This window comes from Hemitrygon akajei, chromosome 6, assembly GCF_048418815.1.
Source record: "Hemitrygon akajei chromosome 6, sHemAka1.3, whole genome shotgun sequence".
Classification (NCBI taxonomy): Eukaryota; Metazoa; Chordata; class Chondrichthyes; order Myliobatiformes; family Dasyatidae; genus Hemitrygon; species Hemitrygon akajei.
This window is the reverse complement of record NC_133129.1, coordinates 111167817-111239905: the sequence shown is the minus strand read 5'-3', so window position 1 is coordinate 111239905 and position 72089 is coordinate 111167817. Positions and strand designations below refer to the sequence as shown.

The window sequence follows — 72089 nt, the reverse complement described above, 5'->3', positions numbered from 1 at the left end:
TACTCTAAGTGGGGACTGACCAGGGTCCTATAGAGCTGCAACATTACCTCTTGGCTCCTAAATTCAATTCCACGATTGATGAAGGCCAATACTCCGTATGCCTTCTTAACCACAGACCCAACCTGCGCAGCTGCTTTGGGTGTCTTATGGACTCAGACCCCAAGATCCCTCTGATCCTCCACACTGCCAAGAGTCTTACCATTAATACTATATTCTGCCATCATATTTGACCTACCAAAATGAACAACTTCACACTTATCTGGGTTGAACTCCACCTGCCACTTCTCAGCCCAGTTTTGCATCCTATCAACGTCCCGCTGTAACCACTCACAGCCCTCCACACTATCCACAACACCTCCAATCTTAGTATCATCAGCAAACTTACTAACCAACATTTATAAACATCACAAAGAGTAAGGGTCCCAGAGCAGATCCCTGAGGCACTCCACTGGTGACCGACCTCCATGCAGAATATGACCCATCTACAACCACTCTTTGCCTTCTGTGGGCAAGCCAGCTCTGGATCCACAAAGCAATGTCCCCTTGGATCCCATGCCTCCTTACTTTCTCAATAAGCCTTGTATGGGGTACCTTATCAAATGCTTTGCTGAAATCCATACACACTACATCTACTGCTCTTCCTTCATCAATATGTTTAGTCACATCCTCAAAAAATTCAATCAGGCCCCCTGATAATGCCATGCTGAATATTCCTAATCATATAATACCTCTCCAAATGTTCTTAAATCCTGCCTCTCAGAGTCTTCTCCATCAACTTACCAACCACTGAAGTAAGATTCACTGGTCTAGAATTTCCTAGTCTATCTCTACTCCCTTTCTTGAATAAAGGAACAGCATTCGCAACTCTCCAATCCTCTGGAACCTGTCCCGTTCCTATTGATGATGCAAAGATCATCACCAGAGGTTCAGCAATCTCCTCCCTCACCTCCCACAGTAGCCTGGGGTACATCTCATCTGGTCCCAGCGTCTTATCCAATTTGATGCTTTTCAAAAGCTCCAGCACATCCTCTTTCTTAATATCTACATGCTCAAGCTTTTCAGTCTGCTGCGTCATCACTATTATCACCATGAGCCTTTTCCATAGTGAATACTGAAGTATTCATTAAGTACCTCTGCTATTTCCTCCTGTTCCATACACACTTTCCCACTGTCACATTTGATAGGTCCTATTCTTTCGTCTTATCCTCCTGCTCTTCACAGGAGAGCAATGGGGTTTTCCAATATTGGGGTTTTCCTTTATCCTGCCCGCCAAGGCCTTCTTATGGCCCCTTCTGGCTCTCCTAATTTCCTTCCTGCTAGCTGATTATTAAATTCAGAAAGAGGAAACCAGAGGTCCATGAGGCAGTCCTCATCAGGGGATCAGAGGTAGATAAGCTCAGCTACTTTCAATTCCTCGGTGTTAACATTTCCGAGGAATTGTCCTGGGCCCAGCACATATTGTAAGCGCAATTATGAGAAAGCATGACACTGTCTCTACTTTTTAGAGTTTGTGAAGACTCAGCATGACATCTAAAACTTTGACAAAGACCAGTGGATATAGCCCATCCATCACGTGTAAAGCCCTCCCTACCATCGAACACATCCACACAAAGCAATGTAGCAGGACAGCAGCAGCATCATTAGGGACTCCCTCCACCCAACTCATGCTCACTTCTCGCTATTGCAATCAGGAAGAAAGTACAGGAGCTTCAAGACTCGAACAACCAGATTCAAGAGCAGTTATTACCCCTCAACGTTTAGCCCTTGAGCCAGAGGAGATAACTTCACTCAACTTCAGTTGCCTGATCACTGAAATGTTCCACAAACTATAACTCACTTTCAAGGGCTTTTCATCTCATGTTCTTGCTACTTATTATTTCTTGAAATTTCTGTTGTTTTGTATTTGCACTGTTTATTGTCTTTTGCACAATGGTTGTCTGCACTATTTGATTTTATTATGGCTATTAGATTTATTGAGTATGCCCACAAGAAAATGAATCTCAGGGTTGTATATGGTGATATATATGTACTTTGATAACAAACTTAAATTAAACTTCGAACTGTTGAACTTTTCTTTTTGACCATAAAATCATAAGCTGTAGAAAAGCAATACAGCACGGAAACAGGCCCTTCAGCCCATCTAGTCCACGTTGAAACCATTTAAGCTGCCTACTCCCATTGACCTGCACCAGGACCATATCTCTCCATACCTCTACCATCCATGTACCTATCTAGACTTCTCGTAAATGTTGAAATAGAGCTCACATGCACTACTTGTGCTGGCAGCTCATTCCACACTCTCATGACCATCTGAGTAAAGAAGATTCCCTTTAAACTCCCCTCAAACTTTTCACCTTTCACCCTTAGCCCATGACCTCTGTTTGCAGTCCCACCGAATCTCAGTGCTTGCATTTACCCTATCTATACCCCTCATAATTTTGTACACCTCTGTCAAATCTCCTCTCAATCTTCTACATTCTAAGGAATACTGTCCTAACCTATTCAATCTTTGCTTATAATTCAGGTCCTCCAGACCCAGCAACAGCCTTTTAAACTCTCTCTGTACTCTTTCAAACTCATTTAGATCTTTCCTGTGTCAGGAGAACAAACCTGCACACAATACTCCAAATTAGGCATCAACAATGTCCTATACAACTTCAACATAACATTCCCCTTTCTGTACTCAATACATTGATTTATGAAGGCCAATATGCCAAAAGCTTTCTTTACAATCCTATCTACCTGTGATGCAATATTCAACGAATTATGGACCTGTATTCCCAGATCCCTTTGTTCTACCACATTCCTCAGTGCCCTACAGTTCGCTGCACAAGACCTACCCTGGTTGGTTCTACCGAAGTGTCAAAACCTCATATTTAAATTCCATTTGCCATTTTGCAGCAATTTTTTTTCCATCTGCAAGCCACAATAGCCTTCCTCGCTGTCCATAACACCCCAATTTTGGTGTCATCTGCAAATCTGCTGATCTAGTTATTTGCTGAAATACATTATCATCCAGGTCACTGATACAGTTGTCAAACAACAAAGGACCCATCACTGGTCCCTGCAGCAACTCTTTACTACCAGTCTCTGACTTTTCCCACAGACAATATCTAATCCAATTTCAAACAAGAAAAAATCTGCAGCTGCTGGAAACCCAAGTGGCACACAAAATGCTGCAGGAACTCAGCAGGCCAGGCAGCATCTATGGAAAAGAGTATAGTCGATGTTTCGGTCCAAAATGTCATCTTTTCCCTAGATGCTGCCTGACCTGCTGAGTTCCTCCAACATTCCGTGTGTGTTGCTTGTTCTAATCCAGTTTACTACCTCATCCTGAATGCAGAGCTACTGAGCCTTCCTGATAAATCTCCCATGCGGGACCTTGTCAAATGCCTTGCTAAAGTCCATGTAGACAACATCCACTGCCTTGTCTTCACCAACTTTTCTGTTAACTTCCTCGAAAAACTCTGTAAGATTGGTTAGACATGACCTATCACACACAAAGCCATGCTGACTATCCTCAATCAGTCTATGTCTAACCAACTACTAATATTCCAGTCTGTTAGAACACCTTTCAACACCTTTCCCACAAATGATGTCAGACTCACCGGTATATAATTTCCTGGTTTCTGTTTAGAGCCTTTTTAAAGAGTGGAGCAACAATGAATATCCTCCAAACTTCTGGTACCTCCCCTGTCGCTAAGGGTGTTTTAAATATCTCTGCTAGGGCCCAGGCAATTTCCACACTCGTTTCCCATAGGGTCTGAGGGAACACCTTGTCAGGCCCCGAGGATTTATCCACCCTGATTTGCCACAGGCTAGTAAACACCTCCTCCTCTGTAACCTGCACAGGGTCCATGAAGTTGATACAGATATGCCTCACTTTTATAGACCATGCCCGTCTCCCGAGTAAATCCAGGTACAAATAATAAGATCTTCCCCATCTGTTTTGGCTCCACATATAAATTATATAAATCCAGGTACAAATAATAAGATCTTCCCCATCTGTTTTGGCTCCACATATAAATATTCTGGTCTTTCAGAGGCACAATTTTGTCTCTTGCAATTCTTTTGCTCTTAACATATCTATCTACCCTTAAGATTCTCTTTCACCTTGTCTGCTAGAGAAACTTCATGCCTTCTTTAGCCATTCTGATTTCTTTTCTAAGTGTTCTCTTGCATTTTTTATACTCCATCGGCACTTCATGTATTCCTACTTGCCTATACTAGTTTTCCCTAAACCAAGGCTAAACCAGATTCCCACGGATCTCCCACCTGGCACTTATCCCTGCAAGCGTAATTGCTACACCTGTCCCTACACCTCCTCTCTTCCCTCCATTCAGGGCCCCAAACAGTTCTTCCAGGTGAGGCAACACTTCACTTGTGAGTCTGTTGGGGTCATCTATTGCATCCGGTGCTCCCAGTGCAGCCTCCTCTACATCGGTGAGACCTGACGCAGACTGCTTCGTCAAGCACCTCTACTCCGTCCGCCACAACAGACAGGTTATCCCGGTTGCCATCCACTTCAACTCTGCTTGAATCACATTCCCATTCAGATACGTCCATACATGGCCTCCTCTACTGCCATGATGAGGCCAAACTCAGATTGGAGGAGCAACACCTCATATACCATCTGGGTAGTCTCCAGCCCCTTGGTATGAACATCGAATTCTCCAACTTCCAGTAATTCCCTCCCTCTCCCTTCACTCATCCCAGTTTCACTCTGTCTCATCCTCCAGCTGCCTAACACCTCTCTCATGATTCTTCTTGTACTACACAGTGCTTTCACCTTGCATTTCTTCTTCACCTTTCCTGCCTATCCCTCCCTGCTTCCCCTCCCCCACCCCTTGATCTTTCCTCTGATTGGTTTTTAACCCGACACCCACAAACCTTCTCCTTCCACCCTCCCCCCAACTTCTTTATGGGGCCCCTGCCCCCTCCCTTTTCAGTCCTGACGAAGGGTCTCGGCCCGAAATGTTGACTGTTCGTTTCCACATATGCTGCCCGACTTGCTCAGTTCCTCCAGCTTGTTGTACATGTTGATTTCCCTATCCCAGGGCCTTGATACCTTTTGAAAACCAAGGTTCCCTGCACTTTTTATCTTTACCTTTTATTTTGACAGGTACATGTAAGCTTTGTACTCTCAAAATTTCACTTTTGAAGGCCACCCACTTACCATGATCTCCTTTACCAGAAAACAACCTGTACCAATCCACACTTGCCAGATTATTTCTGACACTATCAAAATTGGCCCTACTCCAATTTAAAATCTCAACCTGTGGGATGGACCTGTTTGTTTGCATATTTACTTTGAAATGAATGGCATTGTTGTCACTGGATGCCAAGTGTTCCCCTGCACAACCTTCTGTCACCTGTCCTGTCTCATTCCCTAACAGCTGATGAAGTATGGCATGCTCTCTCATTGGGATTTCTATGCACTGAGGAAGAAAACTTCCCTTAAAATATTTGATAAACTCTATCCCATCTAGTTCTTTTACACTGTGGGATTCCCAGTCAATATGTGCAAAGCTAAAATCATCTATTATAACAACCTTATGTTTCTTGCAACAGTCTGCAATCTCTTAACAAATTTGTTCCTCTAACTCCTTTGGACTGCTGGGTAGTCTGTAATATAGCCTCATTAACGTGGTCATACCTACCTTATTTCTTAGTTCCACCCATCATACCTCATTAGGTGAGTTCTATAGTCTGTCCTGACAGAGCACTACTGTGACATTTTCCCTGACTGGAAAAGCCACCCCTTCTCCTTTAATCCCTCCTGTTCTGTCACGTCAGAACAACGGAACCCCAGAATATTGAGCTGCCAGCCTTGACCCTCTTGCAACCAAGTCTCACTAATGACCACAATGTCAGAATTCCAGGTGTTGGTCCATGCGCTGAGCTCATCCCCCCTTTCCTATGAAACTTCTTGCATTGAAATATTCTTAGGTCCAAACACTAAGGACAATAGACAATAGGTGCAGGAGTAGGCCATTTGGCCCTTCGAGCCAGCACCACCATTCAATGTGATCATGGCTGATCATCCACAATCAGTACCCCGTTCCTGCCTTCTCCCCATATCCCTTGACTCCGCTACCTTTAAGAGCTCTATCTAATTTCTTGAAAGCATCCAGAGAATTGGCTTCCACTGCCTTCTGAGGCAGAGCATTCCACAACTCTCTGGGCGAAAAAGTTTTTCCTGAACTCTGTTCTAAATGGCCTACCGCTTATTCTTAAACTGTGGCCTCTGGTTCTGGACTCCCCCAGTCGCACCAATCTTTCAACATATGACAGTCCCGCCATGCCGAGAAATAACCTCGTGAACCTACGCTGCACTCCCTCAATAGCAAGAATGTCCTTCCTCAAATTTGGAGACCAAAACTGAATACAATACTCCAGGTGTGGTCTCACCAGGGCCCTGTACAACTGCAGAAGGACCTCTTTGCTCCTGTACTCAACTCTCCTTGTTATGAAGGTCAACATGCCATTAGCTTTCTTCACTGCTTGCTGTACCTGAATGCTTATTTTCAGCGACTGATGTACAAGAACACCTAGATCTCATTGTACTTCCCCTTTTCCTAACTTGACACCATTCAGATAGTAATCTGCCTTCCTGTTCTTGTCACCAAAGTGGATAACCTCACATTTATCCACATTAAACTGCATCTGCCATGCATCTGCCCACTCACCCAAGCTGTCCAGGTCACCCTGCATTCTCCTAACATCCTCTTCATATTTCACACTGCCACCCAGCTTTGTGTCATCTGCAAATTTGCTAATGTTACTTTTAATCCCTTCATCTAAATCATTAATGTATATTGTAAATAGCTGCGGTCCCAGCACCGAGCCTTGCAGTACCCCACTAGTCACTGCCTGCCATTCTGAAAAGGACCCGTTAATCCCTACTCTTTGTTTCCTGTCTGCCAACCAATTTTCTATCCGTGTTAGTACCCTACCCCCAATACCATGTGCTCTAATTTTGCCCACTAATCTCCTATGTGGGACATTATCAAAGGCTTTCTGAAAGTCCAGGTACACTACATCCACTGGCTCTCCCTTGTCCATTTTCATAGTTACATCATCAAAAAATTCCAGAAGATTAGTCAAGCATGATTTCCCCTTTGTAAATCCATGCTGACCCGGACCGATCCTGTTACTGTGATCCAAATGTGCCGCTATTTCATCTTTTATAATTGACTCCAGCATCTTCCCCACCACTGACGTCAGGCTAACTGGTCTATAATTCTCTGTTTTCTCTCTTCCTCCTTTCTTAAAAAGTGGTATAACATTAGCTACCCTTCAATCCTCAGGAACTGATCCTGAATCTATAGAACATTGGAAAATGATTACCAATGCATCCACGATTTCTAGAGCCACCTCTTTAAGTACCTTGGGATGCAGACCATCAGGCCCTGGGGATTTAGCAGCCTTCAGTCCCATCAGTCTACCTAACACAATTTTCTGCCTAATGTGAATTTCCTTCCGTTCCTCCGTTACCCTAGGTCCTCTGGCCACTATTACATCTGGGAGATTGTCTGTGTCTTCCCTAGTGAAGACAGATCCAAAGTACCTGTTCAACTCATCTGCCATTTCCTTGTTCCCCATAATAAATTCAACCGTTTCTGCCTTCAAGGGCCCAACTTTGGTCTTAACTAATTTTTTCCTCTTCACATATCTAAAGAAGCTTTTACTATCCTCCTTTATATTCTTGGCTAGCTTACCTTTGTACCTCATCTTTTCTCCCCGTATTGCCTTTTTAGTTATCTTCTGTTGCTCTTTAAAAGTTTCGCAATCCTCTGGCTTCCTGCTCATCTTTGCTATGTTATACTTCTTCTCTTTTATTTTTATACTGTCCTTGACTTCCCTTGTTAGCCACAGTTGCCCCCTACTCCCCTTAGAATCTTTCTTCCTCTTTGGAATGAACTGATCCTGCACCTTCTGTATTATTCCCAGAAATACCTGCCATTGTTGTTCCACTGTCATCCCTGCTAGGGTATCCTTCCAGTCAACTTTGGCTAGTTCCTCCCTCATGGCTCCACAGTCCCTTTTGTTCAACTATATTACTGACACTTCCGATTTTCCCTTCTCCCTCTCAAATTGTAGATTAAAACTTATCATATTATGGTCACTACCTCCTAATGGCTCCTTTACCTCAAGTTCCCTTATCAAATCTGGTTCATTACACAATACTAGATCCAGAAATGCCTTCTCCCTGGTAGGCTCCAGTACAAGCTGCTCTAAGAATCCATCTCGGAGGCACTCCACAAACACAAGTTGCACCATGCTCAACTTTTTGATTTCTGACTTTGTCTGAGCTCTTACCAAAATTTGTCTCCACAACCTCTCCACTAATTGTTCTGGCACTCTGGTTCCCATCCCTCTACAACTCCAGTTTAAACCTCACCATGCAGCATTAACAAACTTACCCACTGGCATATTAGTTCTCCTCCAGTTCAGGTGCAAATCATCCCTTCTATACAGGTCCTACCTTCCTTGGAAGAGAGCCCCATGATCCAAAAATCTTATGCTCTCCCTTCAACACCAACTCCTTAGCCATATGTTAAACTGTATAATCTTTCTAGTTCTGGCCTCGCGAGCACATGGCACGGGCAGTATTCCTGGGATCACACCAAGGAGATCCTGCCCTTTAACTTAGCACCTAACTCCCTGAACTCCCTTTGCAGAACTTCATCACTCATCCTACTCATGTCATTTGGTACCTACATGGACCACAAACTCTGGCTGTTCACCTTTCCACTTGAGAATGTTGAGGACTCGATCCAAGATGTCCCGGATCCTGGCACCCAAGAGGTAATAAACCATTCGGGAATCTCGTTCTTGCTCACAGAATCTCCTTTCTGTTCCACTAACTATTGAATTCCCTTTCACCACAGATGAAAGAAACAAAGGTGGAAGGGTAGGAAGTGTTGAAGCTGGGATTCTGCAAAAGACCCTAGTCAGGCTAAGAGAATAGGCAAAGAAGTGGCAGGTGTAATACAGTGTAGGGATATGTATGGGCATGCACTTTGGAAGAAGGAATAAAGGGAAAGACTATTTTCTAAATAGGGAAATAATTCAGAAATCAGGGATGGAAAAGGACTTGATAGTACTGATGCAGGATTCACTAAGGGTTAACTTGCAGGCAGTAAGGGAGGCAACTGTGATATTAGCATTCATTTTGAGAGGACTAGAATATAAAAGCAAGGATGTAATGCTGGGGCTTTATAAGACATTTGTCAGACCGTATTTGACCAATTTTGGTCCCTTATCTAAAAAAGTAATAGTAGACATGGAGAGGATGTTTTTAAAGTGGGGAGGGGTCCAGGAACAGAGGGCATAGCCTCAGAATAAAAGAACATCCATTTAGAACAGAGATGAAGATTAATTTCTTTAGCCGGAGGGTGGTGAATTGTTAGAGATGGCTGTGGTGACATAGACATTGGGTATTTAAAGTGGAGTTTGATAGGTTATAGTTTATTAAAGGGCATCAAAGGATATGGGTAGAATGGGGTTGGGTGGGGAAATAAATCAGCAATGAGCAGACTTGATGGGCTGAATGGCCAAATTCTGCTCTTATGGCTTATGGTCTTCTAGTCCCCAGAGTCTGCCATTTATTGTTCATCCTGGTTTAACCACTCTGTGGGAAACAAATAAAAATATAGATGCTGGAATATGAAGCAGAAGCAGCAATGTTGGAAAAACACATCTTGCTAAGTAGATCCAATGGAAAGAGAAGCCAAACAATATTTTGGGGTACGGAGTGGGGAGGGCAGGTGTGGAATGTAGAGTTCTAAAGCACAGCAGGACACCATTGACACCAGTTGCACAATAAAAAATTCTTTACATCACTATCTACCTTTTTACATTTGGCCAATTTCCTATGTTTTATTATTTGAGACTCAGTTTTGATGCCTGGCTCTCAAGTGAGATTGTCTAAGACTCCACAAAGATGATATCTATTGTTTTTACCAGACTGCTCTGTTATCATGCCAAAATATTCAATCAGGTAGACCTGAAAGATTTGTCTTTAACAAACACCTGCTAAATTTCCTTGATCAATTGTTCCTCCAGATTTGAACTATTCAAGCCACAGCACTTAAAAAATTCACCATCACATAAATTCTTGGAGCAATAAATACTTAGGTTCAGTACAGGGATTAGATTTTCCACTTTCCTGTTATCAGTTTGAAATCATTTACGAGCACAGACAATAGGGTGCCTGGAGAATATAGGTGGAATATCACCACAAACAATCATTTGGCATTGCCCACTCACCCAAGACCAGAATACACAGCTTCAGAAACAAGGGGTATGAAAGGTCAGCCATGATGAAATGGTGGCACAGACTCGATGAGTCAAATGGCCTAATTCTGTTCCTATGTTTTATAGTCTTATGATGCATCCACAAACGCTCATGGAGACACAAGAGAATGCTGTAACCTTTCACCTTGTCAAACCAGATGCAGGGTCCCAACCTATCCACATCCCTCTGAAGATGTTGCCTGACCTGCTGAGTTCCACAAATGTTCCTACTATGTAGATTGTTGGTATGTGCTTTCTTCACCTACCACCAATCCCTGTCTTTCAGTCACTGAATAACCTTTCCCAGTAGCTAGCTTCATCTCACCTAGTGCTGGCCATTATGAACTAATTTTTCCTAATATTTCTTCCATATTGATATTTAAAGAAGAACCTTGATCCCAGGTCTCTATTCCATCCTCATTGTGCACTATCCTACCAATCTTACAGTGAAACACATGTCTCAATCCATCACTGCCTCCTCACCAACATCATCGATAATCTTTCCAATTCACTGGGCAGTATTTCTGTTTGAGTTTTAAGCTGTTCCTCTGTTTTGCCATCCCCTTCATCCAATCTTGCTCTCTTGATGACGGTGTCTTTGCACTGATGAATTTAATTGTTGTACATGCAGTACTTGTGTTATAATTATCTTTAGTGTGATTTTCAGTCCTGTGCACTATACAATTAAATCCTTCTCACCATGTGTGGTTGTGGCAAATCTTTCATCCACAGTAACGTACAACTGCAAAAATGAGTGGACTTGAATTTGTATCTCCAGGCCAAAAGTGGATTCTACCTGAATGTAGCTGGAAGATTGTCTGTAAATTACAATATTCCCTATAAGAAAACACATAGTTAATACATTTAATGAAAATCAGATAAAATTTGATAACTCAAAATCTAAAAAAATCAATGCAGAAAATTGCCAGAGAAATTACTATGATGCCATTCAAAAGAAGTGACTAAATGAACTGTAAAACAGGATTAACAAGGGAAAAGGTCATTTGATCATTCTAGTAGTTACAGTCTCCTTGTTATCCAGTCAGTAACAGAATGTGCTGAAGTAAGTTTAGTTTAGAACATAGAGCATAGAACACCCCAGCACCCATGAAGCTGACCCATGAAGTTGTACTGACTTTATAACCTACTCTCAGATCAATTTAACCCTTCACTCCCACATAGTCCTCCATTTTTCTATATTCCACATGCCTAAGAGTTTCTTAAATGTCCCTAATGTATCTGCCTCTATTGCCCCTGAAAGAGCGTTCCATGCACCTATCAATCCGTATGTAAAAAAACTTAACTCTAATATCTCCATTATACTTTCTTCCAATCACATTAAAATTATGTTCCCTCGTATTAGCCATGTCCACCCTGGGAAAAAGCTTCTGGTTATCCACTCGATTCTTGTCTAGTACACCTCTATCAAGTCACTTCTCATCCTCTTTTGCTCCAAAAAGAAAAGTCCCAGCTTGCACAGTCTTTCCTCATAAAACATGCTCTCTAATCCCAACTGCATCCTCGTAAATCTCCTCTGCAACCTTAAGGTTTCCACATCCTTCTTATAATGAGGTGACTAGAACTTTACATTGCTTAAATACTAGAGACTTCAATATTATTAATATTAATATTCAATATTCTTCAAGATGGTGGCACAACGCAGTTTTCAGTGGCCTCTCCGGAGCTGATATCTGTTATTTGTCAAGCGGGGTGCGCTAATCTAATGAAAAACGGACGTGGGAGCACGGAGGAACATCTGAAAATCTCCAGGCAGGCCTTCTTCGTTGCTGCTGCTGTTGTGAGGTCTGGGTCTCTGCTGGGAAGAACAGGCCCCTAGTCCTCGGGGTCGCATTGCCGGTGGCTGGTGGCAGGGTGTCGTAGTGTGCTCGGCAGAGGATGGTGCTGTTACGAACCCCGTAACTGGGTCACTTACCAGCAAAGATAGAGACATCCGTTGAAGTCTGATGATACTATTTTTAACAGTATTTATTAGTAAAAATACACAAAAATAATGTCAATGCAAATATACAGATAAATACTAAATACTAAATACATCATCAATACTAAATCTAAAAGTGCGGGTATAATAATAACCAATAAGAAATAAGCTCTATCGTTGTCTAGGGGATAATGTATTGTCCGATGGAAATATAAAGTTCACTCAGTTAATGCAGGCTGCAGCCATTGGGGACCGCTGTGTTGCAATTGTTGGAGAGAGAGAGAGAGAAATAGGATGGGAACAGTTACCGCTACGGGTTTTTTTCCAACCTTCCTTTATGATTTCGATCCGTCAGGTGTCTCGTTGCCGTGGCCGTTCAATTGTGACCTCTCCTTTAGCTAAACCGTTCTTCCGTGGTGAGCCCGCCACCCCAGGCAAGGGACGACACACACGAGCCCCCACCGGCTTTCGCTATCAAATGCTGTCACGGGATTTCTAGCGTTTCTCCTGGTGCGTCTAAAGGTGTTGTTCCCCAGACCCCTCTTTTATCCTTACTCACGGGGTCTCAGATGTCAATCAGGTTGGGATGATGCAATCCCTCAACCAGACCACTCTGGTTGTCCCCTGAGGGGTTTCAATGAATAGTACAATTGAAACTACTCAATACTCAATACACAATTCCGTCTCCAAGAGATAATGGCCATTATCAGTGGTTCCGTTCCGCTGAGGTCAGGACACATTCCAAACCTTGTGTATTCTGGATGTCTCTCTCTCATTTCCTGGGTCTCAGACCCGAAATAATAGTGATCTTGCGATTCTCAAAAAGGAGGGGGCGACTTTGTACCCTTCGGCCCTTCAGAGTTGCTTCACATTCGTAACATCCCCTTCCTTCTAGGATTTTTGCCACAGGTAAAAATTAATTAATACAGAGTCTTACAGGATTTCAGAATCTAACATAATACAAAAGAGTTTTTTTTCTACAGAGTAATACAGTTATACATTCAACTCAGTATCTAAACAGTTAGTGATTACATTGTCACTTACTTTAATATCTTAATATCTTGTACCTTAATAAATTCTTGTAGCATCAGACTCCAATTTAATAACCACCTATTTTTATTCCTTTTCTTCAGCAAACAAAAACTAAAGAGTTGTGATCTTAGCTTACGTGCATATTACAAAAGTTCATGCAAATACTAATCTTTATTTTACTTTCAAACTTAACAGTCAATCTTCCATGGGGTTGTCTTTATGCTTTGTCGAAATCCTTTAAAACCGGATCCTGTTATTTAAAGTGGCATCATGTCAATCCTTGCCCCTTTTCCAGTTAACTCCCACGTGGTTTGCTTGTATACCAGTATGGAATAGGCTTTTGCATGCTCCTTTCATAGGAGTTATTTTATCAACAATGTTTTCCAAACGTAGCCCATTGGCTGAATTTCCACACAATTCTTTATTTTTAAGCAAGTCGTTAGTTTTATCTTCAGGAACCTTCATTCTATTGGTTTTCAGTTTAAAATCTGCAAGCGATCCCTCTTTGTCCAAACAGCATTTCAAATTCTGCCTCTTCACAGCACACTCTTGAATAACAATAGTGCGTGGGGCACCTTTACATTCCAAATCAACCTGTAATTGATTCACAGGCACTGTGTTACCAAGCCATTGTCCCTTCAGCCTGGTTACTGCTTCTGACATCAATCCAGACTTTAAATTTTCTTCATTCAATTTAGGAACTACACTTTTCCCTTTCCCTTCAATAATAATATTCACCTCACCACCTTTTATCTCCTCACTAACTTTCAACACACCTTCTAACACAAATAACTGGGAATTCTCACTTCTCACTAGTACCAAGGTTAACCCTTTCTTCACTGAACCAAGTCCATCTGACCCACAAGGACTGCATTCCTTTTCAACTGAATCAAATACCTCAGACTTTTCCTGAATTCCATTACTAAGTTCAGTACCACGTGCATCCACATCATGAACACACTCAAATGGGACATCTGCCTCTTCCAGGCTTTCAAAACCCATCCCCTTTTCAAATTCTAAGTTCCCCTGATCCTCCCAGTTACTCTCTGGGCAACTCCCTTCCGGAGTACACTCAACCCTGCAGGCTGAAACAACCTCACCTGCCAACCCAGCAGACTTCTTCAAGGTAATGGCATCCTTTTCATCTAGGACTGCCCTCATTTCATTATCGGGAACACATTTAAAATTTTCAACTTCTTCAAACAGTTCTGTCAAACCAGACAGATCATTCATGTCCAACCCTGGACCTTCTAACAGCCTTATCTGTTTCTCATTTTCACTTCGTGCCTCTATAAATTCCCTCTTGGCTAAGGGTAGGTCCACCTCCTCTCCTTTACTCTCTTTCACTTTCCTATTCTCCGTTTTACCACCCTCTAACTCCTCTTGGTACAGGGTCGGTAAAAACGTCTCGGCCAAATCGATACTGGCCTGATTTAAACTGGTCTCGTTCTCAGCTGCCTTTCTCGACATGCTGCGAGTGGTCGCGCATGCGGGATAGATCTTGGAATCTGGGGGCGGGACCTCAACACTTACAGGCTTGTTCGTCAGCTCCATGGCTGACCAAACTTCACCACCAGTTAAATCGTTACCCAGAAGGATGTCTACGTCAGTTCTCGGAAATTCTGATCGCACCCCTATTTCAACTGGTCCAGATACCAGCTCACAATTTATAATGATCCTATGCAAAGGCACCGCTTCTGTCCCTTTTCCTATGCCTCTCAAAGCTACCTCTCCAGTCTCGGGACCAAAATCTAGTACCTTACTGCGAATCAATGACAGCTCAGCTCCAGTGTCTCTCCAGATCCGCACTGGAACTGGTGTGTCTCCGTCTTTCACAGACACGGTTCCTTCTGAAATAAATTTCTCAGGCCCCTCTCGTATTCTGTCTACCTGGGGCTTTCTCGTCGATTTACTGATCACCACAATACATCCTGTAGGGACTGCTGCTTTCCCTTTTCCTGTCTCCTTCTTCGGAGCAAGGCACTTAGATGCAATATGACCCACCTTTCCACAATTAAAACAGGTCAAGCCAGGACCCCTCCTGCCGTCTTGTCTTTCCTCCTCCTTATTTTTACCACTAGCTCCCGGCTGGATCTCTGCCTCAGCCGGCGGGCTTTCTCTACCGTTCCCACGGTCTTTCTGGTAACTTTTATTCGAGGAAAACTTTGTCTTGTGGGTTAGGGCATATTCATCTGCGAACCTAGCAAATTCGGATATGGACTTATTCGGCTTCTCGTTCAAATACATCCGGATATCATCCGAAACACAACCTTTAAATTCCTCAATCAGAATTAACTCCGAGACGCTGAAAATCTTCTTCCATCATTTCTGCTGCAAACCAACGATCCAAGAGAACACCCTTCTCATAGGCAAACTCTGCATACATCTGATTCCACCCTTTCTTTAAATTTCTGAACTTTTGTCTATAGGCCTCAGGTACCAATTCATAGGCCCGAAGAATGGCCTCTTTTACTTTCTCATAATTCTCAGACTACTCCTCCTCCATGGACAATGCCGCATATGCCCGTTGTGCCTTCCCTTTTAACACACTTTGTAACAACACCACCCACTGATCTCTGGGCCACTTCTGACTCACTGCCACCTTTTCAAAATGTAAGAAATAACTATCAACATCCGTCTCCTCAAACGGAGGTACTAACCTAAACTCCCTACTAACATTAAATCTCTCCTCTCGGTCTGGCCCTTAAGCTCTTTGCTCTTGCCTTAACTTCTCCATGTCCATCTCATGTTGCCTCTGTTTCTCCTTCTCCTCATACTCCCTCCCTTTCCTTCTCTTTTTCAGCTTCTTTCAGCTGTTTTAACTTAATTTCATGCTCCCTCTGCTTTTCAGCTCTTTCCTGCTCCCTTTTCACCTCTAACTCCTTTAGCTGGAGCTCATACTCCCTTTTCCTCTGTTCCTCGTCCAGCCTCAATTTCTCCAACTCTAACTGAGCCGTCCCACTAGCTGGTACCTTGTCAGGGATATTTTCCAATACCTCAGCCGAAAACACATTCATCACAATATAATACTGAGTTATGGCCTCCGCACCTCCCGCTTTTTCATTGACAACTTCACCTCTGCGAGATTTAGTCCTTTCCCAATATTTATCAAGTCCGACTTTGTGGCAGCCTCTAGTGCCTCCGGAGTCGGGTTTTCTATAAATTCATCTACGTCCATCTTTGCTGGTTTCCCGTCTGGTTACCCGCACAACCAGATCCAAGTTTGGACTTAAAAGCCCGATTTACTGGCCCTCCAATTTGGTATCAAATCTCGAGATGAGGCCCCACGTTGTTACGAACCCCGTAACTGGGTCACTTACCAGCAAAGATAGAGACGTCCATTGAAGTCTGATGATACTATTTTTAACAGTATTTATTAGTAAAAATACACAAAAATAATATCAATGCAAATATACAGATAATATACGTCGTCAATACTAAATCTAAAAGTGCGGGTATAATAATAACCAATAAGAAATAAGCTCTATCGTTGTCTAGGGGATAATGTATAGTCCGATGGAAATATAAAGTTCACTCAGTTCATGCAGGCTGCAGCCATTGGGGACCGCTGTGTTGCAATTGTTGGAGAGAGAGAGAGAGAGATAGGATGGGAACAGTTACTGCTACGGGTTTTTTTCCAACCTTCCTTTATGATTTCGATCCGTCAGGTGTCTCATTGCCGTGGCCGTTCAATTGTGACCTCTCCTTTAGCTAAACCATTCTTCCGTGGTGAGCCCACCACCCCAGGCAAGGGAGGACGCACACGAGCCCCCACCGGCTTTCGCTATCAAACACTGTCACGGGATTTCTAGCGTTTCTCCTGGTGCGTCTAAAGGTGTTGTTTCCCAGACCCCTCTTTTATCCTTACTCATGGGGTCTCAGATGTCAATCAGGTTGGGATGTTGCAATCCCTCAACCAGACCACTCTGGTTGTCCCCTGAGGGGTTTCAATGAATAGTACAGTACTCAATACACAATTCCGTCTCCAAGAGACAATGGCCGTTATCAGTGGTTCCGTTCCGCTGAGGTCAGGACACATTCCAAACCTTGTGTATTCTGGATGTCTCTCTCTCATTTCCTGGGTCTCAGACCCGAAATAATAGTGATCTTGCGATTCTCAGAAAGGAGGGGGCGACTTTGTACCCTTTGGCCCCTCAGAGTTGCTTCACATTCGTAACAGTGCTCAGAGAGGCTGTGCTGAAGGGGATGGTCAGAGGCTCGGAGGTTCGACGGATTAGGAGTCCGCTGTGGTCGGGGCGCATTCACCGTGTGCTGCATCTGCGAGGCTGAGTCCGGCGGTGCCATGGAAGTCCATAGCAGGGTATTCCCTTCTGCTGCCTGCGTGGGATAATGAGTCTATTGGGACCCTGAGGACTTGTGGAAACTGTGTGGTGGTTTCTTTTGAACATATAGTATTTTAACATCTTTGGACTCTTTTTACTGTGCCCATGGTCTTTTTTTAAATCAATTATGGTATTGTCTGCACTGTTGTAACTATATGTTATAACTATGTGGGTTTGTGTAGGTCTTGTAGCTTTAGTTTTTGGTTTGTTGGGTGGTAGAGTTGGTCTCCTGACTTAGTGTGTCTGGGTAGTCTTGTTTTGTCTGGTGGGTTTGGGGCTCCTTTCCGGGGAACGCGCTAAGATGGTAGCGCAATATTAATACACAGCAGACTCTCTGGACTCTGGATTTGGGGATTGCCAAATTGAATGTGGGGGAGATCTCATTGAAACCTACTGAATGTTGAAAGGACTAGATAATGTTGATAGGACCAAGATGGCGGCGCGACGCAGTTTACAGCGGTCACTCTGGAGCTGATATCTGTTATTTGTCAAGCGGGGTGCTGTGCACAATCCTAATCTGATGAAAACCAGACATGGGAGCATGGAGGAATGTCTGGAAATCTCCAGGCAGGCCTTCTTCGTTGCTGCTGCTGTTGTAAGGTCCGGGTCTCTGCTGAGAAGAACAGACCCCCAGTCCTCAGGGTCGCGTTGGCGGGGGCATCGTAGTGCGTTCGGCAGAGGTTGGTGCTCAGGGAAGCTGTGCCGGAGGGGATGGTCGGAGGCTCAGAGGTTCGATGGACTCGGAGTCCGCCGCGGTCAGGGCGCTTTCACTGTGTGCTGCGTCTGCGAGGCTGAGTCTAGCGGCGCCATGGAAATCCATAGCGGGGTATTATTCCCTTCTGCTGCCTGCATGGGATAACGAGTCTATTGGGACCCTGAGGACTTGTGGAAACTGTGCGGTGGTTTCTTTTGAACGTATAGTATTTTAACATCTTTGGACTCTTTTTACTGTGCCCATGGTTTGTTTTTTTATCAATTATGGTATTGTCTGCACTGTTGTAACTATATGTTATAACTATGTAGTTTTGGGTAGGTCTTGTAGCTTTAGTTTTTGGTTTGTTGGGTGGTAGAGTTGGTCTCTTGACTTGGTGTGTCTGGGTAGTCTGGTGGACTTGGAGCTCCTTTCTAGGGAATGCGCTAAGATGGTAGTGCGATATTAATATGTAGCAGTCTCTCTGGACTCTGGATTTGGGGATTACCAAACATCATGTGGATTTTCTGGTGTAGTCTGTTTTGTCTAATGCTTTTGTGATATCATTCTGGAGAATGTTGTCTCATTTTTTAACTGCATTGCATTTGTGGTTTCTAAATGACAAACTGAAACTGAACTGAACTGAACTGAACTGAATAAGGTGGATGTGGAGAGGATGTTTGCTTTCGTGGGGGTATCCAGAACTAGAAGACACAGCCTCAAAATTGAGGGGCGACCCTTTAGAACAGAAGTAAGGAGGAATGTTTTCACCAGAGAGTAGTGAATCTGTGGAATGCTCTGCCACAAGCAGCTGTGGAAGCCAAGTCTGTGGGTATATTTAAAGTGAAAATTGCCAGTTTCCCGATTGGACATGGCATCAAAGGTTATGCTGAAAGGCAAGTGTGTGGGGTTGAGTAGGATATAGATCAGCCATGATGGAATGGTGGAGCATACTCAATGGGCTAAATGGCTTAATTCTGCTCCTGTGCCTTTTGGTCTTATGGACTTATGATAAAAATAAGATCAGTTTCCGATACACATAAAAATGTCATGCTCAGTCAGATTCAGGACAGCAACAGTGTTCCCCTTACCATCCTGATAGGGTAATTTCTTGAGTTCATTGTTGACTTCCACCGTGTCTTGGTTGGAAATTACAATCTTTTTCTGAGTAAAAGAATAAAGCAATCAACTGCAAGTAAAACATTAGACATTATTAAGCACAGAGTCAATATGAAACAACCCAGAGCAAGGTTACCAGCTGATAGGCAAGGTCACTGTAGATTTGGTCAGTGCTCAGGCCTGCATCCAGTGTCCACTATGATTCCCTCTATTGAATGCAGAAAGCTAGGGCACTAAACTCTAGAGCTAAGGGAATACTTACAATACAATACTTTACTTTATTGTCACCAAACAATTGATACTAGAGCGTACAATCATCACAGCGATATTTGATTCTGCGCTTCGTGCTCCCTGAAGTACAAATCCAAGTAAATATAATAAAAAAATTTAAATTATAAATCATAATTAGAAAATAGAAAAGGGAAAGTAAGGTAGTGCAAGTTAGCTCCGGATATTTGGAAGATATGGCCCAGATCCTGGTCAAGATCCATTCAGCAGTCTTATCACAGTTGGAAAGAAGCTGTTTCCAAATCTGGCTGTACGAACCTTGCTCCTGAACCTTCTCCCAGAGGGAAGAGGGACAAAAAGTGTGTTGGCTGGGTGGGTCGTGTCCTTGATTATCCTGGCAGCACTGCTCCGACAGTGTGTGGTGTAAAGTGAGTCCAAGGATGGAAGATTGGTTTGTGTGATGTGAATATACTCTATATGCTCTAGTGGTGTGTGGCCTGAGGGGTGAAATTGCTAAACCCCTAGCAATATCAAGTCAGCGTGTTTCAATATCAACAGAAATATTTAAAATTTATTCAAACCTATTTAAATAATTACAAAAACTTAATTTAAAACAATTAAAACATCAGACAAATAAATATAATTAAAACCTTACAAAGATAACAGATAATTGGAAATATAAATTTCCAACTTCCATCCTGCCCTTAAATTCACTTGGTTCATTTCTGACATCTCTCTCCCCTTTCTCTGTCTCCTTCTCTGGAGACAAACTGTCTACTGATATCTTTTATAAACCTAATAATCTTCACTGTTATCCTGACCATTCCTCTCCCCACCCTGAAAGTAAGCCCATAGGTTGTGGGAACATTTCAATGATGGGGCAAGTGAAATTGAGTGAAGTTATTCCCTTTAGTTTAAGAGCCTGATGGTTAAGGGTTAATAACTGTTCCTGAAACTAGTAGTGTGAGTCCTGAGGCTTCTGTACCTTCTTCCTGTTGGCAGCAGTGAGAAGAGAACATGACCTGCGTGGTGGGGGTCCCAGATGATGGATGCTGCTTTCCTGTTACAACACTTCATGTAGATGTGCTCAGAGGTGGGGATGGCTTTACCCGTGATGGATTGGACAGTATGCATTATTTATGTGGTATTTTCCGTTCGAGAGCACTGGTGTTTCCATAGTAGGTTGTGGTGCAGCCAGTCAATATACTCTGCATTGCATAACTATGGAAGTTTGTCAAAGTTTTAGATACCATGCCAAATATTTGCAAACTTCTAAGGAAGTAGACGCACTTACATGCTTTCTTCGTAGTTGTTCTTTCATGCTGGGTCTGGGACAGGTCCTCTGAAATGGTAACACAGATAAACTTACAGTTGCTGATTCCCTAGTGAGTACTGTCTCATGGATCTCTGGTTTTCTCCTCCTGAAGCCAATAATCAGCTCCTTGGTCTTGCTGACATTGAATAAGAGGTCATTGTTGTGGTACCACTCAGCTAGTTTTTCATTCTCCCTCCTATGTGCTGCTTCATCACCACCTTTGATTTGGCCAACAACAGTGGTGTCATCAGCAAAACTAGAATATGGCAATGGAGCTGTGCTTAACCACACAGTCTAAAGTGTAAAGTGAGTAGAGCAGGGGGCTAAGCACACTGCCTTGTGATGCACTTGTGCTGATGGTGACTGTGTTGCTAATCCAAACTGAATGGGATTTGCAAGTGAGGAAATCATGGATCCAATTGCGCAGGGATGCATTGAGCCAAGGACTTGAAGCTTATTGATTAGCTTTGAGGGGATGCCGAGCCAGAGTCGATAAACAGCATTCTGATGTATGCATCTTACTGTCCATGTGTTCCAGGGCTGAGTGAAGTGCAAATGAGATGGCATCTGCTGTGGATCTGTTGCTCCAGTAGGCAAATTGAAGCTGATCTAAGTCACTTCTCAGGCAGGAGTTGATACATTTCATCACCAACCCCGCAAAGTAGTTCATCACTGTGAATGTAAGTGCTTCTGGATGATAGTCATTGAGGCAGTCACTACGTTCTTCTTAGGCACCAGAATAAGTGAAGTCAGCATTTGTACCTCAGATCACCGAAGGGAGAGGTTGAAGATCTCAGTGAAAACTCCAACCAGTTGATCATCACAGGTCTTTAATACTTGGCCAAGTACCCCACCTGGGCCTTTGCTTTTCATGGGATCACCCTCCTGAAGGCTAATCACACTTCGGCCTCAAAGACGGAAATCTCAGGTCATCAGGGGCTGTGGGAGTTCATGATGATTCCTCTATGTTTTGACAGTCAAAGTGAGCGTAGGAGGCATTGAGCTCATTTGGAAGCGAAGCCCTGTTATCACCTATGTTGCTTGATTTAACTTTTTAAGAGGTGATTGTTTTCAAGCCCTGCCAAAAATGTCGAACATTCTTTGTTGATTCAAGTTTAGTCCAGACTTTGGCCATGAGATGGCTTTCAGAGATTGTACCTAGATCATAATTTTCTTGGGTCACTAGACCTGAATGCCTCTGATCTGGCTCTCAGCAGGTTGTGGATCTCATGGTTCATCCAGAGCTACTGATTATGGAAAACTCTGAATGATTTTGTGGGGACATACTGGTCTACAACTGTTTTAATATCTGTGACAACCATGGTGTATTCAATCAGATCCACCGATGGGTCCATGAACACAGACCAGTCCACTGATTTGAAGCAATCCCGTAGTCTCTCCTCTGCTTCTTGCAACCACCTCTTCATTGACCTAATCTCTGGAGATTAGTTCTTCAGGACAAGTGCAGCCAAGTGATCCAATTTAACGGAATGTGGTCTGAGCATGGAACGGTAGGCATTCCTTATCTTAGTCTAACAGTAGTAGACTGTTGGTGCCTCTGGTGCCTCAAATTATATGCTGATTGTAATCGGACAGGGTTTTCTTCAAAAAAACCTAGTTGAAGTTCCTGACTGCGATTTGAAATGTTTTGGAATGGACTGTTTCTTGTTTGGAGATGGCAGCATGCAGTATCTCAAGCACTTGATTATAGTTTGCCGCTGGTTGTCTGTAAACTGCAGTCAGAATTATGGAGGAGAACTCCTGAGGTAAATAGACTTCTTTTGCAAACCCAATATTTCTCACGGTTATCTTGTCGATACTGTTATGTGGTGGGCAACAATGAACATAGAATTGAGTCAGATTTTATAAACAAGCATAAACATTTATTAAACTCTGCTCAACAAAAGTGAAAAGTAAACAAATGACTAAAGGGAAATTAACTGCTATATGGCAATTTAACAAACAGCCAAACTTTGTAATACTCTTAAAGTGGTAAATTCAAACATAGTCTTAAAGTGGTAAATTCGAAAGTCCAAGTGATTTATACAGTCAGTAAGGAGAGACTTTCCTGAAAACTGATTTCTTGGAAGATGTGACATTACTGCTGATCCCAGCCGAGAAATGCCTTGTCCAAAGGATTCACGATGAAAGAAATAAAATGGCTTAAAGGAACTGACCTTTTTGCTGCAGTGTGAACACTGCACAACCCTTCCTGATCTTGCAGGGGTTAAATCAGATGCAGGCCACTATTCCTGAACAGAGATTCAATAAGGTCGATCCTTTATAAAACTGCTGAATGACACCAACTTCACTTAAACCTTCGGGTACCTTACTTTGGTAAGGTCTTCACTCCCCAATACTAGACTGTAGAGGTAAAACCAAGTTGCCACAAACAAAAACTGGCAGCGATTGGCGAAACTGCTGGCAATAACCTTTGCACCTTAAAATAGAAAGTAAAACTCCACTTTAAAACTAAACTGGAGGGGGTCACATGATATTGTGCCATTGATCAGACACTTCCCTGAATAACTCCTACGAAAAGTTCTTTATAACCTGTTTATAAGGCTCTCATATAACCTTAATATTAGCAATGGTTTAGCAATGGTTAAAAGGAAAATTTGTGGAAATCCTACTGGCGCTATCGCTGCCGGCCTGGCACTCCTGGGAGCGTCTGGAGTTAAGGGACACGGGAGTAATGATGATGAGGCCTGCTCGTCAGAAAGTTCCTCTGAGCCTGCAGAAGGTCTGAGGATGGAGGCAGCGTGACACAGTGACTGCGCGGGCAGTGACCTGGCGGCCACGATTCATGAGTTGGCCGATGCAGTCCAGACTTTAACCAGTAGGATGGACAAATTCGAGAGTTATTTAGACCTTATCATGCAAGAATCTAAGGAAATGAAGCAGACTTTGGAATCTTTAAATATGCAAACCCATGATTTAGAAAACAATACAAAGGATGTTGTGAATAGATTGCAAAGCCTAGAAAAAGAAAAAGATTCCTGGAGGTAAAAAAAGTAAAGTAAAAAAAAAGAGAAAGTTAAAATAATGGATAAACTGCACTCCCTTGAAAACAATAGCAGAAGAAATCATATCAAAATAGTGGGTTTAAAAGAGGGACTGGAAGGAAGAGACCCGGTAACTTTGTTTCAAGAATGGATCCCCAAAGTTCTGGGGATAAAGCATTTTGACAAAGAATTAATTATAGAAAGAGCCCACAGGACTTTAATCCCCCAACCACCTCCATACTTATACACTTTTTGAAGTATCAAGATAAACAGAAAGTATTACGAGCTGCAGCAATAGAGGCCAGAGAGAGAAATGGCCTATTAGAGTTTGAAGGGGGAAAGATATTCTTCTTTCCAGATATTAGTGTGGCCTTGTTCAGAAAAAGGAAAGACTTTGACTTAACAAGGAGGTTATTAAAGAATAAAGGTCTTCAATATTCTTTATTATATTCAGCAAAGCTGAGAATTACTCTGTCGGATGGAGGAAGGAAATTTTTTACTAACCCCCAGGAGGCGATAAACTTTATTCAAAAAATATCTGAGACATCGTGATTCAGAATATTCTTCTGGAACAAGAGGCCTAGAAAGATGTATCTTGGACAAAATATATGAAGAAAATTATTTGATTTTCTTTATTAGTATAGATTAATTTTAACAACATTATAATCTTGAACTTCGAATCTATATGATTATGGATAAAGACTATTATGATTTAAAATATTGATTATGGATGGTCTTCTTGAATCATACTACTTAGCAACTATATAGTTAATCTAATTTTGTTATAACTAGTATGAATAGCTTTGATTATATGGATATCATCTTTTGATATGTTTAATTTTGGTATGCTGGATATGTATTAAGTTACAATATTTAGGGTTATATTTAGTAAGCTTCTTTGAATTCTCTTCTTTATTTGGATGTATTGCTATATTAATGATATTTACTTTCAATATTATAGATGATGTTAGATATTTAGTAATAACGGGTGTGGAATACAATTTATTTTTAGAGATGTTAAGGAGTTATTGGGGGAGTGGATAATTTTTTCGTCTCATTTTTTTAAAAAAAGATTAAATATGTTATTTGTTAAAGAATGTCTATCTTTAGTGCGATATTTATCGGACCCCACAGTAAGAGGGGTTAAGGCGCCGTGGACTTGGAGCGACAGTTGGGAGGGTTTTTCTCCCTTTTCCTTTTCTTTATTTCTTTTTTTCTTTTATTTTTTTTCCTTTCTGGTTTCCTTTCTATTTTCTATACTCTATTGAGGATGGCACCAAATATCTCAAAGAAGTGGGATTAATTTATATTTCCTTGTGGGCAGGATTTATCAACCAATAAAATCTGATTACTATGAATAGAGCAATTAAATTTTTAAGTCTTAATGTTAATGGGATAAATGGACCGATAAAAAGGAAAAAGGCCCTGGCCTATCTTAAAAAAAGTCATATTGATATTACCTTTCTTCAAGAAACTCATCTTACAGTGACAAAACATAACAAATTAAAGAGAGGATGGGTTGGTCAAGTAATAGCGTCCTCCTTAATGGTATGCAAACTACTGGAAAGGATTCTTAAGGATAGAATCTACAAGCATTTGGAGAAGTACAGTCTACTCATGGATAGTCAACATGGCTTTGTGAAGGGAAGATCGTGCCAAACAAGCCTGATTGAGTTTTTTGAAGAGGTAACAAAAGAAATTGATGAGGGTAGGGCAGTGGATGTGGTCTACATGGACTTTTTTTTGACAAGGTCCCTCATCAGAGACTCATCCGGAAAGTCATGAGGCATGGGATCAGTGGAACCTTGGCTGTTTGGATAAAACATTGGCTTAAAGGAAGAAAGCAGAGGGTAGTTGTGGAAGGAAAGTATTCTGCCTGGAGGTCAATGACTAGTGGAGTGCCGCAGGGATCTGTCCTGGGACCCTGCTATTTGTGATTTTTATAAATGACCTGGATGTTGAGGCGGAAGGATGGGTGAGTAAGTTTGCAGATGACACGAAGATTGGAGGAGCTGTGGATGGAGCTATAGGTGGTCAAAGGTTACAAGAGGATTTAGACAGGCTGCAGAGTTTGGCAGAAAAAATAGCAGATGGAGTTCAAGCCACATACACAAAATGCTGGTGGAATGCAGCAGGCCAGGCAGCATCTATAGGGAGAAGCACTGTTGACGTTTCGGGCCAAGACTCTTCGTCAGGACTAACTGAAAGGAAAGATAGTAAGAGATTTGAAAGTAGGAGGGGGAGGAGAAAATGCAAAACGATAGGAGAAGACCGGAGGAGTTCAATCCGGACCAGTGTGAGGTGATGCATTTTGGAAGGACAAACCAGAAGACTGAGTACAGGATTAATGGTCAGTTACTTAAGAGTGTAGATGAACAAAGGGACCTTGGGGTTCAAATCCATACATCTATCAAGGTCGCTGCACAGATTGATAGGGTAGTTAAGAAGGCCTTTGGGATGCTAGGCTTCATTAACAGAGGAATTGAGTTCAAGAGTAGAGAGGCCATGTTGCAACTCTACAAATTTCTGGTGAGACTGCACTTAGAACATTGTGTTCAATTCTGGTCACCTCATTATATGAAGGATGTGGAAGCTATGGAGAGGGTGCAGAGGAGATTTACCAGGATGTTGCCTGGATTGGAGAACAAGTCATATGAAGCAAGGTTAGCAGAGCTGGGACTTTTCTCTTAGGAGCGTAGAAGAATGAGAGGGGACTTGATAGAAGTCTACAAGATTATGAGAGGTATAGATAGGGTGGATAGTCAGTACCTGTTTCCCAGGGCACCAATAGCAAACACCAGAGGGCATATGTACAAAATTAAGGGAGGGAAGTTTAGGGGAGCCATCAGGGGTAAGTTTTTTACACAGAGGGTTGTGAGTGCCTGAAATGACTTGGCAGCGATGGTGGTGGAGGCTAAAACATTAGGGGTATTTAAGAGCCTCTTGGACAGGCACATGAATGAAAGAAAAATGGAGGGTTATGGAGTAGTGTGGGTTTAGTACTTTTTTTAAGGATTATATGGGTTGGCACAACATGGAGGGATGAAGGGCCTGTACTGTGCTGTAGTGTTCTATGGTTCCATGGTTCTAAAGCCAGAGGAGTGGCAGTATCGACAGGGAAGAATTTGCCAGTGAAGGTGAAGGGTACTATTATAGATCCGGCCGGGAGATTTGTTACGGTCAATTGTCAAATATATTCAGAATCCTGGACACTTCTGAATGTATATGCCCCCAATTATGATGATGTGAAATTTTCCAAAATATTTTTTTGAAAGTTGTTTATGGATATGAAAATATCTTAATTGGAGGGGATTTCAATTTTTGTCTGGATCCAATTTTAGATAGACCAGTTAAAAAAGTCGTGAAGGTCAGGGCAGCAAAAACCACCCTGGCCTTCATGAAGGACTTGAATATAATGGATGCTTGGAGATGGCAGCATCCAAGGGAAAGAGACTACTCTTTCTATTCAAAACAATATGATTCCTACTCCAGAATTGACTTATTTCTAATATCAACTAAATTAGAAAGTAGGATCATTCAAACAAAATATGCCGCTAGACTACTCTCGGACCATTCTCCTTTAATTTTATCAATTGAAATGCCTGATAAACAAAAAACAATATATAGATGGCATTTTAATCCTTTGCTGTTGAAAAGACCAGAGTTTTGCAGTTTTATTAGAGCTGGAATATAATTGTTCTGTGAGACGAACTCACCCTCTACTGTCAATAATTTCTTATTAAGGGATACATTAAAAGCATACTTAAGAGGACAGATAATTGGATATGTTAAGGGTATAAAAAGTAAATATGTAACATTGGAGAAAGAAATAACACCATTAGAAAAAGATTGTCAGAATTCAACAACAGAGGAAAATTATAAAAAATTAATAAATAAAAAATTAGAGTATAACACAAAACAAACCTATAGAATAGAAAAAATGATACTAAAATCAAAACAACAATATAATGAATTAGGAGAGAGAACCCATAAAGAACTATCTTGGCAATTGAGGGTGGAAGAAACCTCCAGAATAATAAATGCGATTCAAACAAGGGAAGGTAAGATTTCATATAAGCCAAAAGAAATAAATGATACTTTTAAGCAGTTCTATTCAGAACTATATAAATCAGAATTAGTGGGTGACTCACTGAAAATTGATGATTTCTTGTCTAATTTACCACTTTCCAAATTGAGTCAACAAGATCAGGAAGAATTGAATGCCCCTTTTTCTAGGGATGAAATTGAAAGAGTCCTAGGCTTATACAGGCTAATAAATTGCCAGAAGATGATGGTCTTCCCCCTGAATTTTATAGAGAATTTAAGGATCAATTAATGCTCCTTTTCAACAGCAATTATTATGTTAATTCTTAAGAAGGATAAGGATCCGCTAAAACCAGCATCTTACAGGCCTATCTCACTTTTAAATACAGACTATAAAATTATAGCAAAGGCATTGGCTAATAGGTTAGCTTGATATCTGCCAAAATTGATTAAATCCAATCAAACAGGATTTATTAAAAATAGACAATTATCTGATAATATTGGCAGACTATTGACTATATTACATTTAGCTAAGACAAAGATGGACCCGACTGTAGCAGTGGCTTTAGATGCTGAAAAGGCCTTTGACAGACTTGAATGGGATTTTTTTAATTTAAAACAATTAAAAAATTTGGTTCAGGCCAAATATTCATAAATTGAATAAGAGCACTTTATCACCAGTCTAAGGCCAAAATAATTACGAATGGGCAGATTTCACCAGTTTTCTCTCTACATAGATCTAGTAGGCAAGGTTGCCCATTATCTCCAGCTCTATTTGTTCTGGCAATAGAGCCATTGGCTGAGGCTGTTAGTTGGGATCCAGACATAAAGGGGATTAAAGTGGCCCAGGAAGAATATAAAATTAATTTATTTGCTGATGACATTTGAGTATATTTGGCTGACCCGGCCGGCTCTTTGGTAAGACTTGGGGCCTTGCTGGACAATTATGGCATAGTCTTGGGATATAAAATAAATTGGAATAAAAATGAAATTTTACCTTTAGGTAAAGGAGACTACGCCCAATATCAATATGGTACTCAGTTTAGATGGGTTAAATCCAACATGAAATATCTGGGGATTAAGTTTAATCATAATTTGGATGACCTTTATAAACTTAATTATCTCCCCTTGCTGCAGAATGTCAAGGAAGACCTATGTAGGTGGATAAACCTGCCCATCACACTGATGGGCAGGTTAAACTGCATAAAACTGAAGATAATGCCAGGAGTTCAGTATCTTTTTCAGTCTTTACCTATCCCATTTTCCAATAATTTTTAAAAGATTCTCAAAGGACAGATTCATCTATTTTTGTGGTTGGGTAAAATATCTAGAATCTCCATGGAAAAATTGACCTGGGACTATAAATTGGGAGGGTTAAAATTACCAGATTTTAAAAATATTATTTAGCTGCACAAGCATGTTTTATTGCTTCTTTTTTTGATGAGACAACTATTCCTTCTTGGGTTACAATTGACTTACATATGGTAGGAGAAGAGATGGCAGAAGAATTTATATATAAATGGGACTCCAAATTAATTAAAAGGAAACAAACAATCCTCTATTGAGATGCATAATTTATATCTGGGAAAAAATTAAACAACTTATGGGTCTAAAAAAAGGAATATCCTCAAAGACACCTCTATCTCAGAACAGATTAATACCCATGACTCTGGGTAATAAATTTCTAGTCACCTGGTATCAACACGTTATCAGGCGCATTGAAGATTGTTATAATCAGCAGAAGCAATTTATGTCTTTTGAGGGACTTAAAAAGAAGTATAATTTATCTAATAACACATTTTTCTGCTATCTCCAATTACGATCTTTTTTGAGGGACTGTTTGGGTCCATCACTGGCCCTACCAAGGTGCTCAGACATGGAGATTCTAATTCGAAAGGGAAATACAACTAAATTTATTTCTAATATGTGTTCTTTATTCCAGGACCAATGCCCAAAGCTTGGTATATACAGATCGAGGGAGTGATGAGAGTCTGATTTGGGCATTGTAATTGATCAGCAATGCTGGTCACATCTATGTCTTATCAACTCTAGATACAGAATGATACATTTTAATTTTTTACAGCAGTTGTATCTGACACCTGAAAAAATACATAAAAATAAACCAGAAATTTCCGACAAGTGTTTCAGGTGTGGCATAGAAGTTGGTACCTTTTTGCATTCCACCTGGCTATGCACGAAACTGAGATCTTTTTGGATAGATCTGGGGGAGATACTGGGGAAGATTCTGGGGATGGATTTCCCCCTAGACCCAGAATTATTTCTTCTGGTGAATTTAGCAGTTTTGAAAGTTAACCTCCCCAGAAATAAATCCAAATTTATTAAAATTGCGCTGTCAGTGGCCAGGAAATGCATAGCGGTAACATGGAAATCTGATTCCCTTGTACATATTGATCACTGGAATAAAGAAATGCAAAGTTGTATACCCCTTGAGAAGATTACTTACACCCTTAGGAATGGATACAGTATATTCATTGAGATTTGGCAACCATATTTGGATTACTTAAATGCCCAGATTGTTTAATCTATTTATTTTAATTTTTTTAAATTAATATATCCCTTATAAGCTAGTTTCTTTCATTTGTATTTTAAACTGACTCTGAGAGCTGGATGCCTACTTTTTCATTTTTTCTCTTCTTTATTCTTCTCTCCTTTCTTTCCTCTGTCTTTTATGTTTTTTTCACCCTCCTTTTTTCTAAATGCCAAGAGATGGTGTTGGATAGGTGTTCTTTTTTCTCTCAGACTTATTAATGTATTCATAGTGTTCTCGTGCAGGATGTAGAAACTCTGAACCAAACACCAAGTTAAACCAAAGTCAATGAGGACAGGATCGCAGTAAGATTAACCGTTTAATGTTCACTCTTCCACATTAACGTATGGTGAAAAGCATTGCTTCTATTATGTTTCTTAGTGCGTAGAAATGGAACTTTTCTCACATTGATCCTACACACACAAGCCCCCCGCTTTCCTGTTTCTCCAAACCAGTACTTACCCACAAGATGCGGCGAAACCAGGTGTGATGTCATCACATGCCATGATACATCACAGACAATGAATTTACCTTCAATGACTGCAATGTAGTTATCAACCTTAACTTTAACCAGAAAATAGTTACAAAGGAAGTACTAAACCAAAAATGTAATAAAGCTAAATAAAACCTGACCTTTGTAAGGTCACTATGAACATGATACAGAACTTTAGTCTCTAGATCAGTCTTTAGGTAGAAGTAGAACGACTTCTGCAACTGGTCTTAGGTAAGTTTTCACATCACCTTGGTCAGTAGTTTTCAACTCAACCTCCCTGACATGTCCATCCCTACCAGGGAATGTGGCAGTGATTCTGGCCATTGGCCAGCAGTTGCGGGCAAACTGCTTGTCCCTGAGCAGAACTAGATCGCCAGCTTGAAGGTTCCTGAGGGGTTCTGTCCACTTTTGTCTGTGTTGCAACAAAGGCAGATATTCATGGCTCCAACAGGACCAGAAAACTGATACGCGAGAGCCTGAACCTGTCTCCATTACCTTGTGTACAAACCCATATCTGAGAAGTCCCCAGGTGGAGAGGGAACTCCTGCCTTCTGCGTAAGAAGCATTGATGGCGAGAGTATGAAGGGGCTTACCGGGTTGGAAGACACAAGTAGAAGTGGTCGCGCATTTATAATGGCTGTGACCTCTGCCATTAGTGTGCACAGTACTTCGTGGGTCAGGCAGGTGCGTTACTGCAGAAACATTGAATCAAGGATCCTTCTGGCGATACCAATCATCCGCTCCCATGAGCCACCCATGTAAGAGGCATGTGGTGTGTTGAACTCCCAGTTGCATCCCTGCTCACTGAGGTACCTTTGCACCGTTTTGTCCATCCCCAGCTCCTTGGACGCTCCAACAAAGTTCGTGCCGCAATCAGACCTTAGCTGTTTTGCAGGGCCTCTTAGCGCAAAGAAGTGGATTTAACTGGCTTGGTGTGAGTTATACTGCTACCTTGACTCATGAAGTTAGGGTTGTTTCGCTTCTTCACCTCCTCGCACACAAACCTAGTAAAATACTTAAAGGGAGGGAATCGACCACTGTTCTCTTCCTTGTACTCTGAGCCAACAGACACCCACCTTTCCTGCAGCCCAAACAGAAGTTTGTCCATGATTGGTCCAATTCCTTATGAAGTATCTAGATATGACAGGTCAGTTAAATAGCTGTCTTCTTTAGCGCCTTCAATCTCCATGAGTAAATCTCTGAGTTCTCTTAGTTTAGTGTGGTCCTTGGCTGACACGCTAGGAAAATTTTCCAGCCGTCGAAATAGTGCCGTTTCAATAATTTCAGGGGATGCATAGCATTCCCGAAGTCTTTCCCATGCTTTGCGTAAGGCTAGCTTGGGGTTGTTGTTGTACACTGAACGTATGCGTCTCACCTATTCACATGATTCCTTTCCCAGCCATTTTGTCATAAGATCCAACTCTTCGGTTGCTGTGAGCTGGACTCAGCCAGTTGCACTGGTGAATGAGGAGTACCATGCATGGTAATTTTCAGGCTTATCGTCAAACTGGTATAGTCCTGAAGTGATGAGATCTCGTCGTGCTAAATACTGTGCCAAGGGTTCAACTGCAAGTGGCATGCTGGCTGGGGGAATACGTTGGTGGGCATATGACTGAGCGTGTACGTTCATTATGGGATTTGCTGTTCTGACTTCAGCCTCTGCCTCTTCTCTTGCCAAGTTTGGTAAGTTTGGTGTCGAGAAGTATTTATCGTCAGCCCTATCATTCTCGTGTTCGTTGCAAGGTTGCAAGTGTGAATTCTCTTCCTCAGATGGATGTGATGCAATTGGGCTTCCCTGTGACTTCTCATGGAATGGGACGTCAGCAGGTAAGTATGGAGAGGAGGAACAAATCTTCAGGTCCATTTGAGATCGGACATATTCGCTGGTGCATTCCAATTTGGTCCTTTCTGATATAGATTTTACTGCTTCATCTAGAACATGCATTTCTTCAGCGCTTTCTAACATTTCTGCTTCTGCCATGGCTGCAGCTGCTTCTCGGTGGAGCGCCAGCACTTCTAACTCTACTTCTATCCTTACCTTTTCCAACTGGTTTTCGGCTTCTCTGGCAGCCTCTTCTCTCTGGTTTTCCGATTCTCTGGCAGCCTTTTCCATTTTCAGTTTTGCTTCTTATTCAGCGTATGATGCTCGCACCTTGGTGGCTCCTGCTTTAGCTCTTGCAAGGGCAGCCTTATTTGCTGATGCCCTACTGCTCTTGGTGCTGGATGGCATTGACTTGACGCTTGATCGCGCGGCCATCATACCACTTGTTGAAACACCAAATAATGCTGCCTTTTCACTATAATGTTCTTGTGCAGGGTGTAGAAACTCTGAACCAAACACCAAGTTAAACCAAAGTCAATGAGGACAGGATCACAGTAAGATTAATCGTTTACTGTTCACTCTTCCACATTAACGTATGGTGAAAAGGTGTTGCTTTTACAATGTTTCTTAGTGCGTAGAAATGGAACTTTTTTCACGTTGATCCTACACACACAAGCCCCCCGCCTTCCCGTTTCTCCAAACCAGTATTTACCCACAAGACGCAGCAAATCTGGGTGTGATGTCATCACATGCCATGATACATCACAGACAATGAATTTACCTTCATCAACTGCAACGTAGTTATCAACCTTAACTTTAACCAGAAAATAGTTACAAACGAAGTACTGAACCAAAAATGTAATAAAGCTAAATAAATGCCTTAAGGGCAACACAGTATTTGAATTATTTTTTTTCTATATATATTAATTGTTGTATTAATTGAGTCCTTATATTTCTTCTTTAAAAAATATAAAACTAAACTGCGTCATGAGCTGAATACACAGCAAAACTAACAAACTACCCGCGTAATAACAGGGGTTTTCCCTTATTTACCTGTTGGAACATGGCATCAGGTGACCTCACACTGGTGGGAAAATTACACCATGTGACCTTAACACCAGTGGGAAAATTACATCACCCCACCATCACAAGACAATGACATCATGCTCACAAGACACTCAATTACATCATGGTCATAAGACAGTCACAAGATACCCACAGGGTATGTAACAATACCTCTTCCCACTCTGTGAAACACTATACCCTCAGTACTTCTGTCTCTGCTACATCTGTTCTCAGAATAAGGATTTTCAATCTAGAACATGTGAGATATCCTTTTTTTCAAAAAATGTTGTTTCTTTTCTAGCACTATAAATGCTGCCCTCAATACTTCTCCATTCCCCACACCTGCCTTCATACCAATCCCTCTTACCAATCCTTTCTACCAATCCCTCATACCAGGCCCTCTTACCAATCCCTCATAGCAGGCCCTCATACCAATCCCTCATACCAGGCCCTTTTACCAATCTCTTTTACCAATCCCTCATACCAATCCCTCTTACCAATCTCTGCAAATACGATCTAATTCAGCATATTGATCAAGGCATTCATTAGGTACAGTTCATGCAAGGATTTATAGTTAAGGATAGAAAGACTTGTGAAAGGAATTTGATGTTATGATTTTGATAAAAACAAAGCATGTTGTGTCAAAGGGATAATGGAAAAGACAAAACACAAAGAGAAGAGTGTAAACAAGGTCAGTAATCCATATTGGATTAATATTCATCTCAGTACTTAGAGTTGGATTTGAGTGGAAGGAACCTATCTCACTATTTTAAAATAATGTAACTGTAGAAGTTGTGATTGTGAAGATAAGTGTACTTTACGACTGGATACCGACATCTAGACAAATGAATATCATTGTGTGGAGATATGTGGGCATCTAATCCATCTAAGGAGCAAGAACGAGGAACGTACAATCCTGCTGAGTGACAAGCACCAAAAAATCAGCAGAAACCAAATGAAAGATGTTGCCAGTAAAACTGATTTACCAATGTTCTTCAGGGAGGAAAATCTGACTTTATCTCCTGTTGCGTGAATCCCCCACATCAAGATTCCACACTTCATAGTATTTGAAAACTCATGACAATGCAGATGTCAATGCATCCACAGTGATATGATACACTGGGCAAACTGCTTTAATGGACAGTGTTACACTTGGGCACCAGAAAATGTGGTGACACTTTTGGGCTGACCCAGCACACCCTCAGAATTGTTGGTTATTGGTGCAAAAGATGCATTTCACTGTACGCTTCGACATTTTGATGTATGTATGACAAATAAAACTATCTTTAAGGATTTTGTGGCCAACGTAAACCTCTCAGAAAGAGCCAGCTCATCAGCAGCTGGAATGATGCACAAAGGTCACTTCCTTTTCATGTCTTTCATCACATCGTAAAATAAAAGCTTATTTACTCATAATATACTCTGTTGTAAATGGAATGTTACTATAAAACCCAGTGTTGCCCCCTTACCTGATTTGTGGCATAGATTACACCTGTTAACTGTGTTTCTGAATATCTAACACCAGGTTTTGCAAAAACGACTTCAATTGTGCCATTATCAGGCATCTTAATACTCTGAAAAACAGAAAGACAATTAAAATTATTTTATATAATGGTTAAAGTAGTGAAATAGATTGGGTTCAGAAATATGAGCTTGAATGCCACAATGGCAACATGGCAAATTTGAATCCGAGTAATTTAAAAGATCACCCAGCAATAAAAATTCCTGAAAATATATTAAAAAAACACCTGGTTGACAAATGTCCTTCAGTGAAGAAAATCTGCTGTCCTTCCCCAGGTCAGTCTCTATGTAATTCCAGATTAATCTGTATGGTTAATATCAGTTCAGGAGAGCAGAGATATCAGCTGTCTGACAAACATATCATTACACTGGGTCTGGAAGATGTGGGTTATAAGGAAAGATTGAATAGGTTAGCTTTATTCCTTAAAACGTAGAAGATTGAGGGGAGATTTGATAAAGGTATAGTTAGGGTAAATGCAAGTAGGCATTTTTCGCTTGTTTGGGGGACTACAGTCAGAGGTTAAGGGTGAAAGATGAAAAGTTTAAGGGGAACATCTTTACTCAGAGGGTCATGTGTGTGTGGAAAGACCTGCCAGCACATTTCAATGCTTACGTGAAGTTTGGATAGGTACTTGGATGGTAGGGGTATGAAGGGCTATGGTCTCGGTGCAGGTTGATGAGAATAGGCAGTAAATGGTTTTGGCATGGTCTAGACGGGCTGAAGGGTGTATTTCTGTGTGGTACTTTTCTATGACTCTGTGACTATTACAATTTCTGCAGAGGTCAACAGAGATGGTGTGTGCACCAAGTGGCTGATCCACTAGTTCCAGATCGGCATGGTGTGAATGTTTAAGATCATATGTTATTCTCCTTAACATCTCCATTGCAGATGGTCCCACATCCTCTTTGATGTTGGTCCCAACACGGCTTCAACTATATCAGGAGAAGTGTCATACTTATTAGTATTCCATGTGCTTCTAGATCAAGTATATAGTGTTGACCTCTACACACAAGTTTCAATTTTTGTTTAGCGCATGTCTGCAGAAACACCATCACTCTATCTTTTGCTCCTTTTGACTCCTTCAGCTTTTCCACATTCCTATTTAGGGCACTGATTAAGTTCAGCACTCTGCAGCCAAAGAAGAACAGTCCAAAGAGCTAGTCTGGCAGATGCATTCAGCAGGTTACATCTGGGGCTCAGAGCGTCATTTTAAACTGTATTGTTATGTCTGGCACTCCATTAACAGGTTCACCCTTAAGTACTCTGCTGGAAGCAGACTCAAAAAATTCCTACATGAGGGAAACATGGTTTGCTTTCCATAAACCTACATTTGTTCCAACAAAAACTATTGCTACTTCCCAAGTCTCTAGCTGTCACTCCCTTAATAAGTCATTGATCCATATGTCCTATGTGCCAAATGTCACAAGGCTTATTTGGTAAACCTGAGATTTTCCCTTTAGACCATAAGAGATAGAAGTAGAAGCAGGCAACTTGGCCCATCTTTGCCATTTCATTATGGTTGATCCATTTTCCCTCTCAACCCCATTCTCCTGCCTTATCCCCATAACCTTTCACAATAATTAAGACCTATGATCCTCTGTACTAAATGCACCCATTGACCTAGCCTCCATGGCTGCCTGTGGCAACGCATTCCACATATTTACCACTCTTTGGCTAAATTTCCTACTCATCTCCATTCTAAATGGATATTCCTCTATTCTGAGTTTGTGCCCTCTGTGAAGCATCCTCTCCACATCCATTCCATCTCGGCTTTCAAACATTCAATAAGAATCCCCTAGGGAGGCCAGGGAGCAAGGACAAAATGCCAACATGGACGTAAACATTGGATAACAAACCGGTAAAACCTGGACTAGGATTTGGACTTGGAACCTGGACTTGAACTTGCCTTGGACGTAGAACCCGGACTCAGACTCGACTTGGACAAGGAACCCGGACTCGGACTTGGCTTGGACTCAGACACTGGACCTCAGCTTGGACTCGGAACCTGGATCTTGATGTGGACTCAGAACTCGGACCACGAGCTTGAACTTGGACTGGACTTGGACCACGAAAAGACAGAATACCCAACTTGGAGTAGCAGCATATGGCCTGACCTACTCAGCTGAAAAGACTTGGACAACAAGGAGACAGAATATGCAACTTAGAGTAGCAGCAAATGGCCAGACCTACTCAGTTGGAAAGGACTTGGACAACGAGGAGACAAAATCACACAACGACAGTCCATACGTATCTGTGCTCGAAGTGGCAGCAAACGGCCAGCAAGTCTCAGCTGGCCACGAAAATGACAGAATTCGTACCTTACTCAGAGCAGTGGCAAAACAGCCGGCAACTCAGCTGGACATGAAAACAACTGAATTTGCTAAGCAGCCACAGGCACCAAAGCAACTAGAGTCCACAATTCACGGCAGTTCCGGGATGAGCATAGCCGCAGTCCATGGACTGGACTGTGACAGGGAAGTGGGTGGTAGAATCTGGGGGAGGGAAGAGTTGATAGAAATTTGTGGAGTGAGGATTTCAAGAAAAAAATAGTGGGGAAATAGATTGCTCTGGGAGTGGGGAACTGGATTGCTCTGGGAGTTGGGAAATGGATTTTTCTGAGATTGGGGAAATGGATTGCAGTGGGAGTTGGGAAATGGATTGCTCTGGGAGTTGGGGAAATGGATTGCTGTGGGTTTGGGGAAATGGATTGCTTTGGGAACTGCTGGGTTGAAATCATCCTCTTCATCACAGTACAAGAGAAATGGGAATGCAAGCTGAATAGTGAAGGAAATGGACATGGAAACAATGAATGTATTTTGGCTGTCACTTTACAAAATGTTACAGGTGACAGAACAGTTCCTCTAGATTCAAGAGTGGTAAATGTAAGAGTTAGTATGAATTCAGGGACAACATGTTTCAGTAAGAGTGCAAGGAAAATATGGCAAAATTAAAGAACCTTGATGAGAGGCATTGGTCGTGTGGATAGTCAGAGGCTTTTTCCCAGGGCTGAAATGGTTGCCACAAGAGGGCACAGGTTTAAGGTGCTCGGGTGTAGGTACAGCGGAGATGTCAGGGGTAAGTTTTTTACTCAGAGAGTGATGAGTGCGTGGAATGGGCTGCCAGCAACGGTGGTGGAGGCAGATATGATAGGGTCTTTTAAGAGATTCCTGGATAGGTACATGGAGCTTAGAAGAATAGAGGGCTATGGGTAAGCCTATTAATTTCTAAGGTAGGGAAATATTTGGCACAACTTTGTGGGCCGAAGGGCCTGTATTGTGCTGTAGGTTTTCTATGTTTCTATGTTACCTTAGATGCAAAAGATTTTTAGAAGTTGGACCAGTAAAGAAAATGAAACCTAGGACAGGTACAGGCAACTACCATCAAGCAAATCCCTTGAGGAATATAGAAGGTGGAAGAGAGCTCTTGAGAAGGAAATTAGGAGGATAAAACACACCACCAGATATCCTGACCAGGTTAGATTAAGGATTTTATTGGTGGACTGGAGAAGAGCAGGTGGGTTATGGGTGGATCGATAAGAGGGCTGATTGGCAGATGAGTGAGAGGAGAGCGGGAGAACCTGGGAGGTGATTTATGAAAAAGGCAGAATATAGAGTGTTGCTCCTCTGGTTTGCATATAGCCTCAACTTGGAAGTGGAAGAGGCTGAAGACAGACATCCGGTGTGGAATAAAAAAGACAATTAAACTGGCTGGAAACAGAGAGCTCTGGGCAGCCATTGTGGACAGAGCACAGGTGCTTGGTAAAACAGTCATCCAATTTGACCTCACCAATGTGGAGGAGACCACATCAGGATTACTGGATGCAATAAGCAAGGTCCGGAGATTTGCATGTGAAAGGCTGCCTCACCTGGAAGGGCAGTCTGGAGCTCTGGATGCTGGAGAGGGAAGAGGTATAGGGACAGGTGTTACAACACATGATAAGTGTTGAGGAAAGGGCCTGAAGAGGGATGAATGGACCAGGAAGTCATGGAGAGGATAGTCCCTGTGGAAAAGCAGAAAGGACTGCGGAGGACAAGATGTGCCTAATGGTGGAATCACACTGTAGCTGTGTTCCTGCACTTTGGCAAGTACATTCTGGCCATCACCCTTGGCAGCGTGTCCCAGGCGCCCACCACTACCTGTCCCATACATTTCCCTAAAACTTACCCCACCTTTGTTCTTTAATTTGTTAAAAGGTAATTACAGATGCATAGTACTGTGCAAAAGTCTTAGGCACATACACTAGCTACTGTGCCGAAGACTCTTCCCCAGTACTGTATTCGTCAATGTGGAGCAGATAGCGAGTTTGTAAATCTGGTGGGTGCAAAGGGTGTTGGGAATGGTGAGAGTGGACCATAAGACTATAAGACAGTGCCACCAGATGGGCATGGAACAGATGGCAGAGAAGGAACACCAGGGGCAGGGGGTGGCACGGGTGCAGACACCAGGCCAGGTCATTTAATTCCAAACAATTGGTTTATTGATCATTATGGACTATCTCGCTAGTGCTTCCTGTTTCTCCTCTCTCCCTTCCCCCTTTCCCAACTATGATTCCCCTCTCCCTGCCCCCTTCCTACCTTCAGAATCAGGTTTATCATCACTCACATACACAGAGAGTGATTAATACATGGGATGTCATGCCAGAGGGTGTTGGAATCACTCTGTTTCATGTAGGCATGGCATATGGACCGACTGCAGGCAAATGAGATTTTTGTGGATAAGCCAAAAGGCTGGTCTGCTTAAAGGGCCCATTCTATGCTGTACAACTCTGTGTCTCTGTCACTCGAGATGTGAAGAGAGTGTCTCCCCCATCATGCCAGGGTCATTGTCAGGTTATAGGGCTGGCTTTATTTTCTTTGAGCAGGGACACTTAGGATGGAACCTGATGGAGGGATAGAGAATTATAAGTGACAGAAATTGGTGTAGGTATATTGTAGGAAAGAATGGCGGAAGTGTTAAGACAAGAAGGCAAAGGTCTAAAGGTGGGGAATAAACTGTTCAGAGAGGATTGGAGGGAGCATTTTTCCCATTCAGAAGGTGGTTACAATCTGGAAGTTATGAAGGCAGAGGCTCTCTCAATACAACTGGATAAGCATGTGAATAACCAAGGTTACAGGCCAAATTCCAGTAACTAGAACATAATGTGACAAATGACCTCTCCCCATGCTGGATGTCTCTATGACTCCGTAATTATTCCAGTAAGGATAATACATCTGGGTAGAGGTATGTTAAATTAATGTTCTGTCAGTTAATACTTTAGAGGAAGCGGATAATGAAAAAAATCAACTCTTTGGAATCCACTGAGATATAAGGATTGTGTATCTGAAATCGAATAACTGCTTTTCTCAACCAATGAGACAATTGCTTCCAATTCTTCTTGTTTCATTTTAATTCCTCAACATTCAGTATGAAGAAGTGAAATCTTACTTTGACAAGGAGGTAGGTGCAGACTCCATGGTATCTGTACTGTCTGGAATCAAATGTGGTTACAAATGAACCTCCTTCAATAGAACACCGTCCTGGACACGGCAGATCAATACAGTTCCATTTTCCCATACTGCATTTGCTGGACAGATAATAGTAAAGGCAGTTTCGTTATTCACTTAGTAGTGATATTTTTGGCAGTGATTAATTCTACAGTATTGCTCTCTATTTTAGCCTGACTCCCAGTGTAGATTGGCTGATAGAGGATTTACACTCCAAGTATCTTCTGAAATACTAATTACTGAGGTCAGATCAACTACACAATACAATCTACACAAAACAATCAGCAGCCTGCTGTGTCTAGTTCAAAGAGAAGAGCCTGGTTGCATCTTCTTTAAATAAATTTACAGTGTTGGAAGACAAAAGGGTGAAATAGCTGGTCCAGAATTTTCAGCCAGTGGTCCAGCTGCCTGTGCTTTTTGTTCATGTTCAAATAATCATGGGCTGGTACAGTGGCTCAGCTAGAAGACTTATTCCCTTCACTCCAGAGAACTAGTGCTGTCTGTGTAGAGTTTGCATCTGCACTCAGTCACTGCGTGGATGCTCCATTTTCACAAAATTCACATCATACAGCACGTCAAATTTCATGCCCATAATAAAATAATAAATCTGATTCTGACTCCTCCCAAATCCTAAACATGTGTTGCCTGGTAGGTTTCTTAGCACTGTAGACCTAGTATGAGGTCAGTGAAGAATCAAGGGGAAATTGCTATTGGAATTGGTTTATTACTGTCATATGTGCCGAGGTACAGTTAAAAAGCTAGTCTTACGCTGTTAGTAGATCAAATCATTACACAGTGCATCAAGATGGTAGAGGGAGTTAATGGTGGATGGGAAGAGAATGAAATGGGTTATGAGCAATGAGTGTAAAAATGGGTGCCTGATTGTTAACTTATTATTATATTTATCCTGAGCCAATAACAACTTTTACAGTTAAATTCTTGCAAGCTGGTTGTCATTGAAGCATGTTGTCTCATGTGAATCAGTAAACAAGACACTCGAGGATAGGTCAGATGAATGTGTGTCAAGAAAGAAAGAGTACGATTAAGATTTTAGATCATTGGGAACATTCGCGTGCAGAGCGTTCAATCTATATGAAAAAGCTAGAGCAGTAGGCAGAGCAGATATGAGTTGACAAAGATATGAGAGGATGCATGATGAAATTCCATAAATTATCATGTAATAGAAACATAGAAAACTTACAGCACAACTCAGGCCTTCGGCCCACAAACCTGTGCCGAACATGTCCTTACCTTAGAACTACCTAGGGTTACCCATAGCCCTCTCTTTTTCTAAGGTCCATATATCCATCCAGGAGCCTCTTAAAAGACCCTACCATTTCCGCCTCCACCACCAAAGCACTCACTACTCTGCATAAAAAAGCTTACCCAGACATCTCCTCTGTACCTACTTCCAAGCAACTTAAAACTGCGCCCTCTCATGCTAGCCATTTCAGCCCTGGGAAAAAGCCACTGACTATCCACTATCCACATGATCAATGCCTCTCATTATCTTGTACACCTCTATCAGGTCACCTCTCATCCTCTGTCACTCCAAGGAGAAAAGACCGAGTTCACTCAACCTATTCTCATAAGGCATGCTCCCCAATCCGGACAACAACCTTGTAAATCTCTGCACCCTTTCGACAGTTTCCACATCCTTCCTGTAGTGAGGCAACCAGAATTGAGCACAGTACTCCAAGTGGGGTCTGACCAGGGTCCTATATAGCTGCAACATTACCTCTCCGCTCTGAATCACAATCCCACGATTGATGAAGGCCAATGCACCGTATGCCTTCTTAACCACAGAGTCAACTTGCGTAACAGCTTTGAGTGTCCTATGAACTCAGACCCCAAGATCCCTTTGATTTTCCACACTGCCAAGAATCTTGCCATTAATACTATATTCTGCCATCATATTTGACCTACCAAAATGAACCACCTCACACTTGTCTGGGTTGAACTCCACCTGCCACTTCTCAGCCCAGTTTTGCATGTTATCAATGTCCCATTCTAACCTCTGACAGCCTCCATACTATCCACAACGTCCCCAACCTTTGTGTCATCAGCAAATTTACTAACCCATCCCTCCACTTCCTCATCCAGGTCATTTATAAAATTCACAAAGAGTAGGGGTCCCAGAACAGATCCCTGAGGCACTCCACTGGTGACCGACCTCCATGCAGAATATGACCCATCTACAACCACTCTTTGCCTTCTGTGGGCAAGTCAGTTCTGGATCCACAAAGCAATGTCCCCTTGGATCCCATGCCTCCTTACTTTCTCAATAAGCCTTGCAAGGGGTACCTTATCAAATGCCTTGCTGAAATCCATATACACTACATCTACTGCTCTACCTTCATCAATGTGTTTAGTCACATTCTCAGAAAATTCAATCTGCCTTTGACAAAGTCATGCTGAATATTCCTAATCATATAATACCTCTCCAAATGTTCGTAAATCCTACCTCTCAGGATCTTCTCCATCAATTTACCAACCATTGAAGTAAGACACACTGGTCTATAATATCCTAGACTATCCTTACTCCCTTTCTTGAATGCGGGAACAACAGCCGCAACCTTCCAATCCTCCGGAACCTCTCCTGTCCTCATTGATGATGCAAAGATCATTGCCAGAGGCTCAGCAATCTCCTTTCTCGCTTCCCACAGTAGCCTGGGGTACATCCCATCCAGTCCTGGTGACTTATCCAACTTGATGCTTTCCAAAAGCTCCAGCACATTCTCTTCTTTAAAATCTACATGCTCAAGATTTTCAGTCCGCTGCGTCACCCCTACAATCGCCAAGATCCTTTTCCATAGTGAATATTGAAGCAAAGTATTCATTAAGTACCTCTGCCATCTCCTCTGGTTCCATACACACTTTTCAACTATTCTCCTATTCTCGCAAGTCTTATCCTCTTGCTCTTCACATACTTGTAGAATGCCTTGGGGTTTTCCTTCATCCTGTCCACCAAGAGCTTCTCATGGCCTCTTCTGGCTCTCCTAATTTCATTCTTAAGCTCCTTCCTGCTAGCCTTATAATCTTCTAAATCTCTATCATTACCTAGGATTTTGATCCTTACGTAAACTCTTCTTTTCTTGACTAGACTAACAGCCTTTGTACACTACAGTTCCTGTACCCTACCATTTCTCTTTCCCTTTCTCATTAGAAAGTATCTGCACAGAACCCCACGCAGATATTCCCTGAACATTTGCCACATTTCTTCCATATGTTTCCCTGAGAACGTCTCTTTCTAATTTATGCATTCAAGTTCCGGCCTGATAGCCTCATATTTCCCTTACTCCAATTAAATGTTTCCCTATCCCTCTCCAATGCTATGGTAAAGGAGATAGAACTGTGATCACTATCTCCAAAATGCTCTCCCACTGAGAGACCTGACACCTAACCAGGTTCATTTCCCGATACCAGATCAAGTACAGCCTCTCCTCTTGTAGGCTTATCTAAATATTGTAACAGGAAACCTTCCTGAACACACCTAAAAAACTCCGTCATTAGTTCACATCTGGAATTTCCAGTTGGCAGACGATTTCCCTCCACGCCGCTCTGACATGTTGGGAAATCATGTACTCGGCAGGTTACAGCAGTGGTTTGCCTTTGCCTTCAGCCGGGTGAGTTTGAAGAGATCACCACCTCTTGCAGTGGATGACCAGGACGTCTAAGTGCCTTGTCGTGCTCTTAGCACTCCACAAACGCCTGCTGGCCTGCCTTCTCGACCGTTGGACCATTAATCGGTCTCCTCCACTCAATCCACCAGGGCCAGACTTCACATGCTGGGACAGGCAGATCGCCTACCTCACCGAGGGTCGAAGACCCGTCGGCTACCCTCACCTGGTTTGGCCAGTCTGCTGAGACGGTTTACCGGGGTGTGGCCGCTGCGCGTGTTACAGCTACTTGGAGCTGCAGGTGAGAGCTGAGCGCCGGGTGGGGACCAAAGATGGACAAGCTGCCCTGAAAAAGGGCATGGTAGCCCCCCCCCACCAGAGGTGCTACGCTCACTAGACACCCCATAAACCTATCTAACAAACTCCACCCCATCTAGACCCCTCACTCTAGAGAGATGCCAGTCAGTGTTTGGGAAATTAAAATCTCCCACCACAACAACCCTGTTATTATTACTCCTTTCCAGAATCTGTCTCCCTATCTGCTCACTGTCCCTGTTACTATTGGGTGGTCTATAAAAACACCCAGTAGAATTTATTGACCCCTTCCTATTCCTAAGTTCCACCCACAGAGACTTTGTAGACAACCCCTCCATGGCTTCCTCCTTTTCTGCAGCTGTTACACTATCTCTGATCAAAAGTGCTGTGCCTCCACCTCTATTGCCTCCTTCCCTGTCCTTTCTGAAACATCTAAAGCCTGGCACTTGAAGTAACCATTCCTGCCCCTGCACCATCCAAGTCTCTGTAATGGCCACAACATCATAGCTCCAAGTGCTGATCCACGCTCTAAGATCATCCGCTTTATTCATAATACTCCTTGCATTAAAATAGACACATCTCAAACCATCGGTCTGAGTGCATCCCTTATCTATCACCTGCCTATCCTCCTTTTCGCACTATCTCCAAGCTTTCTCTAATTGTGAGCCAACCTCCCTTTCTTCCGTCACTTCAGTTCGGTTCCCAACCCCCAGCAATTCTCGTTTAAGCTCTCTGCAATGGTGTTTGCAAACCTTCCCACCAGATATTGGTCCCCTGGGATTCAAGTACATCCCATCCTTTTTGTACAGGTCACTCTTGCCCCAGGGGAGGTCCCAATGATCCAGAAATCTGAATCCCTGCCCCCTGCTCCAATCCCTCAGCCACACATTTATCCTCCACCTCATTCTATTCCTATACTCATTGTCACATGGCACGGGCAGTAATTCCGAGATTACTATCTTTGAGGTCCTGCTTCTCAACTTCCTTCCCAACTCCCTGTAGTCTGCTTTCAGGACCTCCTCCCTTTTCCTACCAATGTCGTTGGTATCAATAAAACGACCTCTGGCTGTTCTCCTTCCCACTTTAAGACATCGTGGACATGATCAAAAACATCCCAGGCCCTGGCACCTGGGAGGCAAACTACCATCCGCATTTCTTTCTTGCGTCCACAGAATCGCCTGTCTGACCCCCTAACTATAGAGTCCCCTATCGCTGCTGTCTTCCTCTTCTTTTCCCTACCCTTCTGAGCCACAGGGCCAGACTCTGTGCCAGAAGCACAAGAACTGTTGATTCCCCCAGGTAGGCCGATTCCCCCCCCCCCCCCTGCCCCCAGCAGTACTCAAACAGGTTTACATTGTTAAGGGGGACAGCCACTGGGGTATTCTCTAGCAACTGCTTCTTGCCCTTCCCTCTCCTCACTGTTATCTGTCTCCTCAGGCTCCAGAGTGACTACCTGCCTATAGCTCCTCTCTATCACCTCCTCACTCTCCCTGACCAGATGAAGGTAATCAAGCTGCATCTCCAGTTCCCTAATGCTAAGGAGCTGCAGCTCGACACACCTAGCACAGATGTGGCCATCTGGGAGGCAGGGGATCTCCTGGACCTTCCACATCTGACACCAAGCACAGTGAACCGGCCTCACACACATTGGGAGTATGATAAAATTACAATCACTAAGACGTGGTTGAAAGGAGGGTAGGACTGAACATTCCAAGGTACAAAACATACAGGTTTGATGGAGATAGCAGGTAAAAGAGGAGGGGTCACTTCATTACTGATTGGGGATACCATCATTGCAATAGTTTGGAAGGATCTTAGAAGGCACTTCAAATGAAGCCATATAGGTAGAGCTTCAAAATAAGAAATAAGGTGATTACATTTCTGGGGTTATATTACAAGCCCTCAAGCACCAGCAGGAAATAGAGGAGCAGACATAAATCAGAGAGAAAAAAAGAATAACTGGTAAATAAGTAAAAGGTAAATATTTTATTGTATTTCTTAAAAAGATTCTGAGTAACATCTTCAAAGGTTTTGTAAAAGACTTTGTAAAAAAAACACTGAACTGATTCCACAACCTTTAGAGACTCAGAGTTCACTTTATTTATTTATTTATTTATTGTTATGTCAAAGGTAATGTCGCAGTAGTTATTGGGGGATTTCAACATGCAGGTGAACTGGGAGAATCAGGTTGGTGCTGGACCCCAGGATAGGGAGTTTGTAGAGTGCCTACGGGATGCATTCTTGGAACAGCTTGTACGAGAGCTGACCAGGGACAAGGCTATTCTGGATTTACTGTTGTGTAATGAACAGGATTTGATAAGCAATCTTGAAGTAAAGGAGCCGTTAGGAGGTAGTGACCATAATATGATTAGTTTTTATCTGCAATTTGAGAAGGATAAGGGCAGATCGGAGGTGTCAGTGTGGCAGTTGAACAAAGGAGACTATGGAGCCACAAGGGAGGAGCTGGTCAAAGTTAACTGGACGGATATCCTGGCAGAAAAGACAGTGGAACAGCAATGGCAGGTATTCTTGGGAATAATACACAAGGTGCAAAATCAGTTCATCCCCCGGAGAAGGAAGGATTCAAAGGGGGGAAAGGGGCCACAGTGGTTGATAAAGGAAGTCAGAGATTGCATAGCATTAAAAAAAAGTATGACAGACCTAAGGTGAGTGGGAAGACAGATGATTGGGAAATTTTTAAGGAACAACAGAACTTAACTGAAAAGGCAATACGGGGAGAAAAAAATGAGGTACGAACGCAAGCTAGCCAGGAATACAAAGGAGGATAGTGATGCACCATCAATAACTCTGAGACGTGGGTTAAGGTAGGCTTTTATTGGCTGGAAGAAAGCACAAGCAGCAAGTGACCACCACACAACATCCTGGAGACTGAGGAAGGGTCTGTGCCTCCAATCGCCTTTATACCAGGGTCTGTGGGAGGAGCCACAGGAGCAGTCAGCAGGGGGGCGTGTCCAGACAGGTATATGTAGTTCACCACAGATAGCAAAAGCTTTTTTAGGTATGTGAAGAGAAAGAAGATAGTTAAGAACAATGTTGGGCCTTTGAAGAATGAATTGGGTGAAATTGTTATGGGAAACAGAGAAATGGCAGAAAAATTTAATGTACTTTAGATCTGTCTTCACTAGGGAAGACACAAGCAATCTCCCAGATGTATGGATGGGCCAAGGACATAGGGTAACAGAGGAAATGAAACAGATTGACATTAGGAAGGAAACGGTGATGAGTAGACTGATGGGACTGAAGGCTAACAAATCCCCAGGTCCAGATGGTCTGCATCCTAGGGTACTAAAGGAGGTGGCTCTGGAAATTGCAGATGCATTGGTAATCATTTTCCAATGTTCCTTAGATTCAGGATCAGTTCCTGAGGATTGGAGAATGGCTAATGTTATCCTACTTTTTAAGAAAGGAGGGAGGGAGAAAACAGAGAACTATCGTCCTGTCAGCCCAACATCAGTAGTGGGGAAGATGCTAGAGTCCATTATTAAAGATGAAATAGTGGCATATCTAGATAGCAGTGATAGGATTGGGCCGAGCCAGCATGGATTTACCAAGGGCAAATCATGCTTGACTAATCTATTGGAGTTTTTCGAGGATGTAACCAGGAAGTTAGACAAGGAAGATCCAGTGGATGTAGTGTACCTCGATTTTCAGAAGGCATTTGATAGGGTCCCACATAGGAGATTGGTGGATAAAATCAGAGCTCATGGCATTGGGGGGAAGATATTGACATGGATAGAAAACTGGTTGGCAGATAGAAAGCAAAGGGTAGCGGTGAATGGGTGTTTCTCGGAATGGCAGGTGGTGACTTGTGGGGTGCCATAGCGCTTGGTATTGGGACCACAGCTGTTTATGATTTACATCAACGATTTAGATGAAGGCATTGAGAATAACATTAGCAAGTTTGCTGATGATACTAAGCTGGGTGGCAGTGTGACATGTGATGAGGATGTTAGGAGAATTCAGGGTGACTTGGATAGGCTGGGTGAGTGGGCAGATACTTGGCAGATGACGTTTAATGTGAATAAGTGTGAGGTTATCCACTTTGGGAGTAAGAACAGGAAGGCAGATTATTATCTGAACGGTGTAGAGTTAGGTAAGGGAGAAATACAAAGAGATCTAGGAGTCCTTGTTCATCAATCACTGAAGGTGAATGAGCAAATGCAGCAGGCAGTGAAGAAGGCTAATGGAATGTTGGCCTTTATTACAAAGGGAATTGAGTACAAGAGCAAGGAAATCCTTTTGCATTTGTACAGGGCCCTGGTGAGACCACACCTGGAGTATTGTGTACAGTTTTGGTCTCCAGGGTTAAGGAAGGACATCCTGGCTGTAGAGGAAGTGCAGCGTAGATTCACAAGGTTAATTCCTGGGATGTCCGGACTGTCTTACGCAGAGATGTTAGAGAGACTGGGCTTGTACACGCTGGAATTATGGAGATTGAGAGGGGATCTGATTGCAACATGTAAGATTATTAAAGGATTGGACAAGATAGAGGCCAGAAATATGTTCCAGATACTGGGAGAGTCCAGTACCAGAGGGCATGGTTTAAGAATAAGGGGTAGGTCATTTAGGACAGAGCTAAGGAAAAACTTCTTCTCCCAGAGAGTTGTGGGGGTGTGGAATGCACTGCCTCAGAAGGCAGTGGAGGTCAATTCTCTGGATGCTTTCAAGAAGGAGCTAGATAGGTATCTTATGGATAGGGGAATCAAGGGATATGGGGACAAGGCAGGAACCGGGTATTGATAGTAGATGATCAGCTATGATCTCAGAATGGCGGTGCAGGCTCGAAAGGCCAAATGGTCTACTTCTGCACCTATTGTCTATTGTCTATCTATTGTCTATTGTTATTTTTTGTTTTTGTAGTTACACAATTTGTTGTCTTTTGATCATTGGCTGCTTGTCTTTGTGTACAGTTCTTTCATTGTTTATATTGTGTTTATTTGTATTTACTGGGAATGCCCCCAAGAAGATGAATTTCAGGATAGTGTATATTTGTGTTCTCCAGAGGCAGACAGTTTTGTCCCATGTGAATCAGTGAACAAAGCATTCAAATATTTCCAGTAAAGTGACACCACGCTTGGATACAACGGCTTCTGCAGGGCCAACCAGGAATGTTATTATCTTTTTAAAACACATTTTCTATGATTGCAAGTCCCTGCTGGACATTTAGAACTTTAAGTACTGGAGATCTATTCCATCAGTGAGTTGGTTGTCGGCAGAGAAACTGAAGTATCTGGACTTGGGCTACCATGATGCTGCTTGCTACAGAGAGGCATCAGTGCATGAAGGTGGAGTGTAGCCTAACGAGTGACTGCCTTAGTTACTTTTCTTAGGATCACAAGACACTGTTGGACTTTGGAAATGTGGAATGCAATTGGAGAGACAGGCAGCAGGGGGAGCAGCATGCACTCGGCCTCAAGCCACAGTGTGTCCAGGACAGCTGGTGCCAGAGGCAGTGTGATGCGACACCCAGACTGCCATCGGTGTTGCTCTCTAGTGTTCGCTTGGTGGAAAGCAAGCTGTATTACATTCAACTGCAGACTGTTGCAACATTTATGGACTCAGGGATTTGGACTATAGTATTTTGAGTGACTGTATATTTACTGATATCTTGTATGTGCCTTGTGCTGTGTGTGACTGTTGGTACAGTGTTTTGCACCTTGACCCCAGAGTAACACTATTTTGTTTGGCTGTATCCATGGGGTATTTCTGTTTGATTGAATGACTATTAAACTTGAACAATAAAAACATCATATATGCAAAGATACACAGGCACAACAAACAAGGTAATGGGTTTTGCTCTTCCAGTAATTATACGTGAACAATGTTATGGGGAGTTTTAGTTCATGGCATTATATTAAGTCCAAGTTTAAACAATATTACAACAGTAGCAGCAGCATAACTGTAAGTTTTTTTTTGAGTATAACTGTTCTTACTCATTTGATGCAGTGTAAGTGGCTGGAACTTGTAGAGGAAGTGCTAATTCTGGCAACAGCAGAAAAAGTGCCAGTCAACTGAAGGGAAACCTCTAATCCTATTAACATCATAAACTCTGCCTCCTAGAGTCAAATAAACTAATCCAAGAATAGTTGGAACCCTTCCATTGGTTGGGGTCAACCATTGATGTTGCATCCTAGCTGTCAATGTATTCACAAGCCAGGGCAGTACAATATGGAGAGCTATCAGTTGTCCATGCAACAGGCTCCCTATCTTCATGCAGCTGATGAATCCAAAGGAACAGCAGAGACCAGTACAGGTACAGGAATATGATTAGCAGGACATATCAATTATTTTCCTTACCAGGCTTTGCACGATGAATTAACAGAATCTCCAGAAGTGTAAACTTTTCCATTTAGAGCACATGGGCAGTGACTCAAAGGAACACATCTGTTATTAGCAGAAATATCATCAAGAAAGGTTCCTGGGAAACACAAAACAGACTCTCCATTAAGGTCACATCTTGACCACACCTCAGTATATTGTGTACAGTCAGTTATTGTGATGTGCTGGCTAACATGCGCTATCATTTTGAATGCAATTACCTAACTAACAGTGAGATAGTAGTTCCAGTGTACGATGGTACTGGTTAACCACAATGACAACTTTCCGGCAGCAGACACAACTTTTAATTACTTTATTAATCACACTTTTTCATGAAAGCAATTACTGCAAACAATAGTGTGTAACTTACCTTTTGGAGTCAAGCTTTTGAACCACCTGAATGACCTGGCATTTTTGCAGTGGAAACTGAAGTCTCAAAGATGCAGGATGATTGCGGAGTTGTATGTTTGGGTTGAATTGAGGCAGTGGGGCCTGAACTCAGGCCTGAAAGTGGGGAACAAGCCAATGTTTGGCTGCTGGATCAGACTTGGATGTGATACAAAGCGGCAGAACTGAGGCAGGGCAGAATTCAGGTGGTACGGCTGGGGCCTGAGAGCAAGGAACAAGCCACGGTTTGACCGATTTATGCACTAGCTGAATTAGAAATTTCGGGTATGGGCTGAATTGTGGCGTTGGGTCCTGGGCCCAAGACAGTATCAAAACAGTAGGGTCCAGGTCCAAGAGTGAGCAAAGACCCACCTTTAAGAACCAGGCCATATTGAAAAGGACAGGGTGACAAAGCCAGAGGCAAAGGATGTCCATCTCACTGCTCCATGAGGTTTACTCGTCTCTGCATTGAACTGAGGCTGTGGTCTGCAGCTAACAGGCTCCTAGATCAGTTGTGACTGGCTTTATGGCTGCGGACTCACTTTTGTAAACTCCAATTCAGAATGCTATTTGCTTACTTTTACTGTTTGTACAGTTTTTTCCCTTGTATTGGGTATTTGACGGTATTCTTTTTAAAAATGGGTTCTATTGGGTTTCTCAAGGTTCTATATAGTATACACATTTCATTAATAAACGTACTTTGAACCTCTTTAATTCTTGTGGTATCAGTTAGGGGGGGAAATGGGCAATTCATTCACAAACAGAAGTTCATTGCCTAATTTCAGAGTAAGACTTACCTGCTTTTGGGCATGTGAGCAAAATTTGACAATTCATCTAGAACACTGGCTGAATCAGGGATGGGGTAAGAAGGGGAGGAGGGGCATTAGTTTTTTGCCTCCTCCCCTTTTTTTCTCTCTCTCTGCCCATCACTCTGCCTGTTCTCCATCTCCCTCTGGTGCTCCCCTCCCCCTTTCTTTCTCCCAAGGCCTCCCGTCCCATGATCCTTTCCCTTCTCCAGCTCTGTATCCCTTTTGCCAATCACCTTTCCAGCTCTTAGCTTCACCCCACCCCCTCCAGTCTTCTCCTATCATTTCGCATTTCCCCCTTCCCCTCCTACTTTCAAATCTCTTACTATCCTTCCTTTCAGTTAGTCCTGACAAAGGGTCTCGGCCCGAAACGTCGACAGTGCTTCTTCCTATAGATGCTGCCTGGCCTGCTGCGTTCCACCAGCATTTTGTGTGTGTTGCTTGAATTTCCAGCATCTGCAGATTTCCTCGTGTTTGTAGACAGGAAAATGCTTGATTAGCCAATAAAAGGCAGAGATTTGAAATAAGTGGGTGTTTTCTCTGGTTGGCAGTCAATGGTGAATGGAGTGCCACAGGATTTCTTGATGGGACTGCAAATGTTCCAGCCAGTTGGAAGAGAGGATTGAGTGTAGTGTATCCAAGTTTGGTGAAGACACTAGATTGAATAGTAACACCGTGGTCAAGGCTTTACTGCTAATGTTGTAAGGTATTTCACATAATGGTCTTTCTGTAGAAGCAATGTTTGGGATAAACACTGTTAGAGATAAGGAATAGTTAAGGAATGTGGGCCATCCAATCAGGAGAGTGGAATGTGGAGAAGGTTCTAGAGAAGGCTGGGGGAGTGTCCTTGTGACTGACACTGGTGGTGGGTCTTTGTCGTAGTTTGCCGGGTAATGAAGAGAGAAGAATGCTAGAGAGAACCAGTGGGGAATCATGATTTGATGGAGCCAAGGTGCAAAGGTCTACTGAGGATCAATGAATATGGCTTTTTGAAGATTTGAACTCTAACCTCTGCACATTTGACTATTTAATTGTAATGGGCCTTTTTGTTTTTTTCCTTCTTTTCTTTATTAACTCTTTGGTTAAGTTAATGTTCACAAATATACTTTATAATTGTATGCAGTGTGCGATCTGTTATTTTATACCAGCAGGCTATTACAGGGCAGTAAATCATGCAGCATTCACACAAGCTGGGGTTTGGCTGGGTGAGACATCCCAATCTCACGGATTTTGTGGGACCAAAGTCGTATACACCCTAGATATACGAAGACCGAGAAAGGTGGATTTCTCACTGCAGTGGCTGTTAGCGAGGGACTAACAAGCCGCAATTCCAGAAATACCCATTAAAGGGGGTTTCAGAGTGAAAAAGCAAATTGGCCTTCATTGCTAGAGAGATTGAGTTTAATAGCAGTGGGGTAATGTCACAAATGTACAGGAGACTGGAGAGGCCAGATCTGGAATACTATATACAGTTTTGGTCTCCTTTTTTGAGAAACGATGTGCTGGATTTGGAGGCTGTACAGAGGAGGCTCACCTGGTTGATTCTGAAGAGGAGGAGTTTGCCTATGAGAAGAGATTAAGTTACCTGGGACTATTCTCACTGGAATTCAGATGAATGAGAGGGGATCTTACAGAATCATAGAACGTTATGAAAAGAATAGATAAGACAGAAGTAGGCAAGTTGTTTTCACTTGTAAGTGAGACTAAAACTAGAAAACATAGCCCCAAATTCAGAAAATACAGTTTGGACGTAAATGAGGGGAAACTGCATTTCCCAGAGAGTAGTGATCTGTGGAATTTTCTGTGCAGGAAGCATTACAGGTTACATCATTAAAGATATCTAAGACACAGTTTGACAGATTTTTACATAGCAAGGAACTAAAGGCTATGGGGAAAAGACAGTTAGGTGGGTTGTGTCCACGGCCAGATCAGCCATGATCTTATTGAATGGCGGAGTAAAGTCAATGGGCCAAATAGCCAACTCCAACTTGTATTTCTTGTGTTCTTTAAGATTCCACTTGGCAGGTTGCTCTGGGATCACATGGGATCTTGCAAGAGCTGGCTAATTGGATACACAATGGTTTGATGGTAGGAAGCAGAAGGTATTGCTGGAAGGCTGTTTGTCAGACTGGATGCTCGTAACCGGTGGTGTTGTCCAGGGATCAGTGCTGGCCCATTCCTATTTGTCATCTATATTAGTGATTAGGATGAGAATATACAGGACATGGTTAGTAAGCTGCAGATGAATCTAAGGTGGTATCATTGACAGTGAAGATGGCTATCAGGATTTACAAAGGGATCTTGATTGGCTGGGTAAGTGGGCTGAGGAGAACCAAATGGAGTTTAATTCAAATAAGTCTGAGTTATTGAACTTTCGAATGGCAAATCAGGGTGGGATTTGCATAGTAAACAGTAGAGCCCTGGGGTTGTGCTGTAAAATAAGAGACCAAAGAATACAAGTGCATAATTCTTTGCAAGTGGTGTCACAAATGCTGAAAAAGACTGATGGTACATTGGCCTTCACTGAGTACAGAGGCTGGGATGTTATATTGCAGTTGTACAAGTCCCTATTTGGAATATTGTATTCAGTTTTGTTCACCATGTTCTAGGAAAGATTCCTTTAAGCTGGAAAGATTGCAGAGAAGATTTATGAGGATGTTGCCAAGAATTGAGGGACTGAGTAGGGCAGGTTGGGATTTCAATCATTAGACTGTAGGAGAATGCAGGGTGTTGATTTACAGCTGTATAAATTCATGAGGATGCAGATTGGGTGAATGCACTTCATCTTTTTCCCCAGTGTGGGGAAAATCAAGAACTAGAAGGCATTGGTTTAAATTGAGAAGAAAGAGATTTAATAGGAACTTGAGGGGCAACTTTTTCACTGAGAGGTGATCGGTATAGGGGGATGAGCTGTGAGAAAGTGGTTGAGGTAGATCCATTGACAATATTTAAAGGGCACTTTGCACAGGTACAAGGGTGAGAAAGGTTTAGTGGCACAGTATATGGGCCAACCATTGGCAAATAGGATTGGCTTAGATGGGAACCTTGGCCAGCGTGGACAAGTTGGGCCAAAGAGTCTATGTGACACAATAACTCCTCCTTCAGTGCCAGAAAATTCAGAAGCCAGGTCTACAAAGCTTAATAGTGGATATTTTAGGCACTTATTGCCCATTCCTAATAGTCCCTCACAAGACAGCGATCACAGAATCACAGATGGAATAACTGTGGCAGCCTATAGTGAACGACTAAGTCACCAGCTTCCTACCATCTCAGCACCGTGTCTGCAGTCCTACAAGTCACAGGTATACATCCTGAGCACCAGCTCAACATGATGGCAGTTTCTGCCTCTCCCACCTTCTCAGGCAATGTATTCCGGACCCCAGACACATTCAGTGTTAAAATAATACCCATCATCTTTATATAAAATCTCCTACCAATTAATTTAAATCTACATCCCAATGATTATGACTTCTACTAAGTTCAGTAAAGTAAATGGGATGGACCTGTTTCAGGCCTCCAGAGTGCTATACACCCGTTCTATCCTGTCAGCTTCCTCTACTCCAAACAACACGAGCCTGTCCAAATTTTTTGCATAGCTACTACTACCAATCCTACCACATCTTCATCAATCATTATGTCCTTTTTGGTGTAATCACATATTTCCTATGACATGGTAAACAGTATCAATCTGCATGTGTTCACAATTCCACCTCTGAACCCCTGCTTCCACACTCTATTTCTCTGCATATGGGAAGCTTCTTATATACCTTCCTCAGGTCACTGATGTGATGTGCTGCCTCTAAAGATGTGCTCACACCCCACATTCCTCCATTTATTTATCTTTATTTGTATTTTTAAACCATCTCATTCCCTATTGAAATAATACTCAGAGGGAGCGGATAGCTGCATGAAATTACTGCAGCTAAACAGCTGTATGTGTAGCTGTACAAAAGGAGACTGCTTGTTCTGCTCAATTCCAGAGAATGTTCTGAGGTATAATATCCTCATGAGATTTCATGGGAAAAAGGTCTAGGAATGTTGGAACCATGATGAGGAGATGTGTCTAACCCCTATGTGGCAATAGTGTTCACACACTTTAATAAAGACTCCATGCCTGAGTCATTCCATGACTTTATGACTCTTACAAATATCAACATATCTGAGCTGTCTGTTTACAGAAAGTATAGGGTCATCTTTGAGCACAGAACAATACAGACAGGAACAGGGCCTTTGACTCACCATCTTGTGACAGAGTAATTAAACTGCGTGGCTGTGCAAGAAGGGGACTAGTGAGAGAGGCCACCAAGAGACCGATGACAACTCTGGAGAAGTTACAAACTTCAGTGGCTGAGATGGGAGAGACTGCGCATACAACTCGGAACTTTATGGGAGAGTTTTAAAGAGAAAGCCACTGTTGATAAAAACCTCACATAAAATCTCAGCTGGAGTTTGCCAGAAGGCATGTGGGAACTCTAAAGTCAGCTGGAAGATGGTTCAATGGTCTGATGAAACCAAAATTGAGCTTTTTGTTCAACAGACTAAACGCTATGTTTGGCATAAGCCAAACTCCTCACAGCATCAAAAACACAACATCCCTCCCTTGAAGCACGGTGGTGGCTGTATCATGCTGTGGGGATGCTTCATTGCAAAGACCCCAGAAGGCTTGTAAAGGTAGAGGGTAAAATGAATACAGCAAAATACAGGGAAATCCTGGAGGAAAACTTCATGCAGTCTGCAAGAGAACTGTGAGTTGGGAGAAGATTTGTTTTCTGAGAAGACAGTGAACCCAAGTATAAAACCAAAGTTATACAGGAATGGCTTAAAAACAACAAAATTAATGTCCTCTAGTGGACTCGGAGTTCAGACTTCGGTCCAATTGAGAATTTGTGGTTGGACTTGAAAAGGCTGTTCACTCAATGACCCCCAGACAATCTGATAGAGTTTGAACAGTTTTGTAAAGAAGAATAGAGAAAATTGCAGAGACCAGATGTGCAAAGCTGTTAGAGATTTACCCACACAGACTCAAGGCTGTAATTGCTGCCAAAAGTACATCTACTAAATACTGACTTGAAGGGGGTGAGTAATTATGCAATCAATTATTTTGTGTTTTATATTTGTATACATTAGATCACTTTGTAGAGATCTGTTTTCACTTTGACATGAAAGAGTCTTTTTCTGTTGATTTGTGTCAAAAAAGCCGAATTAAGTCCATTGTGATTCAGTGCTGTAAAACAATAAAACATGAAAACTTCCAAAGGGGAGAATACTTTTTATAGGCACTGTACATAGAGTGGACAGCCAGTATCTCATCCAGAGTCAAATGCCTAATACTAAAGAGCGTGCACTTAAAGTGAGAAGGGTTAAGTTCAAAGGAGATGCTTGGGCCAAGATTTTTATGAAGAGAATGATAGTTGCCTGGAATACATTGTCAGGGTGGTGGTAGAGACAGATACGACAGGTGTTTAAGAAGCATAGGAAAGTGAAAGGAATGGAGGGATATGGACCATGTGCCAGCAGACGGGATGAGATTTGTGGAGTTACTTAGAGTATTCTTTTGTCTTCATGGTGTAGTTTTTGCCAGGATACTCTTTCACCAGCAGATGGACCTTCCAAATACAGGTGTATTTTTACTACAATCAACTGAAACACCTTGACTGCACACAGGTCTCCTAAAACAGATCTCCATTTAACTAATTATGTATCTTCTAAAATCAATTGGCTGCACCAGTGATGATTTGGTGTGTCTTATTAAATGGGGTGAATGCTTATACAATCAAAAATTTTATGTTTTATATTTGTAATTAATTTAGATCACTTTGTAAGGGTTTGTTTTCACTTTGACATGAAAGAGTTGTTTTCTGTTGATCAGTGTCAACAAATCCAAATTAGATCCACTATGTTTCAATATTGTAAAACAATAAAGCATGAAATCTTCCAGGGGGGTGACTACTTTTTATTGACACCATATATCTTTCATAACCTATCAGATTTCCCTTCTGCTTCAGAAAAAATCAACCCAAATTTGTTTATTCTGCATTTGCTCCCTAATCCACGCAGCTTCCTGACAAATCTCCTCCGTACTGTCTTCATAACCTTTATGTCTTTCCTGTAAGGATTTAACAACACAGCTGAGCTACAACAGCAAAGATAATTTTACTTCTGCAGCTAAAATATATCATCAGATGAAAATTTTCTCAAGCAGCCATCAGTGCCCCTCATATTGTTTTCCTTTTTTTGGAACTGAACTTGGAATTTTTTATTGTCACATGTACCAACGTACAGTGAAAAGTTTGTCTTGTATACTGTTCATACAGATCAAATAATTGTACTAGGGACCAATCAATAGTCTTATAACATTAAGACATTAGTCTTAATGTCTTAAGACTCGAAGGAGTCTTGATGGTGCAGTCCATTGGGTTTGAGTGAAGTTAAGGCGCTGGCGTCCAGGCCTGACAGCAAGGAATGAGCTGATAATCGGCCAATTTAATTGCAAGGCCAGATTGAAAAAGTTGGATGTCAGGGCCTGGAGTGAGGGATGCTGTTTTGCTTATTGCTCCACAAGGTTTACTGGTCTCTGCAATACACTGAGGTTGTGTACTGCAAATAACAGGCTCCTGGTCCAGCAGTCTTCATAGCTGTGAACTCACTTTTGTAAACTTTAGTCCTGTGTGTTATTTGACCACTTTTTTATTTTTTGCAGGATTTGTTCTTTTTTCACACCTTGGGTGTTTGATGGTCTTTTTAATCAGTTCTACTGGGTTTCTTTGCTTTTCTGCTGCCTGTAAGAAGATAAATGTTAAGGTTGTACATAGTATATGTACTTTGAACAGTGGAGTGGAAACTGCCCCTGAGCCCGGTGGTATGTGTTTTCAGACATTTGTATCTTCTGCCCGATGGAATGGGGGGAGAGGGGAGAACATCCATGTTGAGTGGGATCTTTGAGAAAGTCCAACATGGTCACCTTCAGATTAAATTCATTTTGCCCAAATGACCCGATCACTTGAAGCTTCCAGCAGTCTAAAGCTTTCCAACTCATTGTCAACCGGCTTTGGATTAACACCAACTTATAGAGGCATATAGCACTGAACAAGCCCTTCAGCCATGCTGAGGAAGATGCCCCATAAATATATTGCCCATTCACTTGGATCTAGGTCATAAATGAATACCGCAGAGGGAAGAAAGTGAGTCTTGAGCCTCATAGACCTGCCTTTCAGATGAACATTGCCATGAGACCAAAAGACATAGGAGCAGAGCTAGACCACTCAGCTGTCATCCTCTAGACTCTCTTCAATGCAAGCACACCTTTTCTTAGATGAGAGGCCTAAAATTGCTACAATATTCAAGTGTAGTCTGACCAATGCCTCATAAACTCTTAGCATCATATCCCTGCTTTTATATTCTAGTCCTCTTGAAATGACTGCTAACATCGTATTTGCTTGTGTTACCACTGACTCAACTTGCAAGTTAACCTTTAGGGAATCCTGGTCAAGGACTCTCAAGTCCCTTTGCACCTCTGATTTTTTAATTTTCTCTCCGTTTAAGTAATAGTCTATGCCTTTACTCCTTTTACTGAAGTGAATAACCATACATGTGAATTCCCGAAATATGTATTCCATCTGCCACTTCTTTGCCCATTCTCCCAATCTGTCTGCAGACACCCTGTTTTCTCAACCTTTCCTGCCCTTCCACCTATCTGGCAAACTTGACCACAAAGCCATCAATTTCATCAAAATCATTGACATATAACATGAAAAGAAGCAGTCCCGATAGCAATCCTTGCAAAACACCACTGGTCACTAATAGCCAACCAGAACAGGCCCCCTTTATTCCGACTCTTTGCCTCCAGCTAGTCATCCAATCTTCTATCCATGCTAGTATAATCCATTACATCCATTACTTCCGAGTCATTTTGACATCTAATTCATCCCTCCCTTCAATACCATGGGGTTGTACTTTCTTGTACAGCCTGTGAAAAGCCTTGCTAAATGCAGCATGAAAATGACTGGCCTCTTTGTACAATGTTGTTATCTCCTCCACAAGTTCAATCAAGTTGTCAGTCAGGATCATCCCTTAAAAGGCCATGTTGACTGTCCCTAATTAGCCTTTTCTTTTCAAACGAGGGTTTATACTGCTCCTTAATGGGCACATGGAGGGTTATTGTCTATGTAGGAGAGAAGAGTTAGACTGATTTGGAGTAAAATGTTGGCAAACCTTTGTGTATTGTACTGTTCTATGTTCTAAGATCTATTCTAATAATTTATCTCCATTGAAGTTAATTGGTTGCAATTTCTTCTGTAGTCTAGAATTTAAACGTTGTAGTCAAACCCTCTGTAATTTCCTCCCTTTTGCTTGAAGTAGCCACGATGATATTTCATTTGGATCTGTGTTTTACCCATTTTCAGTTTAAAAGCCTACAGCCATTCAATATTCCACACCTGCCTTCTGTAACTATAGTATTAGTATCACTCATCTGTTGTGTGCAAATGAGGTCCTGCAGGTATAATTTAAGGAGCTAGGAAAGAGCTTGAGAGCAGGAACTCTTATCCACCAATATACTTTCAAGTGAACTTGCAGCTGAGTGATGACACACAAAGGAGGCTTCGTTCTTGTGTCATAAAGGGCAGTTGGAAACTGAGACCTGGGAGCCAGTACTGTTGGGAAGAATTTAAATGAGCTTTATCTGGGAATAGGAGTTTGAGCTTTGGGAAAGGCCTGAGAGTACTTACTGTCAGGTTCAATAACAATTTAGCAGACTATTGAACGGACCACTTGTACAATTATTTGGATTCTTGACTTCACACATCATGATCTTGCACTTTATGTTTTCTCTACAGCACACTTTATTCTGCATTGCTGGTGTTTTCCCTTGTTCTTACTCAGTGCTCTGTGGAATAATCTGATCTGTATGAACAGCATGCACTTCCCTGTATCTTGGTACAGGTTCAATACCAACAAACACAGTTCAGAAAATAGATTACTCAATGTGTCTGTCTTTTCCTAATGGTCTCTACATGCAGAATATAGGAACCTGTTGGGAGATTGAAGGAACAGACAGGTGGTATCTCAAATATAGGAAATATGGCTCAAAGAGGAGTAGGATAATGTACTTGGTTTCATGATCTTCACAAGGGATAAGAAAAGAGGAAGGGAGCCAGTATTGATCACACTGACAATATTGGCCATATGCCTGGTTGTATCATGACCTGGTATTACAATGTTAATTCACAGGAGTTTAAGAAGCTCCAGGGAGTAGTGCAGTCAGCCCAATACATCATGGGCATATGCCTGTCAACCATTAAAAATACCTACATGAGGCACTGCCACAAAAAGGTAACATCTATTGCCAAATATCAAACTGTTCAGGCTATAACATCTCTCAGCTACCATTGGGCAAGAAGAGCATAGAACATAGAAAACCTACAGCACAATACAATACAGAGCAGAGGCCTGAAGTCCCATACCTCTTACATGTATGATATCTGGTACTTCTGAAGGCAATCTTGGATCATGTTCTGATCCAGCTGCTTGTGAGCATGAGCTGCTTCCTGAGGAATGGTGAACAAGTAATCTGTTGCAATGAGTGGCTGGAGCGGACCCAAGTGCAGAACACAGGCACGGAGATCGGGTTAGAATTCTTACATGGATTTGAAAGTTGCACAGCAAACAGGAGGGATCTTGACATGGAGTCTGGACATGGAGATGGACTTGGACTTGACTTGGACTCGGAGCCTGGGCTTGGACTTGACTTGGACTCAGAGCCAGGACTTGAACCTTGAACACAGAGCTGGGACTCGGACTTATAACGACAAAACCAAGCAATGACAGACGATTCATATCTTGACTCGGAGGAGCGGCAAATGGCCTGCAATTCTCAGCTGGACACAAGACGACAAAGCCAAATAATGACAGACAATTCATATCTTGGTTTGGAGTAGCAGCGAAACAGCCTGCAATACTCAGCTGGACACGAAATGACAAAACCAAACAATTGACAGACAATTCGTATCTTGACTCGGAGGAGCGGCAAACGGCTTGCAATCCTCAGCTGGACATGAGACAACAGAATTCCAGAAGCAACTTAGAGTCCACTATTCTCAGCGGTCCAGAACATGCATTGTCACTCTGGCTGAGGTGACGATTCAGTACTGAGTAGGTGTAAGCAGGAGTTTTTATGCTGCCAGTTCGGATGAGAATCAGGTGCCCGGTAGAACACGGGGAAAAGGAAATTAACTGAAATGAGGAATCAACAGTCTGGACCGTGACAGAATCATCAGTGAATTACTTCATTTCCACACACCCACTGTGTGCATAGATCACTGACAGAGCAACTGAAGATAGCTAGGCTTAACTTGCTATCCAAGGGATGTAATGGGTCTGAAAAGATTGTCCTTCCATCACATCATCTTCAATGCATAAGGCACATTCACCCTATATGGTTATATGGTTTCTTTTCAAACTGAGGGTTTATACTGCTCCTTAATGGGCACATGGAGGGTTATTACCTATATAGGAGAGACAGGTTAGACTGATTTGGAGTAAAATGTTGGCACAACTTTGTGTATTGTACTGTTCTGTGTTCTAAGATCTAATAATTTATCACCATTGAAGTTAATTGGTTGTAATTTCTTCTGTAGTCTAGGAGAATTTAAAAGTTGTAGTCAAACCCTCTGTAATTTCCTCCCTTGTTGCTTGAGGTAGCCAAGATGATATTTCATTTGGATCTGTGTTTTACCCATTTTCAGTTTAAAAGCCTACAGCCATTCAATATTTGATAAGTATATGGACAGGAAAGGAATGGAGGGTTATGGGCTGAGTATGGGCCAGTGGGACTAGGTGAGTGTAAACGTCGGCATGGACTAGAAGGGCCGAGATGGCCTGTTTCCGTGCTGTAATTGTTATATGGTTATATTCCACTGACCTTGGGTTTACTTCTGCTGAATCATCCTTCTAGCACAGCTCTGTATTCCTTTCTTCACAGAAAATCATTGATTAAAATCAACATGAAAATATAACCCTTCAATAAAGATATTTTCAGGAAATATGTGTTAGCACTATGTGGTCATGAGACCATAAGATTTAAGAGCAGAATTGGGCCATTTGGCACATTGAGGCTGCTCTGCCATTCAATCATGGCTGATCATTTTATCTCCCTCCTAAGCCCCATTCCCCAGCCTTCTTCCCGTAATCTTTGATATGGTATCCAATCAAGAACCTATCAAGCTCTGCATTAAATACACCCAATAACCTGGCCTCCACAGCTGCCTGTGGTAATACATTCCACAAATTCACCACCCTCTGTCTAAAGAAATTTCTCTGCATCTCTGTTTTAAATGGACGCCCCTCTATCCTGAGGTTTTGCCCTTGCCCTAGACTTCCCCACCATGGGAAACATCCTTTCCACATCTACGCTGTCTAGGCCTTTCAACATTCGAAAGCTTTCAATGAGATCCCCCCTCATCCTCTAAATTCCACTGACTACAGACTCAGAGCCATCAAACATTCCTCGTATGATAACTGTTTCATTCCCAGAATCATCCTTGTGAACCGCCTCTGAGCCCTCTCCAATGCCAACACATCTTTTTTAGATGAAGAGCCCAAAACTGTTCACAATACTCAAAGTGAGGCCTCACCAGTGCCTTATAAAGACTCAGCATCACATCCCTGTTCTTGTATTCTAGACCTCTTGAAATGAAGGCTAACATTGCATTTGTTTCCTCACCACCGACTCTACCTGCAATCTAACCTTTGGGGTGTTCTGCACAAGGACTCCCAAGTCCCTCTGGATTTTCTCCCTGTTTAGTAAATAGTATGTACATTTATTTCTACTGCCAAAGAGCATGACCATTCATTTTCCAACATTGTATTTCATTTGCCACTTTCATGCCCATTCTACTAATCTGTCTAAGTCCTTCTGCAGCCTAGCTCTTTCCTCCACACTATCTGCCCCTCCACCAATCTTTGTACCATCTTCAAACTTGGCAACAAAGCCATCTATTTCATCATCAAAATCATTGACATACAGCAGAAAAAAGAAGCAGTCCCAACACCGACTCCTGAGGAACACCACTAGTCACTGGCAGCCAGCCAGAAATGGATCCTTTAATTTCCACTTGCTGTCACCTACCAATCGGCCAATGCTCTAACCATGCCAGTAACTTTCCTGTAATACCATGGGCTCTTAACTTGGTAAGCAGCCTCATGTGTGGCACCTTGTCAAAAGCCTGAAAGTCCAGATATATTGATACCAAATATATCCCCTTTATCGATACTACTTGTAATCTCAAAGAATTCCAACAGGTTTGTCAGGCAGGATTTTCTGCGAAGGAAACCATGCTGACTTTGTACTATTTTGTCCTGTGTCACTAAGTACTCTGTAACCTCATCCTTAACAATTGGCTCCAACATCTTACCTACCACTGTCAGGCTAACTGGTCTACAATTTCCTTTCTGCTGCCTTCCTCCTTTCTTAAAGAGCAGAGTATCATTTGCAATTTTTCAGTCCTCTGGCACCATGCAGAGTCCAATGATTTTTGAAAGATCATCGCTAAAGCCTTCACAATCTCTAACGCAGTGGTCCCCAACCACCGGGCTGCAAAACATGTATACCAGGCCGCGAGGAAACGATATGATTTGGCGATATGAAACGATATGAGTCAGATGCACCTTTCCTCATTCCCTGTCATGCCCACTGTTGAACTTTGACACACGCGAATTAATTACCCACGCGAGGTAATCAGTCACCTAAACGCAGTGATACTCTAGCGCCAGGGATCACTGGTTGCTCTTGGGTAACCAGCCGCCTCGTGTGGAGGCGAGAAGTGCCGTTGGTACTGGCCTGGAGTGTGGACAGATGGACGCCGCCTCTAAACCTGTTTAGCACACCGAATATTCATGGAGAACCCGGTAATAAAATATTCGCAGACGATCCAATTCGGGCTCAGGGTTTCATTAAGTAGCAGAGCAGCTACCTCGCTGCGATCTACTGATAGTCATCCCTTGAGCCAAACTTTTGTCGATCAATAGATCCTACTTACCTACAGGGGGGGCAGGCACTCTCACTTGGTTGGTCGCTCTCTCCGGACTGCGACCGCCACAGCCCCGGTACGGGGACCTCCAGCCCTTACCTTGTCCTCTCACTGGTGTGTTGCAATGATTTTATATGTTCATATGAGGAAAATACTGTAAATTCCGGTGTATAAGCCGAGAATTTGGCCCCAAATTTTGGTCCTAAAATTAGGGGGTCGGCTTATACAGAGCGTGCCAACTTTGGAAAAACGAATACACAGAAGACAGGTCGTATTTATTGGCTGTTGTTGAGTCAAATTGGTTCCAATGTTGACGCATGAATTCTTTGGTTTGTTTAAACTCACATCTAGTGGCTGAAGCACAGACATCAAACCACCAGGGATGACTGCAATGTCCTTATTTTCAGCTTTCTATGCTGCTTTTGTCTCACCTGACAAGTGCACTTTGAACATGTCCCAGACAAGTAGCGACTTTTCCTTCCTGACACCTTCAGGATGTCGACGCCACACCTCTTTAACTCACTTCAAGCAACCCGTTTCGTCCATCCAGCAGCGTTCTTGAACGTAAACAACACCATGCGGGAATTTTCTGAGCAATCTTTGTTTTTTGTGTCAACACAAGATCACATCTATTCATAAATCAGGTGCACCAACTTCGCGTAGCTTTGAAATTTTCGCTGACCTCATGGTGTTTTTCATCCCATTTCAATGCTTGAACTCAAATGATTTCTCTGGTAACAATGTATCCTCTAAAACTTCTTTTTCCAGTTCTGGCCACTGGCATGTTTTCCTGCAGTTTGTACATTTCGTCTATGGCATTTCCCTCAGCGTGTCCTCTGCCTTTCTCCACTCTCTTACTCTCTCGTTTACACTAAACTTCTTAGCAGCTGCAGAATTATTCGTTCTTTTAGCAAAATCAACAACCTTCAGCTTGAAGCCAGCACCATATCGTATTTGTTTTAATCTTTTGTACATGGTGGTCGCAAACTCAATACTGAGTACACGTACTGATCCTGCCACCCCGTGTTATGTTTTAACGAGATTACAATGGGCGCTAAATGGTTTCACGGGGGTTACATTTCAGAGCATTCTTCTCCATTGGAGACCTAATCCAAAATTTCCTTCCCGGATATATTTATTAAGAATTTGCCTAAAATGCTCTACAATGTGTAGGCCTGTTTTTTTTAGTAAATACTAGTTCACAAAATTTCCAGGGTCCAGATCCAGCAAAGCTGAGTACCGACATGTGAGATCTTGTGATTGTTTCTGGTTAAATCAAAAACCTCTACAAAAGAGGTTGGCCTATACAAACGTAACATGAAAAAGTCACTTTTTTAACCTTGAAATTGGGGTGGGGGGGGAGGGTTGGCTTATAGCCTGGAATACACGGTATGCGCTGTGTGTTTAATATCCAAACATTACTTAAAATGTTATGATGCTATTGACTTATAAGTGAGTTATAATTGACTTAACACTATATTCATGCAAGAAAAATATGCGCAGTGTATTTAATATTAAATTTGTTAGATAAACCCTTTTAGAAATGAAATTGAGTGTATTAGCCACTTATAAGTGACTTATAGTTGACTTATCACCTATATTCCAGTCATGATTAACACCTGCCCTCCCCACACCCGTTAGCTGGTCCGCAAGAATATTGTCAATATTAAGTCAATCCACGGTGCAAAAAAGGTTGGTGACCCCTGCTCTAACGCTACCTTTTTCAGAACCCTAGGGTGCAGTTCATCTTGTCTAGATGACTTATGTAACCTTTCAGCTTTTTGTGCACCTTCTTCCTTGTCATAGTAACTGCACCTACTTCCTTCACACATTGCAACATCTGGCACACTGCTAGTGTCTTCCACAGTGAAGACTGATGCAAAACAATATTTAGTTCATCAGCCATCTCCTTGTACCCCGCTACTATTTCTCATGTCTCATTTTCTAGCAGTCCTATGTCCACTCTCATTTCTCTTTTTTTTTACATACTTGAAAAAGCTTCTCCTATCCACTTTGATATTATTTGCTAGCTTGCTTTCATATTTCATCTTTTCCTTTCTAATGATTATTCTAGTTGCTCTCTGTAGGTTTTTACAAGCTTTCCAATCCTCTATCTTCCCACTAATTTTTGCTTTGTTGTATGCCCCCTCTTTTGTTTTTACATTAGCTTTGGCTTCCCTGGTTGTACTATTTTGCTATTTGAGTATTTCTTCACTTTTGGAATACATCTGTCCTGCACCTTCCTAATTTTTCCCAGAAACTCACGCCATTGCTGCTCTGCTGACATCCCTGCCAGCTGCTCCTTTTGATTTGCTTTGGCCATCTCCTCTCTCATACCACTGTAATTTCCCTTACTCCGCTGAAATATTGCTACATCAGACTTTACTTTCTCCATATCAAATTTCAAGTTGACCTCAATCATATTGTGATCACTGGCTCCTAAGGGCTCTTTTACCTTAAGCTCCCTAATCACCTCCGGTTCATTATGTAACACCCAATCCAGTATAGCTGATCACTAGTAGGCTCAACAACAAACTGCTCTAAAAAGCCATCTCTTAGGCATTCAACAAACTCACTCTCTTGAGATCCATTACCAACCTGATCTTCCCAATTGACCTGCATGATAAATTCCATGCATTGAGATATAACACTGCGTGCTGTATTTGCTACCCTTTTTGATTCTGCATCCCTAATGAATTAAATGAGTAACTCTTTCCTTCTGCATGGCGTGTTTGATAAATCTCAAGCCACTGATTTCAGCATGTTTACCTGGAGGGCAGAAACAGCCATATGTGCCATAACTGTCACAAGTGGTCTGTGGATTTGAGCAAGTCGATAAGCAGGGAGATCCACATTCCTGGTATATTTGATTTCCCGGACAAGGTAAAGGAGCTGAAATAAAAATGGATTCAATTATCATTGTATTTGCCATACGCAATCTTACTGCATCTCGCCGTGCTTCAACAGGTAGGTAGTTGTTTCGGGTTCATTTTTAAAATACTGTTCTGCTTTGTAACTCAAAAATGAAGGTCTAACTTTCTGTAAATTTTACATGGGGTGTGTACGTATTGCGTGGTAGTGTCATGACATGTAACCATATAACCATATAACAATTACAGCACGGAAACAGGCCATCTCAGCCCTTCTAATCCGTGCTGAACACTTATTCTCACCTAGTTCCACCGAACTGCACTCAGCCCATAACCCTCCATTCCTTTCCTGTCCATATACCTATCCAATTTTACTTTAAATGACAATATTGAACCTGCCTCTACCACTTCTACTGGAAGCTCGTTCCACACAGCTACCGCTCTCTGAGTAAAGAAGTTCCCCCTCGTGTTACCCCCTAAACTTTTGCCCCTTAACTTATTTTGGTATGCTGACCTTTATAAATCAGAGCATTGAGTATAGGAGTTGGGATGTAATGTTGAAATTGTACAAGGCATTGGTGAGGCCAAATTTGGAGTATTGTGTACAGTTCTGGTCACCGAATTATAGGAAAGATGTCAACAAAATAGAGAGAGTACAGAGAAGGTTTACTAGAATGTTACCTGGGTTTCAGCACCTAAGTTACAGAGACAGGTTGAACAAGTTAGGTCTTTATTCTTTGGAGCATAGAAGGTTGGGGGGGACTTGATAGAGGTATTTAAAATTATGAGGGGGATAGATAGAGTGACATGGATAGGCTTTTTCCATTGAGAGTAGGGGAGATTCAAACAAGAGGACATGAGTTGAGAGTTAGGGGGAAAAAGTTTAAGGGTAACACGAGGGGGAACTTCTTTACTCAGAGAGTGGTAGCTGTGTGGAACGAGCTTCCAATAGAAGTGGTAGAGGCAGGTTCGGTATTGTCATTTAAAGTAAAATTGGATAGGTATATGGACAGGAAAGGAATGGAGGGTTATGGGCTGAGGTGCGGGCCAGTGGGACTAGGTGAGAGTAAGCATTCGGCATGGACTAGAAGGGCCGAGATGGCCTGTTTCCATGCTGTAATTGTTATATGGTTAACTCTCAACTCATGTCCTCTTGTTTGAATCTCCCCTACTGTCAATGGAAAAAGCCTATCCACGTCAACTCTATCTATCACCCTCATAATTTTAAATACCTATATCAAGTCTCCCCTCAACCTTCTACGCTCCGAAGAATAAAGACCTAACTTTTTCAATACGTGTAATTCATGTATTTTAACATTTCACCTGCAGTAAGTTATTTAAAAGAACAAGAATGCTTAATCAAACAACATATTTACAATGTTACCCAAATATTACCAAAACATTAAATAGACAACAGTTCCCCAAGCAGGAACCTTATTTGTTTATTTACTTACACTTTCAATATTTATCTGAGTCCAACACCTTATGTACTGGCTCATCTCCTCTGGCAGCTGTCTCCACTTTGTCCTTCAACCCCAACCAGGCTCCCTCTGCCTGTATTGTTTACTGTTTCCTCATCTCACTCTCTACCCTTATCTCCTACTCCTCTATTCCTCCTCACCCCCCCACTTTGCTCTTTCAGCCAATTGTCCTTCATCTTTCTCCTGCTAGCCCCCATCTCACTGTTCTCCCTCTATATAACCAGCCACCTCCCCCTTCACTCTCAGTCCTGACGTGAGTCTCAACCTGAAATGTCACCAATTCCCAGCTACCCCCTCCCCCAACAGGTGCAACTCAGTCTACTCAGCTCCTCCCCTGGCTTATTTGTCAATCTTTAAAGGGAAGTATGTGCAAATGCATATGCAGACAGAAACAGATGAAAAAATATCTTTCAAATTTTATCAACACACACAAAATTCTGGAGGAGCTCAGCAAGCCAGGCAGCATCTATGGAAAAGAGTACAGAAGACATTTCGGGCTGAAACCGTGACTGTAATCTTTTCCAGAGATACTGCCTGGCCTGCAGAGTTCCTGCAGCATTTTGTGTGCTGCTTGGGTTTCCAGCAGCTGCAGATTTTCTGTTGTTTGTGATTGCAAATTTTATATCAAGGTTCACACAGCTATTGATGTTACATACTTACAGCAAAAAGTAGTGTTTCTCCAGTTACAAACTGGCTGCTGAAGCCTGGAGCATTGCCGGGCATATTCTGACAAGGTCTGACAAGAGCATTTCACATCTCCCTTGGGAGAGCACTTGTATAGATCACGCTGACACTGTATGATGTAATTCTTCTTTGGTAATTTACAAAGAGGTGCCACTTTATTCAGCATCGAAGAGCAAACAGATCCCTGTAAGTTAATACAATGAGGATGTGAAATGGTGAAACAATATTGATCTAATGTGTTCAGTAAAGTTAATGTTTTGTGAAAGGGCAGAGAGCTTTTCCTTTACCCAGGATAATAATCCTCCTTGCTTTTATATTGCATCTGGTTGATAAAGATCTGTCTCCACATTTCCAGGAGAGGTGAAATAGCAACAGATCTATAGCAACAGATCTATAGCAAAAGGGATTTTTAACAATAACAGTCTAATAATAATGTCCCAGTAACAACCTGGATCATCTTAGTGTGAAGGCATTTGATGAGGTAGAATTTTTAAAGTGCACTCAATAGAAATCTAAGAGCCAGGACAATGATATTCCGGCAAGGAATGGAGCTGTACCAGACTTAATCCTGGAGAATGAACCAGGCAAGTTATCGATATGTCACAGGAAGTGCACTTGTGAAATGTTTGCTGAAAGTTGTGAAGTAATTATGGAAAGGGATATGCAAAATATTGTTTTGGAGGCCCATCACAATCTTCTGCCTTGTCATTAATGATACCAGTAGGCCCACTCTCTCCCTTATAATCCTCTTTAACTTTACATATTCATCAATTTAAAAGCAGGGGCTCCAGTATCTAGGAGAGTTTCCTGCTGGATCACCGTCAGAGAGCTTATTGTATCTGTCATTCACTTTCCCATATGGCATTAGTTTTTATACCCCAATCTCAACATTTACATAATTTTTATATCAGATAAATGTACTTAATTGGTCTGACTAGATCTTGCAATCCTATAGCAAATGGACCTCATTTCACCAGAATGAGAGTACTGCATTACAGTGCAGTACAGTTAATGAGAGGCAAAGATAGGGTGGATAGTCAGTACCTGTTTCCCAGGGCACCAATATCAAACATCAGAGGCCATATGTACAAAATTAAGGGAGGGAAGTTTAGGGGAGACATCAGGGGTAAGTTTTTTACATAGAGGGTTGTGAGTGCCTGGAATGACTTGCCAGGGATGGTGGTGGAGGCTAAAACATTAGGGGTATTTAAGAGCCTCTTGGACAGGCACATGGATGAAAGAAAAATGGAGGGTTATGGGGTAGTGTGGGTTTAGTACTTTTTTTTAAGGATTATATGGGTCGGCACAACATGGAGGGCTGAAGGGCCTGTACTGTGCTGTAGTGTTCTATGGTTCTATAGTGCACCATTTCACCAGAGTGAGAGTACTGCATTACAGTGCATCATTTCACCAGAGTGAGAGTACTGCATTACAGTGTGTTATTTCACCAGAGTGTGAGTACTGCATTACAATGTGTCATTTCAGCAGAGTGAGAGTATTGCATTACAGTGCATCATTTCAGCAGAGTGAGAGTACTGCATTACAGTGTGTTATTTGACCATATTTGGATGATATTTACTGTATGATAGAGTGTTCTAAAATGTGAACTGG

The 72089-nt window shown here is 42.2% G+C and overlaps 1 protein-coding gene across 1 annotated transcript; it reads right to left on the bottom strand.

The window, feature by feature from the left end:
* Positions 1-17490: 17490 nt before the first annotated feature.
* Positions 17491-51277, bottom strand: LOC140728752 (mucin-6-like). Its single transcript, XM_073047699.1, has 4 exons — positions 51205-51277; positions 35416-35520; positions 19399-19471; positions 17491-17611 (listed from the first exon to the last, which is right to left on the bottom strand). Exons 2-4 carry the CDS (start codon positions 35509-35511, stop codon positions 17508-17510), a joined length of 273 nt encoding a protein of 90 aa, XP_072903800.1. The 5' UTR covers positions 35512-35520; positions 51205-51277; the 3' UTR covers positions 17491-17507.
* Between the last annotated feature and the right edge of the window lie 20812 nt (positions 51278-72089).

What these genes read in the sequence shown, in the direction of transcription:
- LOC140728752 (XM_073047699.1), bottom strand. Translation starts at nt 35,511, where the DNA reads ATGCCTGATAATGGCACAATTGAAGTCGTTTTTGCAAAACCTGGTGTT. An exon ending in TAATCTATGCCACAAATCAG is followed by an intron (nt 19,472 to 35,415) that starts GTAAGGGGGCAA and finishes TCTTTTACTCAG; the next exon opens with AAAAAGATTGTAATTTCCAA. An exon ending in GAAATTACCCTATCAGGATG is followed by an intron (nt 17,612 to 19,398) that starts GTAAGGGGAACA and finishes TATCCCACGCAG; the next exon opens with GCAGCAGAAGGGAATACCCT.